Here is a 65,993-nt window from a genome sequence, read left to right on the forward strand (position 1 = left end):
CTCAGTGCCCCCCCTTGAGATAGGGGAGTCCCAGCCCCCTCCCCAGCTCCTTATTCCCTGCCTTCCAGCCAGGAACTAACTAACCCTCTTCCAGCCCTGCCCCCCAGCCAGGGCAGCATCCACCTTCCTTTGTTCCTCTCCATGGGGGGTGTCTGGCCACTGGTTCGACAAGTTTGGCATTACCTCTGCCTAGTGAGGCTTTCCCTGCTGGGTCTTGCTCCAGACAGCAGGGGTCACCACAGCCCAGCAAGCACCCCCACTACGTCACAGTTCTCCCCCCTCCGAGAGCGAACTGAGCAGGGTCACTCCGCTCGTGACCTGGGGAAGTTCGGGCCCCTCGCTACGGGACAGCGCGTCGGCGATGATGTTGGCCTCCCCTTGCCGTGGATCATTTCCATGTCGTAGTCCTGCAGGAGCAGGCTCCACCGCAGCAGCTTAGCGTTCGTCCCTTTCATCTGGTGCAGCCAGGTCAGGGGGCAGTGGTCGGTGAACACCGTGAAACGCCGGCCAGACAGGTACGGCTGCAGCTTTTGCAGGGCCCACACCATGGCCAGGCATTCCCTCTCTACGGTCGCGTAGCTCCGCTCCCGGGGCAGCAGCTTCCTGCTCAGGTACACGATGGGGTGACGTTCCCCTTTCTCGTCCGCCTGCATCAGCACCGCCCCCAGCCCCGTGTCCGAGGCGTCCGTAAACACGATAAAGGGCTTGTCGAAGTCTGGGTTTACCAGCACTGGGGCCTTGGCCAGGGCTCCCTTCAGTGCACAGAGAGCCCTCTGGCACTGCTCCGTCCAGACCACCCTGTCGGGCCTCCCCTTCCTGCACAGCTCTGTGATCGGGGCAGCGATGGAGCTGAAGTTGGGCACAAACCTCCGGTAGTACCCCGCCATCCCAATGAAAGCCTGGACCTGCTTCTTGGGCTGGGGCACAGGCCAATCCCGGATGGCCTCCACTTTGGCCGGCTCTGGCTTCAAGCAGCCGCTCCCCACCTTATGGCCCAGGTAGGACACTTCGGCCATTCCAACCTTGCACTTCCCAGCCTTTACGGTCAGCCCGGCCTCCCTCAGCCGATCCAGTACCTGGCTGACCTGGGCCACGTGGTCCTCCCAGGACTGGCTGAAGACGCAGATGTCATCGATGTACGCTAGGGCACAGTTCTCCATTCCCCGCAGCAGCTGGTCCACCAGGCGCTGGAAGGTGGCCGGCGCCCCTTTGAGGCCAAAGGGCAGGACCAGGAACTCATAGAGCCCCAGCGGCGTGATGAAAGCTGATTTCAGTCTGGCCTCCTGGTCTAGCGGCACCTGCCAGTAGCCCTTGGTGAGGTCCAGGGTGGTGAGATAGCGAGCTCCCCCCAGCTTGTCCAGGAGCTCGTCGGGCCTTGGCATTGGGTAGGCGTCGGACACCGTGATGGCGTTGAGCTTCCGGTAGTCCACACAGAACCGGATCGACCCGTCCTTCTTGGGAACCAGCACCACGGGAGAGGCCCAGGGGCTGGAGGACGGCTGGATCACCCCCAGGGCCAACATGTCCTGGACCTCTCTCTCCAAGTCCTGGGCTGTTTTCCCTGTGACCCTGAATGGGGAGCAGTGCACCGGGGGGTGAGTGCCCGTCTGCACCCGGTGGACAGCCAGGTTGGTGAGACCAGGCTTGTTGGAGAACAGCTGCTGGTGGGAGCACAGCACCTCCCGGATCTCGGCCTGCTGGGCCGGGGTGAGCTGGTCCGAGAGGGAAATTGACTCCAGCGAAGAGTCCTCTCCGGTCCCAGGGAACAGGCCCACCAGGGGATCCTCCCCCTGCTCCTCCCAGGGCTTACACACGGCCAGCACCAAGTTCTCCCTGTCCCAGTACGGCTTCATCATGTTAACATGATATACCCACTGGCCGCGCGTCCGGCCCGTCAGCTCCACCACGTAGTTCACCTCGTTCAGCTGCTTAACCACCTTGAAGGGGCCGTCCCAGGCGGCTTGCAGCTTGTTCTTCCGCACGGGGATCAGGACCATCACCTGGTCCCCGGTAGCGTAGGCACGAGCCCGTGCATTGCGGTCGTACCAGACCTTCTGCTTCCTCTGGGCCCTGCTCAGGTTCTCTCTGGCCAGGCCCATGAGCTCGGCAAGTCTTTCCCGGAATGTCAGGACGTATTCCACGACCGGCTCACCCTCCGGGGAGACCTTCCCCTCCCACTCGTCTTTCAATAAGTCCAGGGGGCCCCTCACTCGCCTCCCATATAACAGCTCGAACGGCGAGAACCCCGTGGACTCCTGGGGCACTTCCCTGTACGCAAACAGCAGGTGGGGTAGGTACTTGTCCCAGTCCTGCGGGTGTTTGTGCATAAAGGTCCGTAGCATCTGCTTCAGAGTCCCATTGAACCTCTCCACCAACCCGTTGGTCTGGGGGTGATACGCCGAGGCCCAGGTGTGTTGCACCCCACTCTTCTCCCACAAGCACCGGAGCAGGGCCGACATGAAGTTGGATCCCTGGTCCGTGAGAACCTCCTGGGGAAACCCCACCCTGCTGAAAATGGTCAGCAGTGCGTCTGCCACCGTGTCTGCCTCGATGGAGGGCAGGGCCACGGCCTCGGGGTAGCGGGTGGCGAAGTCCACCACCACCAGGATGTATTTCTTCCCTGTCCGGGTCGCTCTGTTGAAGGGCCCCACAATATCCATCGCCACCTTCTGGAAAGGCTCCTCTATGATGGGCAGGGGTCTCAGTGCAGCTTTCCTCCTGTCTTGGGCCTTCCCCACTCGTTGGCAGGAGTCGCAGGACCGGCAGTACCGCTGGACAGCTGCAAACATCCCCGGCCAGTAGAAGTTTTGGAGCAGCCTCAGCCGCGTGCGCCGGATCCCCTGGTGTCCCGAGAACGGGATGTCATGGGCCAGGTGTAGCAGCTTGCGGCGATACCTTTGGGGAACCACCAGCTGCCGCTGGAGCCCCCACTTCCCTACCGTCCCGGGGGAAAGCCATTCCCGGTACAGAAATCCCCTCTCCCACCGGAACTTCTCCTGGCAATCTCCTCCTAGGGGTTGAGCGGCACCCAGGTCAGCCCGGTCCCTCAGGGCCTGCAAGGAGGGATCCGCTCGCACCTCCGCCTGGAATTCAGCGGCTGGGGCTGGGACAGGGCCGTGGTTCCCCCCACTGCCTAGGTCCAACTCTAGGTCTGCTGGGACGGGGCCCTGGGCCCCCTGTTGGGGAACCTCCTCGAGTTCCGGGCCGCCAGCCCCTCGCTTGCTCTGGCTACGGGTGGTGACCAGCGTCCTGTGGGGTCCGTCTGGCCACTCCTCCAGGTCACTCCCCATTAGCACATCGGTGGGCAAGTGCGGGTGCACCCCCACTTCCTTGGGGCCCTCCTTGGCCTCCCATTTCAGATGCACCCTGGCTACAGGTACCTCAAAGGGGGTGCCGCCTATGCCCCTCAGTGTCAGCTGAGTGTCGGGTAGCATACGGTCTGGGGCCACTATGTCGGGCCGGGCCAGCGTCACCTCCGCCCCCGTGTCCCAGAAACCCGTCACCTTCCTGCCATCCACCTCCAGGGGTACGAGGCAGTCCCTCCTTAGGGGCCGCCCCGCCCCCACCCGGTACACGGATAAATCTGTCTCCCGAGGGTCAGACCTCCCAGGGGAGGTGCACTGAGCATCCTTCCCCTCTCTCTGAGCTGAGGTTTGCCGGCCAGCCCCTGCCACTGGGGCAGCCTGCCCTTCCTCCCGCCCCAGCCAGTTAACCCTGGAACGTCCCAGGTCATGGGACCTGTTCTTGCGCCTGGTGCATTGAGCCCTCTTGTGGCCTCGTTGCCCACAGCGATGGCAAGTTAGGTTCTGTGGGCCCATTCGGGTCAGCTCTGCCCGGGCCCTGGCTGGTTTTCTGGGGTATCGATGACTGGTCCTGGTCCCTGGGGCTCGCCTCGGAGGTGTCTCTCTCCGTTGCTCCGCCGAGAACCGGTCTCTGCGCGATTCTCTTTCTCTCCGGGACTCCCGTTCACCCCCGGACCGGCTCTCCATGAACTCATCCGCCAGTCTCCCGGCCTCCTGGGGGTTCTCTGGTCTCCGGTCCTTGAGCCACAGCCTCAGTTTGGGTGGGCACGCTTCATAGAGCTGCTCCATCATGACCAGCTTGAGCAGCTCCTCTGCAGTCTGGGCTCCGACTCCAGACACCCACTTGCGGCAGTATTGCGCCAGGCGGGAGGCCAGGTCCACATAGGTCTCCCGTGGCCCTTTCTGTACCCCCCGGAACTTCTTCCTGTACATCTCGGGGGTCAGCCCGAACTTGTGCAGCAGGGCCTCCTTGACTCGGTTGTAATCCCCTGGCTGTAGGTCCTCCAGCTGACTGAGCACTCCGGCCGCCTCCTGGTTCAGTGCGGGGACGAGCTCCTGTAGCCAGTCAGCTGGGGGGACCCGTTGCAGCCCACAGGCCCTCTCAAAGGAGCTGAGGAACCCGTCTATGTCGCCCACGTCCTTCAATTGGGCCACTGTAAGCCTCTCCAAGCGCCTGGCAGCCCCGGGACCCTGGGGCCCATCCGCACTTGGCACAGCCGGTGACCCGTCGGTTCTCCGCTCTGCCATGGCCAGCTCATGCTGCCGCTGCCTCTCTCGATCTTGGCGCTCCTTCTCTCGGTCCTGGCGGTCCCTCTCTCGGTCCTCTACTTCCAATTCCTTGATCCGCAGCTGGATCTCCAGCCGCCGCAGCTCCGCTGGGCTGGCCCCTGCCCTAGATGGGCTACGGCTTGCAGGCCTCCCGGGAGACGCTGTCTCATCTCTCCGGTGGGTTCCAGCGCTCCTCCCCCTCTCTGAGCCTGACACACTCTCAGGGGGGGTCTGGCTGCTTCCCCTGGGGACAAGATCCTGGCCCTGTGGCTGATCATTCTCCTCCAGCTGGGCAATCAGTTGGGCCTTGGTTGCTTTCCGCACAGGCAAGCCCCTCTCTCTGCACAGCCCCACCAGCTCTGCCTTCAAGAGTTGGGCGTAGGCCATCTGCCCGCTGGTCCCCTTGGTGCAGACTCACCAGTCTAGTGCTGCAGCGCCCCACGATTCCCCGGCACCGCTTCGCTCTGCCTCAAGCACGCCTGGCTCCAGGGCTCTTGCTTCTATGGCGCCTTGTCGCTTGCCGCTGGGAGCTTCATCCACGGGGTGCAGTGGATCCCACTTCTGACACCAGTGTGACGGCGCATTGGGGGTTCCCCGTCTCCTGCACCCCGAAATGGCACAAACAGACTGCACCAGCCAGTGGAATTGAGGGTGGTTTATTGCTCCTCCAGCACAGCGCAGCACAGATGTAATCTGGTTACAGGAACTGGGGCTAAGAGGCCTCAGTGCCCCCCTTGAGATAGGGGAGTCCCAGCCCCTTCCCCAGCTCCTTATTCCCTGCCTTCCAGCCAGGAACTAACTAACCCTCCACCAGCCCTGCCCCCCAGCCAGGGCAGCATCCACCTTCCTTTGTTCCTCTCCATGGGGGGTGTCTGGCCACTGGTTCAACAAGTTTGGCCTTACCTCTGCCTAGTGAGGTTTTCCCTGCTGGGTCTTGCTCCAGACAGCAGGGGTCACCACAGCCCAGCAAGTACCCCCACTACGTCACAAGCTGTTAGCAGGTCCCAGACGTCCCCCAGAGAGACCCTGGGCTCCGCTCTGGGGTCGCTGGGAACGGGTGTGAGACCAGCCCCGTGTAAACGCTCTGAGACGCCGCTCAGCCGTCCCGCCCCGTCCCGCCCGCCACAGCCGTGCCCTGGGCCGAGCGAAGGGCTCGCGCTCGGGAACCTCCGGCCGGGGAGGGGATCGAACCCTGGGCCGGGTGGGGGCTGCCTGAGCTCCCAACGGGCAGAGAGACTTGGCGTAAGCGCCGGGTCTCCGGGCTGGGCCGGGTTGGCCCCACAGCGCCAGCGTCCTCCGGGCGGCCCTGGGGCCTCGGGAAGGCCAGGCATGACCCCGCATGCGTGTGATCAGCACTCCCCGGGGTGTGTGTGTGTGACTAGCACTCTCCAGTGTGTGTGTGACCAGCACTCCCTGGTGTGTGTGACAAAGAACAGGCGCGGCTTTGTCTGGGTACAGCTCTTTAGTGGGGTGATACGGGGCTGGCCACAGGCGGTGTCTGGGGGGTGAGATACGAGGGTGCTGGGCGGGTTGGGCGCTGCTTCCAGTCCATGGCTGGGACGTCTGGCGCAGGGAGGGCGGATCACAGGGGCAGGCGGCCGGGCGCCGGGGGTCTGTCTGTGGCCGGGCAGGTAGGCAGCCAGGCGCGGGGTCACACTGCAATGGGTGCACGGGGCTGTACCAGGGGCTTGCTGGGATGGGGGTGGGGGCAGGGACGGGGACGGGTCCCACGAGGGAGCAGCTGGGGCAGAGGATGGGGAGGAGCAGATGGCGACATGAAGGGACAGGCCCCAGTTCTGCGTTCTCCAGGCTGGGCGCGGTGCTGGGACAGACAGAAGGACGGTCGGACGCTCCTGCCGGGCGGGGTCGGAGGCCTGGGTCTAGCTCAGGAGCCCTGCGGGGAGAGGGGGAGAAATCAGCCCCGGCCGGGCCATGGGCCCAGGGACAGAGGCAGCCGCCCCACGGATTGAAGGGGGGGGGAGTTACCTGCGGGCTGGGGGACGGGGCGCCCTGAAAAACAGAGAGACGGTCAGAGCCAGGGCAGGAAATTGTCCCCCCATGAGGCCTTGGCCGGGGGGGAAGAGTGGGACCCCCCCCAGCCTGGCCCGGTGACCCCCACGGCCCAGCCCTCCCCCAGGGGACTAGAAGCCGGGAGGCCCCTGCCGGACTCAGAGCAGCCCCAGGAGGTGCGGAGGGCTGCAGCCAGACCCCACTTCTCTTGACCCCCCCCAACATTCCCCCCGAAACCCTGTGGTGCCCCCCCGACAGCCCCCACCTTTCTTGTTCCTCAGGTAGACGACCAGTCCGGGCACCAGGAAGATCAGCCCCAGCACGAAGCCCCCGACGCCCGTCAGCATCTTGCTCCTGGCCGAGTCCGACTGCGCCTCTGGGGGACAGGGACAGGGACGGGCAGCCGGTCAGAGCCAGGGGCCCCGGGTCCCCTCTGGGCAGGGACCAGCCCCGGCCAGTCAGAGCCAGGGGCCCCGGGTCCCCTCTGGGCAGGGACCAGCCCCGGCCAGTCAGAGCCAGGGGCCCCGGGTCCCCTCTGGGCAGGGACCAGCCCCGGCCAGTCAGAGCCAGGGGCCCCGGGTCCCCTCTGAGCAGGGACCAGCCCCGGCCGCTCAGAGCCAGGGGCCCCGGGTCCCCTCTGGGCGGGGACCAGCCCCGGCCGGTCAGAGCCAGGGGCCCCGGGTCCCCTCTGGGCAGGGACCAGCCCCGGCCGCTCAGAGCCAGGGGCCCCGGGTCCCCTCTGGGCAGGGACCAGCCCCGGCCGGTCAGAGCCAGGGGCCCCCGGGTCCCCTCTGGGCAGGGACCAGCCCCGGCCGGCCAGAGCCAGGGGCCCCGGGTCCCCTCTGGGCAGGGACCAGCCCCGGCCGGTCAGAGCCAGGGGCCCCGGGTCCCCTCTGGGCAGGGACCAGCCCCGGCCGCTCAGAGCCAGGGGCCCCGGGTCCCCTCTGGGCAGGGACCAGCCCCGGCCGGTCAGAGCCAGGGGCCCCGGGTCCCCTCTGGGCAGGGACCAGCCCCGGCCGCTCAGAGCCAGGGGCCCCGGGTCCCCTCTGGGCAGGGACCAGCCCCGGCCGCTCAGAGCCAGGGGCCCCGGGTCCCCTCTGGGCGGGGACCAGCCCCGGCCGGTCAGAGCCAGGGGCCCCGGGTCCCCTCTGGGCAGGGACCAGCCCCGGCCGCTCAGAGCCAGGGGCCCCGGGTCCCCTCTGGGCAGGGACCAGCCCCGGCCGGCCAGAGCCAGGGGCCCCGGGTCCCCTCTGGGCAGGGACCAGCCCCGGCCGCTCAGAGCCAGGGGCCCCGGGTCCCCTCTGGGCAGGGACCAGCCCCGGCCGCTCAGAGCCAGGGGCCCCCGGGTCCCCTCTGGGCAGGGACCAGCCCCGGCCGCTCAGAGCCAGGGGCCCCGGGTCCCCTCTGGGCAGGGACCAGCCCCGGCCGCTCAGAGCCAGGGGCCCCGGGTCCCCTCTGGGCAGGGACCAGCCCCGGCCGGTCAGAGCCAGGGGCCCCGGGTCCCCTCTGGGCAGGGACCAGCCCCGGCCGCTCAGAGCCAGGGGCCCCGGGTCCCCTCTGGGCAGGGACCAGCCCCGGCCGGCCAGAGCCAGGGGCCCCGGGTCCCCTCTGGGCAGGGACCAGCCCCGGCCAGTCAGAGCCAGGGGCCCCCGGGTCCCCTCTGGGCAGGGACCAGCCCCGGCCGCTCAGAGCCAGGGGCCCCGGGTCCCCTCTGGGCAGGGACCAGCCCCGGCCGGCCAGAGCCAGGGGCCCCGGGTCCCCTCTGGGCAGGGACCAGCCCCGGCCGCTCAGAGCCAGGGGCCCCGGGTCCCCTCTGGGCAGGGACCAGCCCCGGCCGGCCAGAGCCAGGGGCCCCGGGTCCCCTCTGGGCAGGGACCAGCCCCGGCCGCTCAGAGCCAGGGGCCCCGGGTCCCCTCTGGGCAGGGACCAGCCCCGGCCGGTCAGAGCCAGGGGCCCCGGGTCCCCTCTGGGCAGGGACCAGCCCCGGCCGGCCAGAGCCAGGGGCCCCGGGTCCCCTCTGGGCAGGGACCAGCCCCGGCCGGTCAGAGCCAGGGGCCCCGGGTCCCCTCTGGGCAGGGACCAGCCCCGGCCGCTCAGAGCCAGGGGCCCCGGGTCCCCTCTGGGCAGGGACCAGCCCCGGCCGGCCAGAGCCAGGGGCCCCGGGTCCCCTCTGGGCAGGGACCAGCCCCGGCCGCTCAGAGCCAGGGGCCCCGGGTCCCCTCTGGGCAGGGACCAGCCCCGGCCGGCCAGAGCCAGGGGCCCCGGGTCCCCTCTGGGCAGGGACCAGCCCCGGCCGCTCAGAGCCAGGGGCCCCGGGTCCCCTCTGGGCAGGGACCAGCCCCGGCCGCTCAGAGCCAGGGGCCCCGGGTCCCCTCTGGGCAGGGACCAGCCCCGGCCGGCCAGAGCCAGGGGCCCCGGGTCCCCTCTGGGCAGGGACCAGCCCCGGCCGCTCAGAGCCAGGGGCCCCGGGGCCCCTCTGGGCAGGGACCAGCCCCGGCCGCTCAGAGCCAGGGGCCCCGGGTCCCCTCTGGGCAGGGACCAGCCCCGGCCAGTCAGAGCCAGGGGCCCCGGGTCCCCTCTGGGCAGGGACCAGCCCCGGCCGCTCAGAGCCAGGGGCCCCGGGGCCCCTCTGGGCAGGGACCAGCCCCGGCCGCTCAGAGCCAGGGGCCCCGGGTCCCCTCTGGGCAGGGACCAGCCCCGGCCGCTCAGAGCCAGGGGCCCCGGGGCCCCTCTGGGCAGGGACCAGCCCCGGCCGCTCAGAGCCAGGGGCCCCGGGTCCCCTCTGGGCAGGGACCAGCCCCGGCCAGTCAGAGCCAGGGGCCCCGGGTCCCCTCTGGGCAGGGACCAGCCCCGGCCGGTCAGAGCCAGGGGCCCCGGGTCCCCTCTGGGCAGGGACCAGCCCCGGCCGGCCAGAGCCAGGGGCCCCGGGTCCCCTCTGGGCAGGGACCAGCCCCGGCCGCTCAGAGCCAGGGGCCCCGGGTCCCCTCTGGGCAGGGACCAGCCCCGGCCGGTCAGAGCCAGGGGCCCCGGGTCCCCTCTGGGCAGGGACCAGCCCCGGCCGCTCAGAGCCAGGGGCCCCGGGTCCCCTCTGGGCAGGGACCAGCCCCGGCCGGTCAGAGCCAGGGGCCCCGGGTCCCCTCTGGGCAGGGACCAGCCCCGGCCGCTCAGAGCCAGGGGCCCCGGGTCCCCTCTGGGCAGGGACCAGCCCCGGCCGCTCAGAGCCAGGCGCCCCGGGGCCCCTCTGGGCAGGGACCAGCCCCGGCCGCTCAGAGCCAGGGGCCCCGGGTCCCCTCTGGGCAGGGACCAGCCCCGGCCGCTCAGAGCCATGAGCCCCGGGGTTGGGATATGTGGGGCTGGCTGACCCACAGCCAGGGGGCGGGGCTGTACATGGGCGGCTGGCTGACCCACAGCCAGGGGGCGGGGCTGGGACATGCAGGGCTGGCTGACCCAGGATCTCACCCCAGCTCACGGCCAGGGGGCGGGGCTGTACGTGTGGGGCTGGCTGACCCACGGCCAGGGGCGGGGCTGTAGGTGTGGGGCCGGCTGCCCCAGGCTCTCACCCCAGCGCACTTCCAGGGGGCTGGGCAGGCTGACGTGCTGCACCCGGCAGGTGTAGACGTCCCCGGCCCGGGGGCTCATCTCCAGCATGACCAGGATCTGGAAGGTCCAGTCTCCGTTCTGCAGCAGCTCCGTGGACACCACCCCGGTCGTCTGCTCCTGCCCGTTCCTCAGCCACGTCACCTCCACCACGCCGGGGTAGAAGCCCGTCACGGCGCACACCAGCAGGTGGGGGTGGGGCTCGGGGCCCGAGCCCGTGGGGAACACTTTCACCTTGGGCTGGACTGGGGGGTGGAGGTGGGGTTAAGGGGAGGGGGAGAGGGATGCTCAGGAAAACCTTTTCCCCTGGAAAAAGTCCCCACCCCAGGGCCAGGGTCTCTGTTCCCCACCTGTTGTTCTGGGCCGGCTGTGGCAGGAAAGTCCCAGGAGGAGTCATATCCTGTCCCCGCCCCCAGGACAGAGCCAGGGACTGTCTGACCCCAGGCTGAGGCACAGACAGGACCAGGCCAGGGGCCTCCCCCACTGAACACATCCTCCCCCCCTGCAAAAAAAAAAACACCAGGAAAAAATTCTGTCGAAGGGAAAAAAGGGGGAGACCGAAAAAGGGGGTGGCGCAAAGTTGTGGGGCAACAACAGTGATAGCCAGTGCACCCACCGCCCCCTCTGAGCCCGGCCCCCCACGTGCACTCAGCCCCCCTCCGGAGAGGCAGACCCCAGTGCGCTCCCCCCCGCCCTGTGGAGCAGGGCTCCCTCGCACCCCCTGGCCCGGCCCCGGGCTCGCAGCAGGCGGAGGGAGGGTCGCGCGGCCAGGCCCCGGGTCTCTGCTGGTCACGTGGGCCAGGGCAGCGCACGGCCAGAGCCCCCTCCCCGCCCACTGCACACCGCACGGCCCGCCCGAGGGCAGGGGAATGCGAGTGCGCATGCGCGGAGCCGGCCACCAGCGGGTGCAAGGCGGACCCCTGCCCCCCCCCCCCCCCGCGCACCTCTCCGGTCGATGCTGAATGGCCCGTACACCCCGTAGTTGTGGCGGCAGAACCGGTCCGCCGCGGTCCGAAACCGCACCAGGTCCTCGGGCTGCTTGTTCCAGTACTCCGCGTCCAGCTGGCCCAGCTCTGTGTCCGCCACGTTCCAGCCCAGGTCGCTGTCGAAGTGCACGTACTGCTCCCGGTCGTAGATGTAGCGCGCCAGGAACCGCACCCGCTCCGTGCCGTTCGTGTAGTCACACTCCGGCTTGTACTGGTACAGGAATCGCCCTGGGGGGGGACTCGGTTCAGGGACCCGCCGCCTGCCCCCCCCCCCCGCAGAGCCCCCTCCAGGCACCAGGCAGCGACACTCCCACTATGGGAGCAGGGCCCGGCCCGGCAGCACTGTGGGGGGGCTCTGGGTTCTGGTCCCCGCGCTCAGGGGCTGCCAAGAGGCACCAGAATCAGGGGTCCCGACCCACCAGGGCACTGCGGGGCACAGAGCAGACCTGCCCCGGGAGCAGGCACCAGCACAGACCAGGGCACAGGGAGCAGGCACCATACGCACCCCCGCACCAGGGTCTGACCCCCCCCGTACACCCAACCCTGCCTGGGGGGGCCCAGGGGTCGCTGGGGTCTGACCCCCCCCCATACACCCAGCCCTGCCTGGGGTTGGCCCCAGGGGTCGCCGGGGTCTCCACTCACCTTCGGGCTCCATGCCCTGGGCCAGGGGGGGTTCCAGCAGCGCCAGTGTCACTAGCAGGGCCCCCGCCCAGCGGCTCCCGGCCCCCAGGGTCCCACCCGGCCCCATGGCTGCGCCGCAGGGAGAGATCTGGGAAGTGCTGGGACCCCCCAGCCTGAGCCCGGCTCTGCCCCGCTCCCCCCCTCCCCCACGGGCCAGGGATCGGGCCCCCGCACCCAGGGGCCAATCAGCACCGGGGCTGGGCAGCGTCATCGGTCGCCAGGCGGAGCCGCCCCCGGCAGGGCTGGGTCCCCACTTCCCCCTGGCAGGGCAGAGCTGGGCTGAGTCAGGCTGCAGGGATCAATCCCTCCCCCCCCACGTTCCATGGCCCCCGGGCAGTCCTGGGGCAGCTGGGCAGGGATCAGCCAGGGCCAGATGGCACCAAGGCACCTGGGACCAGGCACCTGACCCACTAGTCAGCAAAGGGCCTTGGATACTCCAGCCCATCCCCCGGGCTTGGCACACCAACCCTCCCCCCCTTCCCAGCTGGGGTAGGGAACAGAGGGGGAGGGGCAGGATCCCTGTGGCTTGTTCTGGTGGGCAAAAGCTCTGAGCTCCCAGCCCCTGGGCCTGAGTCCTGCCCGCACAAGGGCCCCCCCCGACCCTGAACATTCGTAGCAGCTAGAACAGGCTCCGCCAGCCGGTAGAACAGCGGGGGGGGGGGGGTTAGTTGCTTCTCCGGGACAGCCCAGCACAGACGTGATGTGGGTGCAGGAGTCAGGGCCAGGATCCTCAGACCCCTGGGGTGGGGTCCACAGGCCCCTGAACCCCCAGTACTCAGCTTAGTCTGTTCTCTTCAGCTACGTCTAGACTGGCATGATTTTCCGCAAGTGCTTTTAACGGAAACGTTTTTCTGTTAAAAGCATTTGCGGAAAAGAGCGTCTAGATTGGCAGGACACTTTTGCGCAAAAGTACTTCTTGTGGAAAAGTGTCCGTGCCAATCTAGAAGAGGTTTTGTGCAAGAAAGCCCCCATCGCCATTTTCACCATCGGGGCTTTTTTGCGCAAAACACTTTTTAGGTGTCTACACTGGCCCGCTTGCACAAATGCATTTGCACAAGAGGGCTTTTGCCCGCACGGGAGCCGCACGGTATTTCTGCAAGAACACCGACAATCTTACAAGGGATCGTCAGTGCTCTTGTGGAAATTCAAGCAGCCAGTGTAGACAGCTGGCAAGTTGTTCTGCAAAAAACTTGCCAGTCTAGACGCAGCCTTCATGTTTCCCAGCCCAGACTGCCCTTCTCCAAACCACAGAACACCCCTCCCCCCAAGTAGTTGTGATGGGCCAGGCCGGTCTGTGCACAGCTGAGGGCGTCCGCTCGGGGCACACACCAGTCCCACAGAGCAAAACCCCGCAGGCACCCCAGCTCCCCCTGTGCCACACTCAGCCCTGGGCCTGCACATAGCTGAGGGGGTATAGAACCCGATCTCACCTCCCCTGAACGGGTTCTTCTGGTCCCAAGAAACCAGCCACAGATCCCTGGTCAATTTCCCCTCTGGACCTTACCCACAAATCAGCTGAGCCAATCCTTTAGAATCTCCAGCTAAGGCTGCGTCTGGACTGGCATGATTTTGCAAAAGCATCCGTGCCAGTGTAGATGCTCTCTTGTGCAAGAAAGCTCCGACTCCCTCCGGCTCCCCCTCTCTGCCGCAGTCACCCCCCCCATGGGGTGGGCAGGGCCAGTGCCCCCAGGGCCCAGCACAGCCAGTGACGGGTCCCATGAAGTGTGGGGCAGGGCCCAGCGTGCTGGTGTCTGTCCCAGGGCGGCTGAGGGGGCCGAGTGCAGGGCACCCAGTGGGTGTTGTAGGAAACTGCTCCCTGTCGGGATAGAGGGCAGAGCCTGAGTCCTCTGACCCCCTGCCCTGGGGCCGGGTGGGAGCGGGTGCCCGCTGCAGGGGGAAGGTCCCACGTCCCAGGCTGTCTCCTTGGATGATCCCCAACCCCTCTTCATGGCTGGGCTGCACTGAACCCTTCTCCTTGGGGGTCACAGTGCCCCCCCCAGCACAGAGCTGCACCAGCCATGGCCCCCCCAACGCAGAGCTGTACTGGCCATGCCCCTCCCCATAAAGAGCTGTGCCAGCCATGCCCCCTCCTTATGTGCACACAACTGTGCTGCTGAGCAGGGTGTCTGTGGGCAGAGGAGATGCCCCGCTCCTGGCAGAACTGCCCCCTCCCTGGGCTGCTGCGCGGAGCCGCCCTCCTCTGGGCCCCACTGTGCGGCCCCGGAGCCAGGGTCTCTCCATCTGCTCGGTGCGGGGCCGGGCGCTGCGGCTCTGCCCGGTAACAGCCTGGTCGGCGCAGGGATTCCTGCCATTGGGCGCGGGCCCCGGGGCCGGGCTCCCCTGGCCAATGACGGGCGCTGCCCCCAATGCTGCCCCCCCCCGGGGTGTGACATGTGCCCCCCAGCACAGCCAGCCCCACACCCAGCCCGGTGCCGGGAGAGGAGATGGGCGCGGGACGGGGCGGCCCCATGGCCCAGCTGGCCCTGCTCACCCTGCTGGCCCTGCCGGGCGCCGGGGCGGTGAAAGGTACGAGCGGGGCGGGGGCTGGGACACCTGGGCCTGGGGGAGGAGAGGTACGAACAGGGCGGGGGCTGGGACCCCTGGGCCTGGGGGGGGAAGGTGGTTCCACCCCCAGAGGGGCAATAGGGGAGCTGAAGGGCAGGGAGGGGTTGGGGGGAGCCAGTTGGGCGGATCAGGGGGAGGGAAGGTCCCATCCCATAGCGGAGAGGCAATGGAAGGGCAAGGAGGGGGCTGCAGGAAGGGGATATAATGGGGGAGCTGGATTAGGTTTGGGGCTATGGGGGGGTCTCACCCCATGGCTGGGAGGGAGGGGAGCCCGATCTGGGTGCAGCAGGGGGTACTGCAGGGTGGTCTGGGTACAACAGCCCTGCCCTAGGGGTGCAGCCACCTTTCCCCTACAGGGTGTTGGGGGTTGACCCCCCCAAAGGGGCACCAGACACAGGGGGAGGGGGAGCACTCCCCAAATTACTGCAGCAGGGCCAGACCCCACCCAGCAGTGCATGTGTTTGTGTAGAGCAGGGAGCCCCTGGCCTCTCTCCTGGCCTGACCTCAGTGTCCCCCATCCTCCCCATAGCTCAGGGTACGTCTACACTAGCTCGTTAGTTCGAGCTAGGTAGGCAAATGAGGGCAACCGGAGTTGCAAATGAAGCCCAGGATTTAAATATTCCGTCTTCATTTGCATGTTCCCGGGCGCCGCCATTTTTAAAACCCCTTAGTCCGAACAAACTGCCCGCAGCTACACGCATCAGTTAAACATTAAGTCGAACTAACTCCTTAGTTCGAATGAACTGTTACTCCTGGGTATGTCTACACTACAGCACTAATTCGAACTAACTTAGTTCGAATTAGTGAATTTGAACTAAGCTAATTCGAATTAGTGCATCTAGACCTAAAAACTAGTTCAAATTAGCATTGTGCTAATTCGAACTAGCATGTCCACACAGAGTGGACCCTGAACTGAGGTTAAGGCTGGCCGGAAGCAGTGCCGGCAGGGAATCAGATGAGGACTTAGAGCGTGGAGCTGCTGTCTCAGGCGAGCCGAGGGCTGTGCTTAAAGGGTCCCGACCCCCACCCCAGACAGACAGTTCTCAGGGGTGCCCCGCTTGCAAAGCAGTCCTGGCTTGGAGTGCCCTGAGTGCCAACACACGGCACATCACAGCACTCGGCCATCAGCCCGGCTGCACTTGCAGCAGGCTGCCATCCGGGAGGGTCAATCGGGGGGCTGTCAGGATCCAGGAGGCCCTGCAGGAGAGCTTCCACCCCAAGGAGCCAGCAGAGCCACCCCAGTCCTCCCCATCGGGGGCTCGTACCCCATTCCTCCCTCACCTCCTTCCACTTACCCTTCCCGAGCCCCCCTTCCTGATGTAAAAAATAAATGACACGTGTGTTCAAAAATAGAATCTCTCTTTATTTAACAAAACTGGGGAGGGGGGGGATTAACCTCTGGGGAGACTGGGAAAAGGAGGTGGGAGAGGGGAAGAGAGAGGGTGGGAGAGGGGTGGGGGAAACCTGGGAGGAGGGAGCTGGAATGGGAAAGCCAGGGGAAGAAGGAGGAGGGGAAGTATAAAACTATGGTACGCCGTATCTTCAGTATTGTATACAGATACTCCTCACCTCAAAAACGATATTTTGGCCTTGGAAAGGGTTCCAAAAAGGGCAACTAAAAAGATCAGGGATTGGGAACAGGTCCCATATGAAGAGAGGCTAAAGAGACTGGGACTTTTCAGCTTAGAAAAGAGGCAACTGAGGGGGGATATGATAGCGGACTAGAAAATCATGAGCGGTGTGGAGAAGGTGCATAAAAAAAAGTTCTTCATTAGTTCCCATAATAGAAGGACTAGAGGAAACCAAATGAAATTAATGGGCAGCAGGTTAAAACTAATAAGTGTAAGTTCTTCTTCACAAAGCAAATAGTCAACCTGTGGAACTCCTTGCTGCAGGAGGCTGTGAAGGCTAGAACTAGAACAGAGTTTACAGAAAAGTGAGATACAGTGATAGAGGTTGGGTCTCTGGAGTGGTATTAGCCAGGGGTTAGAAATGGTGTCCCTGGTCTGTTTGTGGAAGGCTGGAGATGGATGGCATGAGACAAATGGCTTGGTCATTGTCTTTGGTCCATCCCCTCCGGGGTAGCTGGTGCTGGCCGCTGTTGGCAGACAGGCTACTGGGCTCCTTATTCGCTGACTGGGACCCAGCCTAGCAGAGACTTGTCACAGGAACAAGGTGCATTTGGTGCCATCCATCCCAGGGAACGGGGGACCCAGAGTGTCTGCCTGGTCTTCCCAGGCCAGCCTGGCTCCCTTCTGCCCCAGCCCCCAAAAAGGCTGCCAGGGTCTCAGAGCAGGGCCAGCAGCTCTTTGTAGATTCTTCCCTTGGTACCCTTCCTGTGTAACTGTGGTCCTGTGTGCCTCATCCGCTTCTTACATCAGTAAGCACCTAAAGACTGGCGAGATCACCAGTTCTGGATATTTGGGTTTTGCTTTGATATTTTAATTCCCTCTGCTCCTTGTTTCTTCCCTCCCTCTTATTTCCCCCTCCTCCCATGTTCTCTCCTATTTATAAGATGAAGGGGAAAGTGAGTCTATAAAATCATGGCTGGGGTGGAGAAAGTGAGTAAGGAAAAGTTATTGCCTTGTTCCCAAAACATAAAAACTAGGGGTCACCCAATTAAATGAATAGGCAGCAAGTTTAAAACAAACAAAAGGGAGTTTTTCCTCATGCAGTGCACAGTTAACCTGTGGAACTCCTTGCCAGAGGATGTGGTGAAGATCAGGACTTGAACAGGGTTCACTAAAGAGCTGGATAGATCCATGGAGGAGGGGTCCATCGATGGCCAGTAGCCAGGCTGGGCAGGGCTGGGGTCCCTGGCCTGTGTGTGTCAGAGGCTGGCAATGGGCGACAGGGGAGGGCTCCCTGTTCTGTTCCCTCCCTCTGGGGCACTGGGCGCTGTGGGCCGACAGGACACGGGGCTGGACGGGCCTTTGCTCTGACCCAGCCCGGGCACTTGGATGTTCAATCGCACTTTGTCAAGGGGGTCATGCCGCCTTCGCAAGCCAGGCGGGTGTAGCCGGACCTCGGTATGGTGGGTGCCCTGCAGAGAACAAACAAGCCGGGGGGGGGGGGGGGGGTGGGCACAGCAGGGAGTCTGTCCCCTCCCAGGCAGGGCTGACCTCAGTCTGATGCCAGGGGCCTTGAGCCCCCTGCCGCTGCTCTGCCCTCATCCCAAGGGAGCCCCAGGGCCAGTGTCATGGCCTGGGGCGGGGGGTGGAGGGACGTGGCTGAGGGCCGGTGCTCAGAGCCCTGCCCCCGGGCTGGCGCTGCTGACGCCCGTCTCCCCGCAGTGGAGCACACGCACGTCCAGGGGGAGTTCTACCAGCGCACGGACCGGACCCGGCAGGAGTCGGGGCAGTTCATACAGGAGATGGACCAGGACGAGATCTTCTACGTGGACCTGGACAGGAAGGAGACCGTCTGGCGCCTGCCTGAGTTCACCAAGTTCGCCAGCTTCCAGGCGCAGGGCACCCTGGGCAACATCGCAGTAGACAAATACAACCTGGATATCATGATCAAGAGATCCAACTACACACGGGCCCAGAACGGTACCACACAGGGGCCGGCCCCTCCCTGCCAGTGTCCCCCCGGAGCCCTCCCCCCGCCGGGCTCACCAGGGACCCTCCCGCCTCACATGGCCCAGGACCGGCCCCCACCCGACTGCGCATCCCCCCCCAGGAGCCAGCGGGGGCCAGGGCTCTGCAGGGCAGGGGCAGGGGCAGGGGCTGGGCCGGTCGCACCTCCCAGACTGGTGCCCCAGGGCAGCTCCCTGGCTGAGGGCTGGTCACTGCCCCTACCCAGCACCAGGCCCTGCCCGCTGTGCTCCATGAGCTGCAGAGCAGGGAGCTGGCACCCCCCGGAGTTGGGAGAGGCCCTGAGCAAGGCCGCGGGCACCAGGGACTGGCCAGGACAGGCCATGGGACCCACTCCCCCTCTCTCCCCAGTGCCCCCGGAGGTGACCGTGTTCCACGAGGACCCCGTGGAGCTGGGGGAGCCCAACGTCCTGATCTGCTTGGCCGACAAGTTCTCCCCGCCCGCGCTCAGCGTGACGTGGCTGAGGAACGGGGAGGAGGTGGCCGAGGGCGTCTACGAGACCGACTTCTACCCCCGCCCGGACCACGCCTTCCGCAAGTTCTCCTACCTGCCCTTCCTGCCCCGCCAGGGCGACTACTACGACTGCCGGGTGCAGCACCAGGGGCTGGCCCAGAACTTCACCAAGCACTGGGGTGAGGCTGGGCCGGGGACCCGCCGGGCAGGGCTGGGAGCCAGGCAGCTGGGGTCTGTCCATGGTGCTGGGAGGGTAGTGGGGGCCAGTGGTTAGAGCAGGGGGCTGGGAGCCAGGCACCTGGGGTCTGTCCATGGTGCTGGGAGGGTAGTGGGGGCCAGTGGTTAGAGCAGGGGGACTGGGAGCCAGGCAGCTGGGGTCTGTCTATGGTGCTGGGAGGAGAGTGGGGGCCAGTGGTTAGAGCAGGGGGCTGGGAGCCAGGGCACCTGGGGTCCCTCCCTGTTCTGGGGGTCTAAGGCTGGAACAGCCCCCCCCTCACTCCATGTCCCCCCCCCCCGCAGAAGCCCAGGTGCCCACCCCGGTGCCCGAGACCACAGAGACCCTGGTGTGCGCCCTGGGCCTGGCCGTGGGCATCGTGGGCATCGTCGCGGGAACCATCCTCATCATCAAGGGCATGAAGATGAACGCGGCCCGGAACCCGCGGGGACCCCTGTGAGTAGCCGCTGCCGGGGGGGGGGGCCCAGCCTCACCCACAGCCCCTGGGCACCCAGCACCCCCCACTCTGCCCCCCCAGCACCCACAGCCCCCGGGCACCCAGCACCCCCCACTGTGCCCCCCCAGCACCCACAGCCCCCGGGCACCCAGCACCCCCCACTCTGCCCCCCCAGCACCCACAGCCCCCGGGCACCCGGCACCCCCCACTGTGCCCCCCCAGCACCCACAGCCCACCCGGCACCCCCCACTGTGCCCCCCAGCACCCACAGCCCCCGGGCACCCAGCACCCCCCACTCTGCCCCCCCAGCACCCACAGCCCCCGGGCACCCGGCACCCCCCACTGTGCCCCCCCAGCACCCACAGCCCACCCGGCACCCCCCACTGTGCCCCCCAGCACCCACAGACCCTGGGCACCCGGCTCCCCCCACTGTGCCCCCCAGCCACCCACAGACCCTGGGCACCCGGCACCCCCCACTGTGCCCCCCAGCCACCCACAGCCCCTGGGCACCCGGCACCCCCCACTGTGCCCCCCCAGCACCCACAGCCCCTGGGCACCCGGCACCCCCCACTGTGCCCCCCCAGCACCCCCAGCCCCTGGGCACCCGGCACCCCCCACTGTGCCCCCCCAGCCACCCACAGCCCCTGGGCACCCGGCACCCCCCACTGTGCACCCCCAGCCACCCCCAGCCCCTGGGCACCCGGCACCCCCCACTGTGCACCCCCAGCCACCCCCAGCCCCTGGGCACCCGGCACCCCCCACTGTGCACCCCCAGCCACCCCCAGCCCCTGGGCACCCGGCACCCCCCACTGTGCACCCCAGCCACCCACAGCCCCTGGGCACCCGGCACCCCCCACTGTGCACCCCCAGCCACCCCCAGCCCCTGGGCACCCGGCACCCCCCACTGTGCACCCCCAGCCACCCACAGCCCCTGGGCACCCGGCACCCCCCACTGTGCCCCCCAGCACCCACAGACCCTGGGCACCCGGCACCCCCCACTGTGCCCCCCATCTAGCACAGCCCCTCATCCACTGAGCCCCCTACACTATCAGGACACTTGCTGGGGACAGCCCAGGCTGCTGGTCACTGACTGACCCTCTTTTTCTTCCAGGTAAACGCTGGGAGGAGCCGGGCCCCGAATCCTTCCCAGGGGCCTTTGTGAGACCCCTCGCCCCCGCCAGCCCTGCCCCCGCGTCCTGACCCCTCCTGCTGTAGCCCCCTCCCGGAACTCTCCGGGGAGCCAGCCCCACGGGCTGCCCCTGCTGGGCTTGGGGGGCTGTGCAGGGAGAGGGCTGCTGCCCCCTGGGGCTGGCAATTGGGGTCACCCTTTGTCAGGGAGCAAGGTCCCTGGGGCTGGTCCATACCCCATTGCCCCAACGGGGACAGTTTCTTGATGCCACTGGGTGCTGAATTGTGCCCCGAGCCTGGCTCCTATTGGCCAGAGGTTGCTGTCAGTCACCCCAAGTGAAGCCCTCCCATCACCCAGCCATTACCCAGCAGGCCTTGGGCCATTCTGGGACAGTGGGGTCCCATGGGGCAGGATCGGGCCCATAGGTGGGGGAGGGGTGGGAACTACAGCACCAGGGCCCAGCTGATGTCCCCGTTGTGCCCACATGCGGGGTCTGCGTGGGGAGGGCCCCACCACTGTACAGCCTCCCCCCCCCATACCCCAGGTGTGTCCCCGGCCTGGCTCTCGCCCTGCAGCTTTGCTCCCCGCAATAAAGGGGCTTTGGGGACGTTTCCAGCCTTGGATCCTGATTCACAATCGGTCCCGTCTGCGCCGTCCCCACGGCAACCGGAGTCACCCAGCCCAGTCTGTCCTGGCCCCAGCGCCGGGTTGTAGTCAGGGGAGTTTGGGGGGAGGGAGGAAGCCAGGGGCAGTGGGGTGCAGTGGTTATAGCAGGGGGCTGGGGCAGTGGGGTGTAGTGGTTATAGCAGGGAGCCTGGGGCAGTGGGGTGCAGTGGTTATAGCAGGGGGCTCTGGGGCAGTGGGGTGCAGTGGTTATAGCAGGGGGGCTGGGGCAGTGGGGTGCAGTGGTTATAGCGGGGAGCCTGGGGCAGTGGGGTGCAGTGGTTATAGCAGGGGGCTCTGGGGCAGTGGGGTGCAGTGGTTATAGCAGGGAGCCTGGGGCAGTGGGGTGCAGTGGTTATAGCAGGGGGCTCTGGGGCAGTGGGGTGTAGTGGTTATAGCAGGGGGCTCTGGGGCAGTGGGGTGCAGTGGTTATAGCAGGGGGGCTAGGGCAGTGGGGTGTAGTGGTTATAGCAGGGGGGCTGGGGCAGTGGGGTGCAGTGGTTATAGCAGGGGGCTCTGGGGCAGTGGGGTGCAGTGGTTATAGCAGGGGGCTCTGGGGCAGTGGGGTGCAGTGGTTATAGCCGGGGGGCTGGGGGAGTGGGGTGCAGTGGTTATAGCAGGGAGCTCTGGGGCAGTGGGGTGCAGTGGTTATAGCAGGGGGCTCTGGGGCAGTGGGGTGTAGTGGTTATAGCCGGGGGGCTGGGGGAGTGGGGTGCAGTGGTTATAGCAGGGGGCTCTGGGGCAGTGGGGTGCAGTGGTTATAGCAGGGGGCTCTGGGGCAGTGGGGTGTAGTGGTTATAGCCGGGGGGCTGGGGGAGTGGGGTGCAGTGGTTATAGCAGGGGGCTCTGGGGCAGTGGGGTGCAGTGGTTATAGCAGGGGGCTGGGGGTTCTAGTCCCATTTCTCTCACACACTCTGTGCAAGGCCTCGCTCTGTGTGAGAAACACCTTCCTGAGCCTCAGTTTCCCCTCATGTGGAATGCGGCTGTTCCCCCCGGGGCAGTGGCTGGGGCTGGTTGGGGAAGTGCCGTGAGCTCATCCGCTGGTCGGGAGCCCTGGGGTGGGGGGGGGGGGGGGGGCTCATAGGCAGGCTCCCCGGGACAGACCCCGCGGGGCGCGCGGCAGAGAGACCCTGGCCGGTGTGTGCGGCGGGGACCCCCCAGGCTGGGGTCAGGGGGTTGCAGGGGCGGTTCCTGCCCCCCCATAGGGCACTGAGACCCCAGCCCAGCCCCCCCCCCACTCCTGGCTCAGGCTGGCTTGCAGCGGGTGCGCTTGTCGGTGAATTGGGACTCCCCCCACAGCTGCACTGCGGTCGTGCCCCACCCACGAGAGAGGCCCTGGGCGTGGGGGAGCGCCACCACAGGCGTGGGTGGGGGGGGCGGTTTGCCTGGGTGGGGAGAAGTGGCCTCAGGTATTCCCGTGGACGTGCCCGGCAGAGGTGGGGCGGGTGGGGGCAGGCTGTGGGGCAGCAGGGCGCTTAGCACCGTGCCACCCCCCGGGCCCTCCTCTCGGTCACCAGCCCCCCCCACCCCACAGCCATTGGCTGCCCAGACCTGCGAGTAAAACCCTGAACCAACCGCACTGGCCCCCCGGGCACTGGACCCGCCCCCCGGCCATTCCCATTGGCTGCAGGAGTTGGCACCGACCCGCTGCCCCACCTGCCCATCCAGACACGGGCTGGGCTCCTGCCGGCTGGGGGTGCCGGGGGGGGAGGGTTCCAGGGGGTCTGGGTGTGTCTGCAGATGGCACTGAGCCGGGGGTTGCAGTGGGGCGGGGGGATGGGATGGGTCAGTTCACTCCCAGCCAGCACAGCCAGGTCCCATGGGGGGCTGGGTTCACTCCAGCGGGGGTCAGTGGGGCCACAGGCCGGGCTGTGCTGCTGGGGATGGAGGCTGGGGGCTGTGTTGGGCGGGGGCCTGGCTGTACCACTAGGGACCAAGGCTGGGGGCTGCTGGGGACTGGGGATGGGGGGCAGGAGGGGGAGGCTGGTGGTTGAGGGTAAGGCCAGTGGGGTTGGGGCTGGAGGCTGCGGTAGGGGGCCTGGCTGTACTGCTGGGGACCGAGGCTAGGGTCATGGGGGGGCTGGGGCCCATGGAGGGGGGACCGGGGCTTGGGTCCCTTCCAGCTCTCGAGGCCCCTTCCAGCTCTAGTGCTCTGTGATTCTGTGCCCTCCTTTTGTCACCCCGCCCTGCCCTACTTCACCCCCTTTCCAGGTGGGGCTGGGGTGCGGGTGATGCACAGCGCTTGTCTGACAGGTCCCGGGCTCTGCCCAGTTGTTACCAATGTACGAACACCCTCCATGTCCAGCCCCCAGCACCAGAGCTCCTGCCCCGGGCTGGACCGCTTCTTACGGCCGTCCCGGTGCCCGTGTGGCATTGCTGTGGATCGTGTCTAGGAAAGGGGGTGAGTGAGGGGGCAGACAAAGCCAGACCTCCCCCTGGAAGCCCTTCAGCACCCTGGCCAGCAGCAGGAGCAGTGGAGAGGTCCTCCGAGCAGGGCAGAGGGGCAGCCTTCACAGCAGCCAATCAGGATGCGACAGGCTGCTATATAAGGAGCTGATAGGTCAGGTGTGTCAGTTCCCTCCTGGAGCTCTACCCAGGCAGACCTGTGGGCTGAGTGGGGAACCTTGGACAGCTCCAGTGGGCGCTGGGTGGCACTAGACCCTGGGGCTGAGGGGTAGCAGGAGACAGCTCTGCGGGGCCCCGGACAAGGGGAATTCAGCAACAAGGCCCGAGAGAAGGGCAGGTGAAACGGCGACCCGGGGACGTGGCCCAGGGATGTGGTGACAATTATGGACTTTGAAACTTGGCAGGTAGCCCAGGGGATGGGCAGGCCTGGGTCCCTCTACCCACTTGCACTCGCGGGGAGGGGGGGGGGTTAAAAGGAGAGGCCTGGACCTCGGCCACGGACTGGACACGGATCGCCTGCAGACAGGTGAGTGAATATGGCAAGAGCCCCCCTTCAGCCACCCCATCAACACGGGGCGAGCCTGTTCCGGGGGTTCTACCCCGTTAGGCAGAAGGGATCCCTCAGCCCTGCAGCCGTGTCCAGACAGCCGCAGTGCAGGAGCACAAGGGCCAAGGAACAGGCTTGGGAAAAGACACCCAGAGGGGAGAGGCCAGTGGAAGGCGGATACGCCCAGCAGACACACTGGCTACTGGGGAGAATCAGTGTCAATGGGAGCGTCTCGCACGCCCAGCTGAATGCACCAGGACACTGGGCGCCGCTGGAAGGTAGAAGAGGGCGTCTTGGTAGCAGCTCCCGTCTCGGTAAGGGGCAGGACAGGGGAGGCCCCGGAGGTGCAGCTGCCCTAAGACGATCTCAGTGCGAACGCCCGAAGGCTGGTGGAGTCGTGTGGCAGCCGGGGGGGGGAAGCCCGAACTAGACTCCCACGCTGGGCGTTACACGGGTCGGGGTAAGACGGGATTAGCCGTTGGCCTGGCCCCACCCAGAGATCCGGCCTCAACCACGGGAAGTGGAAACCCACCCGGCACCCCCCTCGGAACCAGAAACGGGGCAGCAGCGATTCCCCGGAGATGGTCCGTTCGGCCAGCGCACGGCGAAAGGGCTTATTGCTAGCAGGGACGGGGGTCAGTGCAAGGCAGCGTGACCCTGGCGTTAGCCGGGACGCAGGCCCAGGAGTGAGGCAGCAATGGGTCGGTCACATAACCCAGGGATGGTGAACCCGCTGCACAGACCGGCCAGGGTCTTTCCCCGCCGCCCGCCCCACGGGGTCTGTCCCGGGGAGCCTGCCCACGAGTCCTGCACCGGCCCTGCCCCAGGGCTCCGGCCAGGAGACGAGCTCACGGCGCTTCCCCAACCAGCACCAGGCCCCCATCACTGCCCCAGGGGGAGCAACCGCATTCCATATGAGGGGAAACTGAGGCTCGGGAAGGCGTTTCTCATGCTAGTCTGAGGCCTTTCAGTGAGTGAGAGAGAAATGGGACTAGAACCCCCAGCTCCCCGCTATAACCACTGCACCCCACTGCCCCAGCTCCCCGCTATAACCACTGCACCCCACTGCCCCAGCCCCCTGCTATAACCACTGCACCCCACTGCCCCAGGTGTTCTGGCTTCCCCCTCCCACCCAGCTCCTGCTATAACCCAGTGCCCAGTGTCGGGCCAGGCCGGATGACTCCGGTTGCCGTGGGGACGGTGCAGACGGGACCGATGGTGAATCAGGATCCAACATTAGAAATGTCCCTGAAGCCCCTTTATTGCGGGGAGCAAAGCTGCAGAGCGAGGGCCGGGCTGGGGACGCACCTGGGGCACATGGAGGCAGGGGGGCGGGGGTTGTACGGGGCAGGGCCTCCCCAAACACACAGCCCCAGTCGTCTGGGCTCAGCAGCGCTGGACCCCGTGGGGGCCGCACGTGGGCACAACGGGGACATCAGCTGGGCCCAGGCGCTGGAGTTCCCGCCCCTCCCCCACCCATGGGCCCACTCCCCTCCCAGCACCATGGACAGACCCCAGGTGCCCTGACTCCCAGCCCCACTGCTCTAACCACTGGCCCCCACTCCCCTCCCAGCACCATGGACAGACCCCAGGTGCCCTGGCCCCCAGCCCCTGCTCTAACCACTGGCCCCCACTCCCCTCCCAGCACCATGGACAGACCCCAGGTGCCTGGCTCCCAGCCCCCTGCTCTAACCACTGGCCCCCACTCCCGTCCCAGCACCATGGACAGACCCCAGGTGCCCTGGCCCCCAGCCCCCTGCTCTAACCACTGGCCCCCACTCCCCTCCCAGCACCATGGACAGACCCCAGGTGCCCTGACTCCCAGCCCTCTGCTCTAACCACTGGCCCCCACTCCCCTCCCAGCACCATGGACAGACCCCAGGTGCCCTGACTCCCAGCCCCCTGCTCTAACCACTGGCCCCCACTCCCCTCCCAGCACCATGGACAGACCCCAGGTGCCCTGACTCCCAGCCCCACTGCTCTAACCACTGGCCCCCACTCCCCTCCCAGCACCATGGACAGACCCCAGGTGCCCTGGCCCCCAGCCCCCTGCTCTAACCACTGGCCCCCACTCCCCTCCCAGCACCATGGACAGACCCCAGGTGCCCTGGCTCCCAGCCCCCTGCTCTAACCACTGGCCCCCACTCCCCTCCCAGCACCATGGACAGACCCCAGGTGCCCTGGCTCCCAGCCCCCTGCTCTAACCACTGGCCCCCACTCCCCTCCCAGCACCATGGACAGACCCCAGGTGCCTGGCTCCCAGCCCCCTGCTCTAACCACTGGCCCCCACTCCCCTCCCAGCACCATGGACAGACCCCAGGTGCCCTGGCCCCCAGCCCCCTGCTCTAACCACTGGCCCCCACTCCCCTCCCAGCACCATGGACAGACCCCAGGTGCCCTGACTCCCAGCCCTCTGCTCTAACCACTGGCCCCCACTCCCCTCCCAGCACCATGGACAGACCCCAGGTGCCCTGACTCCCAGCCCCCTGCTCTAACCACTGGCCCCCACTCCCCTCCCAGCACCATGGACAGACCCCAGGTGCCCTGACTCCCAGCCCCACTGCTCTAACCACTGGCCCCCACTCCCCTCCCAGCACCATGGACAGACCCCAGGTGCCCTGGCCCCCAGCCCCCTGCTCTAACCACTGGCCCCCACTCCCCTCCCAGCACCATGGACAGACCCCAGGTGCCCTGGCTCCCAGCCCCCTGCTCTAACCACTGTCCCCCACTCCCCTCCCAGCGCCATGGACAGACCCCAGGTGCCTGGCTCCCAGCCCTGCTCGGCGGGTCCCCGGCCCGGCCTCACCCCAGTGCTTGGTGAAGTTCTGGGCCAGCCCCCAGTGCTGCACCCGGCAGTCGTAGTAGTCGCCCTGGCGGGGCAGGAAGGGCAGGTAGGAGAACTTGCGGAAGGCGTGGTCCGGGCGGGGGTAGAAGTCGGTCTCGTAGACGCCCTCGGCCACCTCCTGCCCGTTCCTCAGCCACGTCACGCTGAGCGTCCCTGCCCTGAGGTCGGATGGGAGCTGGCTGTCCTGGGAGGGGACCAAGCCCTGCCCCCATCCCTGCCCCCCAAGCCAGCCAGTCCCTGGAGATGGGGGAGAGGGGGCTGGGCATGGGGGGAGGGGCAGTCTCACTCCAGCTCCAGGGTCTCTTCCCAGGACTGTGAGGTCTCACTGGGTCTCTCCGGGGACATAGTGCGGGGGGGGGGCCTCACTGGGGCTGTCCCAGAGGGGGTGGGTGGCTGGGGACACAGTGCGGGGTAGGGGGTCTCACTGGGGCTGTCCCAGAGGGGGTGGGTGGCTGGGGACACAGTGTGGGGGGGGCCTCACTGGGGCTGTCCCAGAGGGGGTGGGTGGCTGGGGACACAGTGCAGGGGGGGGCCTCACTGGGGACAGGATGGGCAGGGCCAGCTGGGCCATGGGGCCGCCCCGTCCCGCGCCCATCTCCTCTCCCGGCACCGGGCTGGTGTGGGGCCGGCTGCGCTGGGGGGGTGCATGTCCTACCCCGGGGGGGGGGGGGACTGTTGGGGGCAGCACCCACCATTCAGCAGGCCCAATGGCAGAAACCCCTGCGCTGACCAGGCTGTTACCGGGCAGAGCCCCAGCGCCCGGCCCCGCACCGAGCGGAGGGAGAAGCAAGAGGCCAATTCCAAGGCCCCACCGCTGAGGTTCGCCCACGACCCCTGATCTGTGAGCGTTTGGGGAGGGCGAATTCCCGGCCAGACACGGCTGCGGGGGCCCGGTCTGCAGAGTGGGGCCACGTTATGCGTGTGAGAAGCTGTGACGGCGCATGGGGGTCCCCCCGTCCGCAGCACCATGAGGCTCTGCCAGCCAGTAGACTAGGGAGGGCTTATTGCTGCGCCGAGATGCAGGCGTAAGACGCCAGGCCGGCAGCCCCACTTCCCCTGGGGAAGGGTTGGGGGTCGCTGAATCCCCCATGCTGGTTAGTCTGCTCCCTCCACACTCCCCCACACACCGACTGCCCCTGCTCCAACCCACACCCGGCCTTTGCTCCGATTCAGGGCGCCCCCCCCAGGCAGTGCTACAGACGCAGGCCAGTAGGGGTCACCCCAGCCCAACCAGAGTGACCAGTGAATGGACAGGTCCCCCCCCCCCCCAAGTTCCATCTCTCCCCCCTCCGAGAGTGAATGAATGGAGCCGCTCAGGGCCACGGCCTGGGGGCAGTTGGGGGTGAAACCCACCCCCACCAGGATGTATTTCATCCCCGCCCTGGTCGCTCTGCTGAAGGGTCCCACTGGATCCATCGCCACCCTCTGGAACGGCTCCTCTACGATGGGCAGGGGGTTCCTCCTGTCTTGGGCCCTCCCCTCCCGCCCCCCCCCCCAGCAGGAGTCGCAGGACCGGCAGCACCGCTGCACGGCTGCAAATACCCCCGGCCAGTAGAAGTGCTGGAGCAGCCTCAACCGAGTGTGCCGGATCCCCCGGTGGCCTGCAAAGGGGACGTCGTGGGCCAGATACAGCAGCCTGGGGTGATTTTTCTGTGGAACCACCAGGTGCTGCTGGACCCCCCCCCATACCCTCACCATCCTGGGGGGAGCCATTCCCGGAACAGGAATCCACGCTCCCACAGGAATCTCTCCTGGCCACCTCTCCCCAGGGGCTGAGCTGCACCCAGGTCGGCCTGGTCCCTCAGGGCCCACCAGGAGGGATCTGCCTGCACCTCAGCCTGGAATTCAGGAGCCCTGCTTGGCCCCGTATCTGCTGGGATGGGTCCCTGAGCCCCCGGCAGGGAGCCCTCCCCTGGGTCAGGGTTCCCAGCCCCTCGCTGGCTCTGGCTATGGGGGGTGACCAGGGCCCTGTGGGGTCCGTCCGGCCACTCCTCTAGGTCACCCCCCCATCAGCACCTCCATGGGCAAGTGCCGGTGACCCCCCACTTCCTTGGGCCCCCCATTTCAGATGCACCCGGGCTACAGGCACCTTAAACAGGGTCCTGTCTATGCCCCTCAGGGTCAGCTGAGTGTTGGGCACCATGTGGTCTGGGGCCACGACCTCGGGCCGGGCCAGCGTCACCTCCGCCCCGTGTCCCAGAAACCCGTCACCTCCCTGCCACCCACCTGCAGGGGTATGAGGCTCTCGCTCCGCAGGGGCCACCCAGAGAAATCTGCCTTCTGAGGGTCGGACCTCCCCAAGGGCCTGGCCTGAGCAGCCCCCCCCCCCCCACCTTGATCTGAGGTTTGCTTGCCAGCCCCTGCCTCTGGGGCAGCGTCCTCCTTCCCCAACCCCAGCCAGTTACCTGTGGGAGGTCTTGAGTTGTGGGGCCTGTCCTGGTGCCTGGGGCACTGAGCCCTCTTGTGGCCTCTTTGCCCGCAGTGATGGCAAGTTGGGTCCTGCGGGCCCCTTCGGGCCGGCTCTGCCCGGGCCCTGGCTGGTTCTCTGGGGCACAGAGCCACAGCCTCAGGCTGGGTGTGCATGCGTCATGTGACTAGATTTTAGGGAAGCAGCCAGATCACCGCTGCACCCATGGGGGGGGAGGAGTGGCCCCCAAAAGTGACACACAGGGAGTCATGTGAGGGGTCAAATAGAAGCCTATTCCACATACGCTAGTCATGTGATTGTGTAACGTTGGTATGTGAAGTTATAAGCATGGACTGTGTGTGGATACCAAATCTTTCTGTCTGTGGCTGAGCGATGGGCTCGCCCTATGGCCATGCTAAGCAGCAAGACTCCAGGGACAATCGGTGCCCTAAGTACCCAAGACCCACCTAGGAAGGAATCGAGGTGCCTGGTCAGAGACCATGTGACTCGCCAGCTTGGACGAGACCAGGAAGGAGGGATAAATAGGCCACGTGGTCGACCCCCGGTTGGACTCAGATCTGCCCCTGACCCCAGATGCGGCCTCACAGGGGATCACGAGCCGGGAAGAACTGTGGACCCATCCTGACAAAGGACGTGCACCAAGGACTGTTAAGCCAGCAGCTGTAACATCTCTGCTAGAGCCTGCATGGAGAACTGGGAGATTCGATGCATGTAACATACGATACTTTAACAACCTCACTCTCAGGCTTTTCTTTCTTGTAGCAATAAACCTTTAGTTGTTAGATGCTAAAGGATTGGCTCAGCATGATTTGTGGGTAAGGTCCAAAGGGTAAATTGACCAGGGATCTGTGGCTGGTTTCTTGTTCGGGGTAGGTGGGGTTGGGTTCTAAAAACCCCCACCTGTGTATGAGGCCCGGGGCCATCTGGGGCACGGATATTGCTGGGGTGCCGGAGGGGTTTTGCTTGTGAGGCTTCAGGCAGGCAGCTGAATCGCTCTGTGGGACTGGTGTGTGGCCGGTTTGGGAAGGTCTCCAGTCTGGGGGCTGTGAGAAGCCCCCGAATTTGAGCAATTCACCTTGATCGGATGCCCTCGGCTGTGCCCAGACCCGGCCAGTCACAGCACACTTCATAGAACTGCTCCAGCAACATCAGCTTAAGCAGCTCCTCTGGGGTCTGGGCTCTGGCCCCGCACGCCCACTTGCGGCAGGATTGCGCCAGGCGGGAGGCCAGATCTGCTCAATGACTTCTTTGCTTCGGTCTTCACCAAGAAGTCTGCAGGACGCCTGACATAGGGAATGCCAGTGGGAAGGGGGTAATTTTAGAAGGTTAAAATAAAAAAAGAGCAAGTCACCTAGAAAAGTGAGATGCCTGCAAGTCACCAGGGCCTGATGAAATGCATCCTACAATACTCAAGGAGCTGATAGCTAGAGGCTCAGATACCGCCTCTATCATCTTTAGAAAATCAGGGGAGACAGGAGAGATTCCAGAGGACTGGAAAAGGGCAAATCTAGTGCCCATTTATAAAAAGTGAAATGAGAACAACCCAGGGAACTACAGACCAGTCAGTTTAACTCTGTGCCAGGGAAGATAATGGAGCAAGTAATTAAGGGATCATCTGCAAACACTTGGAAGGTGGCAAGGTGATAGGGAACAGCCAGCATGGATTTGTAAAGAACAAATCGTGTCAAACCAATCTGATAGCTTTCTTTGATAGGATAACGAGCCTTGTGGATAAGGGAGAAGCGGTGGATGTCATATACCTAGACTTTAGTAAGGCATTTGATACGGTCTCGCATGATATTCTTATTGATAAACTAGGCAAATACAACTTAGATGGGGCTACTCTAAGGTGGGTGCAGAACTGGCTGGATAACTGTACTCAGAGTAGTTATTAATGGTTCACAATCCTGCTGGAAAGGTAGAACAAGTTTGCTTATTACATTTGCAGATGATACCAAGCTGGGAGAGGTTGCGACTTGTTCAAAATGACCTGGACAGATTGGAGAAATGGTCAGAGGTAAACAGGATGAAGTTTAATAAAGAGAAATGCAAAGTGCTCCACTTAGGAAGGAACAATCAGTTCCATACATACAAGATGGGAAGCGACTGTCTAGGAAGGAGCATGGCGGAAAGGGATCTAGGGGTCATAGTGGACCACAAGCTGAATATGAGTCAGCAGTGTGATGCTGCTGCAAAAAAAGCAAACCTGATTGTGGGCTGCATTAACAGGTGTGTTGTGAGCCAGACAGGAGAAGTCATTCTTCCACTCTACTCTGCGCTGGTCAGGCCTCAACTGGAGGATATTGTCCAGTTCTGGGCACCGCATTTCAAGAAAGATGTGGAGAAATTGGAGAGGGTCCAGAGAAGAGCAACAAGAATGATGAAAGGTCCGGAGAACATGACCTGTGAAGGAAGACTGAAGGAATTGGGTTTGTTTAGTTTAGAAAAGAGAAGACTGAGGGGGGACATGATAGCAGTTTTCAGGTATCTAAAAGGGTGTCATGAGGAGGAGGGAGAAAACTTGTTCATCTTGGCCTCTGAGGACAGGACAAGAAGCAATGGGCTTAAACTGCAGCCAGGGAGGTTTAGGTTGGACACTAGGAGAAACTTTCTAACTGTCCGGGGGGTCAAACACTGGAATCAATTGCCCAGGGGGGTTGTGGAATCCCCATCCCTGGAGATATTTCAGCGTATGTCCACACTGCCACCCCAGTTCGAACTAGGGTGGCTAATGTCGGCATTCCAAGTTGCAAATGAAGCCCGGGATTTAAATATCCCGGGCTTTATTTGCATGTTCCCGGGCACCGCCATTTTTAAATGCCCCGTAGTTCGAACTCCCTGCCCACGGCTACACACAGCACGGGCTAGGTAGTTTGAATTAAAGCTCCTAATTCGAACTACCACTACTCCTCCTGCAATGAGGAGGTCCATGTCCCCCATGTCTTTACACTGGGCCAACACGAGCTTCTCCAAGCGTCTGGCTGCCCCGGACCCCCTGGGGTCCTCCCTGCTCACCGCAGCCGGGGCCCCTCGGCTCCTCCGCTCCGCCATGGCCAGCTCATGCTGCTGCTGCCTCTCTTGGTCCTGACGCTCCTCCCTACGGTCTTCTAAATCTTTTAGCCGCAGCTGGATCTCCAGCTGCCGCAGCTCTGCCAGGCTGGACCCCGCCCTGGACCAACCGCGGCTGGTAGAGCGAGGCCTGATGGGCCACGCGTCTCTCTGGTGGGCGCCAGCCCTCCCTCTGGTTTGAGACCTGAGATGCTCTGGGGCAGGATCCAGCCCCTGGAGGGGTCACTCTCGTCCAGCTGGGCAATCAGCGGGGCCTTGGTTGCTTTCCCCACGCCAGGCCCCTCCCTCCGCACAGCCCCACCAGCTCTGCCCTCAGCCGTCGGGCGTAGGCCATCGCCCCGCCAGTCCCCCCGGTGCAGACTCACCAGTCTAGTGCTGCTGGGATCTCCATCCGTGGGGGGCACCGAGATACAGCCCCGCCTAGGACGGATGCAGGCGTTAGACGCTAGGCCGACAGCCCTCGATGCCTTGGGGGAAGGGGTTGGGGCCGCTGAATCCCCTACGCTGGTTAGCCTGCCTCCCCCCGCTCTCACTAACCCCCTCCCCAGTCAGCACTTTGCTCAGACCCCCTCCCTGCACAGCTGAGAACCCTTGGACCCTGGAGCCTCAGGGCGACCCCCCGCTGGGCCGTGCTGCAGACGCAGGCCAGTAGGGGTCACCCCGCGCCCAAGCCTAAGGCCCAGGGACTGCCCAGCCAGAGGGGACAGCCCCCCGCCCCACCACATCACAGAGGCACGTGGGGATTTTCTTGGCACCAATGGCAACACACAGGCGAGAGGCTGAGCTGTGCCAGCCCCATAGAGACTGAGCCCCCCCCCGGGTGGTCACTGGAGGGCAGGGCTCAGGACAAGAGGGGTCGGGAAGCTCAGAATTCGGCCTGGGGGGGCCAATCCCAACCCTGCCACAAGGACTGAACTTCTCCGGACAGACCGGAGCCCCCCACCCGGCAGCGGAGGCACCAGGACAAGGGGGGCAGGGACCCAGGCCTGGGGTGGCCCAGCTCTGTGCCTGCCCGGCTCTGCCCTGCGAGGGAGAAGTGGGGACCCAGCCCTGCCGGGGGCGGCTCCGCCTGGCGACTGATGACGCTGCCCAGCCCCGGTGCTGATTGGCCCCTGGGCGCGGGGCCCCGATCCCTGGCCCGTGGGGGAGGGGGGGAGCAGGGTCTCAGGCTGGGGGGCCCCGCACTTCCCAGATCTCTCCCTGTGGCGCAGCCATGGGGCCGGGTGGGACCCTGGGGGCCAGGAGCCGCTGGGCGGGGGCCCTGCTAGTGACACTGGCGCTGCTGGGACCCCCTCTGGCCCAGGGCACGGAGCCCCCGGCGACCCCTGAGTCCCCTCAGGCAGGGCTGGGTGTACGGGGGGGTCAGACCCCGGCGACCCCTGGGCCCCCCAGGCAGGGCTGGGTGTACAGGGGGAGGGGGTGGTCAGACCCCGTGACCCCTGGGGCCCCCCCAGGCAGGGCTGGGTGTACGGGGGAGGGGGGGATCAGACCCCGGTCACCCCTGGAGCCCCCCAGGCAGGGCTGGGTGTACGGGGGAGGGGGGGTCAGACCCCGGTGACCCCTGAGTCCCCCCAGGCAGGGCTGGGTGTACAGGGGGAGGGGGTGGTCAGACCCCGGTGACCCCTGGAGCCCCCCAGGCAGGGCTGGGTGTACGGGGGAGGGGGGGATCAGACCCCGGTCACCCCTGGAGCCCCCCAGGCAGGGCTGGGTGTACGGGGGAGGGGGGGTCAGACCCCAGTGACCCCTGAGTCCCCCCAGGCAGGGCTGGGTGTACAGGGGGAGGGGGTGGTCAGACCCCGGTGACCCCTGGAGCCCCCCAGGCAGGGCTGGGTGTACGGGGGAGGGGGGGTCAGACCCCGGTGACCCCTGGAGCCCCGCAGGCAGGGCTGGGTGTACGGGGGGGTCAGACCCCGTGACCCCTGGGGACCCCCCCAGGCAGGGCTGGGTGTACGGGGGGGGTCAGACCCCAGCAACCCCTGGGCCCCCCCCCAGGCAGGGCTGGGTGTACGGGGGGGTCAGACCCCGGCGACCCGAGGCCCCCCAGGCAGGGCTGGGTGTACGGGGGGGAGGGGGGTCAGACCCCGGTGACCCCTGGGGCCCCCCCCAGGCAGGGCTGGGTGTACGGGAGGAGGGGGTCAGACCCCATGCCTGCTCCATGTGTCCGGTGCGTGCTGAGGTTTGCTCTGTGGCCGGTGCAGGAGCCCGAGTGCAGTGCCCAGAACCCCGATTTGCCTTTGTTCTGTGTCATGCCCCCTTCCCCGCTGCCCCGCCCAGGGGTGTGAGTGGCCCTGCCCCTCCCTGCCCGGGCTGGCTGGGGACCGGGCGGGGTTTGTGGGTGCTGTGAGTCGGGCCCTGAGCCGAGCCCCCCGCCCCAGGGCGATTCGTGGAGCAGTACAAGGGGGGTGTCAGTTCAGCAACGGCACGGAGCGGGTGCGGCTCCTGCACCGCCTCATCTACGACCGGGCGCAGATCGCGCACTACGACACAGAGCCGGGCCGGCAGAGCGCCGAGCACTGGAACAGCCGGCCCCACCTCACCTCCTGGCACAGATCCAGGCCGACGTGGACCGGGTCTGCCGCCACAACTACGCGGTGCACAGGTCTTTCAGCGTGGACAGGAGAGGTGAGCGCGGGGGGCAGGGAGCTGTGACCCCCCCACACCTGCTCAGACCCGCACTGGGCGGCTCGTGGCAGGAGGTGGCAGGGGAAGGGGGAGCAGGCTGAAGGCAGGGCAAAGAGGTTGGTGGCGGGGACCACGCGCTGCCGGGGGGGGGATGGGGACTCCTGCAGCCCCCCCCCCCCCATATTCACCACTGCCACAGGCAGCTGCTGCGGCTCCCTCGCTTCCTGGGCGATAGGGCAGAACATTCCCATCCCAACTCGGCCCCCTGGCTGGGCCAGGCCCTGCCCCCCCCCCCGGGGCTGGCAAACACTCCTGGGCCCTTTCTGGGTGAGCTGGGCCAGAATACAGGGGTGGGCAAGAGACCCTGGCCCTGGGGTGGGGGCTGGGGTCTCTCTGGGGCAGGTTTTCCTGAGCCTCCCTCTCTCCCCGCCCCTCCAGTGCAGCCCCAGGCGACGGTGTACCCCTCGGGCCCCCAGCCCCACCCCCACCTGCTGGTGTGCACCGTGACGGGCTTCTACCCCGGGCTGGTGGAGGTGACGTGGCTGAGGAACGGGCAGGAGCAGACGACCGGGGTGGTGTCCACGGAGCTGCTGCAGAACGGAGACTGGACCTTCCAGATCCTGGTCATGCTGGAGATGAGCCCCCGGGCCGGGGACGTCTACACCTGCCGGGTGCAGCACGTCAGCCTGCCCAGCCCCCTGGAAGTGCGCTGGGGTGAGAGCCTGGGGCAGCCGGCCCCACATGTACAGCCCCGCCCCCTGGCCGTGGGTCAGCCAGCCCCACACGTACAGCCCCGCCCCCTGGCCATGCACTGGGGTAAGCTCAGGCCCCCAGTGCGTTCCACTCAGGGCTACAGTCTCACGTCCTGCAGCATTTTCCCTGCTCTGAGCGGCCGGGGCTGGTCCCTGCCCAGAGGGGCCCCGGGGCCCCTGGCTCTGAGCAGCCGGGGCTGGTCCCTGCCCAGAGGGGACCCGGGGCCCCTGGCTGAGCGGCCGGGGCTGGTCCCTGCCCAGAGGGGACCCGGGGCCCCTGGCTCTGAGCGGCCGGGGCTGGTCCCTGCCCAGAGGGGACCCGGGGCCCCTGGCTCTGACCGGCTGCCCGTCCCTGTCCCTGTCCCCCAGAGGCGCAGTCGGACTCGGCCAGGAGCAAGATGCTGACGGGCGTCGGGGGCTTCGTGCTGGGGCTGATCTTCCTGGTGCCCGGACTGGTCGTCTACCTGAGGAACAAGAAAGGTGGGGGCTGCGGGGGGGGGCACCACAGGGTTTCAGGGGCAATGTTGGGGGGGTCAAGAGAAGTGGGGTCTGGCTGCAGCCCTCCGCACCTCCTGGGGCTGCTCCGAGTCCAGCAGGGGCCTCCCGGCTTCTAGTCCCCTGGGGGAGGGCTGGGCCGTGGGGGTCCCCGGGCCAGGCTGGGGGGGTCCCACTCTTCCCCCCCGGCCAAGGCCTCATGGGGGGACAATTTCCTGCCCAGGGCTCTGACCGTGTGTCTCTCTGTTTTTCAGGGCGCCCCGTCCCCCAGCCCGCAGGTAACTCCCCCCCCTTCAATCCGTGGGGCGGCTGTGTCTGTCCCTGGGCCCATGGCCCGGCCGGGGCTGATTTCTCCCCCTCTCCCCGCAGGGCTCCTGAGCTAGACCCAGGCCTCCGACCCCGCCCGGCAGGAGCGTCCGTCCGTCTGTCCCAGCACCGCGCCCAGCCTGGAGAACACAGAACTAGGGCCCGTCCCTTCATGTTGCCATCTGCTCCGCCCCATCCTCTGCGGGCTGCTCCCTCCTGGGACAGCCCCGTGCACCCATTGCAGTGTGACCCCGCGCCCGGCCGCCTGCCCCTGTGATCCGCCCTCCCTGCGCCAGACGTCCCAGCCATGGACTGGAAGCAGCGCCCGACCCGCCCAGCGCCCTCGTATCTCACCCCCCAGACAGCGCCTGTGGCCAGCCCCGTATCACCCCACTAAAGAGCTGTACCCAGACAGAGCCGCACCTGTTTTGTCACACACACACACACACACACACACACACACGCACGGGAGTGCTGGTTGTGGCGGCACATTGGGGTTTTCCTGTCTCCTGCACCCCCATAGTGGCACATACAGACTCCCCCAGCCAGTAGAACTGAGGGAGTTTATCGCTTCTCTGGGGTACAGCACAGCACAGATGTACCTGGTTACAGGAACTGGGGCTAAGTGGTGAGCCGGGCCCCGTGTGTCTCCCACAAGCACTGGAGCGGGGCTGACATGAAGTGGGATCCCTGGTCCATGAGGACTCCTGGGGGAACCTCCCCTGCTGAAAAGGGCCAGCAGCGTCTGCCACCAGGTCTGCCTAGATAGAGGGCAGAGCCACGGCCTCGGGGTAGCGGGTGGCAAAATCCACCCCCCACCAGGGTGTATTTCTTCCCCTTCTGGGAGTGATGGTGTGTAGGGCCCCCCCCAACCCTGCACCCCATCTACAGCCAGAACAGACTCCGCCGGCCAGTAGAACAGGGGGGTTCATTGCTCCTCCAGGACACCGCCCCGCACAGACGCGATGTGGACACGGGAGCCGGGGGTGGCAGGGGTGCACAGCCCCATAACCCCCATTGCTCCCCTCAGTCTCTTCTCTTCGGGTGTGTCTAGACTACATGGCTCCATCGACAGCCATGTACGTGAGTTTATTAGACATAGGAAAATGAAGCGATGATTTAAATAATTGTGGCTTAATTTACATAAAAATGTCCACCGCGCTGAGCAGATCAGCTGTTTGGCAGCACAGCGGGGCGGTCTGGACGCGCCGCGTCGACAAGGGAAGCCTTTGTTGACAGCTCCAGTAACCCTCATTCTACGAGGCAAACCGGGGCGGCCGACAAAGGCTTCCCTTGTCGCCCAATCCACGGCCAGCTCCCAAACCACCAAACACCGCCCCCCAGTAGCCACCCCCCTTCCTTTGCTCAGGTGAGAAGCCCTGGCCAGCCATTGTCTACGTGCTGGAGCTTAGGGGTCACCTACAGCCCAAGCCTAGCACCCGGCGAGAGGACAGCCCCCCCACAACCTCACACGGGGTTGCCCTGCTGAAGGGTCCCTCAATATCCATCGCTACCCTTTGGAAAGGCTCCTCTCTATGGGGTAGGGGCCCCCGAGCAGCTTCTCTCCCATCTTGGGCCTTCCCGCCCCTCTGGCAGGAGTCACAGGACCGGCAGTACCGCTGCACGGCTGCAAACATCCCCGGCCAGTAGAAGTGTTGGAGCAGCCTCAGCCGGGTGCTCCGGATCCCCCGGTGGCCTGCAAAGGGGACGTCGTGGGCCAGATACAGCAGCTTGGGGTGATACTTTCGGGGGACGACCAGCTGCCGCTGGACCCTCCATGCCCCCACCTTCCTGGGGGGAAGCCATTCCCGGAACAGGAGTCCCCACTCCCGCAGGAATCTCTCCTGGCCACCTCTCGCCAGGGCTGAGTTGCACGGAGGCCAGCCTGGTCCCTCAGCCTGGAACTGAGCCACTGGGGCATGGACAGGGGCATGTCCTCCTCCCCACCCCCCGCTGCCTAGGTCCGGAGTCCCAGCCCGGCCAGGTCCCTTGTCTCCTTGGATGGGCCCTAAGCCCCCTGCAGGGAGCCCTCCCCCGGGTCAGGGTCCCCAGCCCCTCGCTGGCTCTGGCTACGGGTGGTGACCAGGCACCTGTGGGGTCCACCAGCTCTGCCTTCAGGAGTCAGGCACAGGCCACCTCCCCGCCGGCCCCTGGGGCGCAGGTGCTGCTGGAGAGTCCCTCCAGGGAGTGCAGGGCATCCCACCCTGACACCTCTGTGACGGTGCGGGAGTGACCCCCCGGCCCTGCACCCCGTCTGCAGCGAGCTAGGACTCCGCCAGCCAGTAGCACAGGGGGGTTTATTGGCTCAGAGACACAGCCCGGCCCGGGTTCTAGGTGGACATCTGAAGGGGGCCAGCAGCCTCAGACCCCTGGGGCAGTGGTGCACCAGCCCTTGGTGCCCCAGTGCCCGGTTTAGTCCCTTCTCTCCATGTGTCCTCAGCCCAGCCAGCCCCTTCTCCAAACCACCGAGCACCCCTCCCCCTGGCAGCCCCCCCTTCTTTGTTTAAACCCCAAACCCGGCCAGGTGAGAAGTTGCTAGGCCATGGCCCAAGTGCTTGTTCCCAGGGTCCACCCCCCGCTGGGCAGTGCTACAGACACCGGCCAGTAGGGGTCACCCTCAGCCACCAGTGACGGCCCAGCCAACCTCTACCAGTCAAGCAATTGCGAGATGAGCCTCACCCAGGCATGTAAGGCAACTGGCATGTGGGTCGCCCCTGGGCATAAGCTTCCCACAGTCAGCGCATGCCTTGAAGCCTTGCGGCCCTGGCATTCCTCACCCCCTCGGGGGAGAGGAAGAGAAAGCAAAGAACTTATCTAATTAACAGCAGCTATTTACAGATGAAATAGAACGGGAACCATTAACTAACTAGAGAGACGCTCCAACGACTGTTCACAGCGGTAAGAAGGAACGGAGGTGGGGCAGCGCCGGCAGGGGTACTTACGCCCCGCCGCTCCAGGGGGCGCCCTGCCGGCGCTACGGGTACCGCTAGGGAAAACGCTCCGGAAGGCGCGGTGCACGCGGTGCGCACACCTACTGCAAATGGACATGAGCAACCACTCGAAGAACTATACATACCAGACCTGCTGATGTGAACCCTGCGAATTCTCTGACAGTCTGGAAAACGGTTTATGGAGTCAGATAAGCCATTGTGTGAGCCTCCAGCAGGGGGCATCTCTTTTGGGTATTTTTCCTCATCACCTCTTTAGCCTTTTTTTAAAATTTTGCAGTGATCTTGGCCTGGAACTTTTTGGCAGCCACCCGTTTATCCGCCAAATGCTGTCCCCCCTTTTGTTTACACCTTATCTGATGGGAACCCCGAGGATGACCCTTTTCCCCAGGCCCCTTTCTTTTAGGCCTCCTGAGGGTACAGAGTTCACCAGTTTTCTGAATGAAGCATCAAACTCTTCCCCCATACGAGAATATGGGGGAGCTGTGATGAGCTTATGGTTTTGGGAGAATGGTTTGTCAGTCCTTGGTTTTTTATTCACAACCCCTAAAGCACCTGCTCCGGGTTTGTGAATGTGTGTGGTTTTGCACACGTTCAGAACCCCTAGAGCGCCTGCTCCGGGTTTGTGAATGTGGGCATTTTCGCTCACAGTTCTCAGGGCTTGGTGTGGCAGTGGCCGCTGAGGAACTGGAGTTGTGTTTGTGTGGCTGCAACACCTCGGCATTGCAGGAGTTTTCAGTCCTTGGTTGTTTATTCACAACCCCTAGAGCGCATGCTCCGGGTTTGTGAATGTGTGTGGTTTTGCGCACGTTCAGAACCCCTAGAGCGCCTGCTCCGGGTTTGTGAATGTGGGCATTTTCGCTCACAGTTCTCAGGGCTTGGTGTGGCAGTGGCCGCTGAGGAACTGGAGTTGTGTTTGTGTGGCTGCAACACCTCGGCATTGCAGGAGTTTTCAGTCCTTGGTTGTTTATTCACAACCCCTAGAGCGCCTGCTCCGGGTTTGTGAATGCGTGTGGTTTTGCGCACGTTCAGAACCCCTAGAGCACCTGCTCCGGGTTTGTGAATGTGTGTGGTTTTGCGCACGTTCAGAACCCCTAGAGCGCCTGCTCCGGGTTTGTGAATGTGTGTGGTTTTGCGCACGTTCAGAACCCCTAGAGCGCCTGCTCCGGGTTTGTGAATGTGGGCATTTTTGCTCAGTTTCCTCAGGGCATGGTGTGGCAGTGGCCGCTGAGGAACTGGAGTTGTGTTTGTGTGGCTGCAACACCTCGGCATTGCAGGAGTTTTCAGTCCTTGGTTGTTTATTCACAACCCCTAGAGCGCCTGCTCCGGGTTTGTGAATGTGTGTGGTTTTGCGCACGTTCAGAACCCCTAGAGCGCCTGCTCCGGGTTTGTGAATGTGTGTGGTTTTGCGCACGTTCAGAACCCCTAAAGCACCTGCTCCGGGTTTGTGAATGTGTGTGGTTTTGCACACGTTCAGAACCCCTAGAGCGCCTGCTCCGGGTTTGTGAATGTGGGCATTTTCGCTCACAGTTCTCAGGGCTTGGTGTGGCAGTGGCCGCTGAGGAACTGGAGTTGTGTTTGTGTGGCTGCAACACCTCGGCATTGCAGGAGTTTTCAGTCCTTGGTTGTTTATTCACAACCCCTAGAGCGCATGCTCCGGGTTTGTGAATGTGTGTGGTTTTGCGCACGTTCAGAACCCCTAGAGCGCCTGCTCCGGGTTTGTGAATGTGGGCATTTTCGCTCACAGTTCTCAGGGCTTGGTGTGGCAGTGGCCGCTGAGGAACTGGAGTTGTGTTTGTGTGGCTGCAACACCTCGGCATTGCAGGAGTTTTCAGTCCTTGGTTGTTTATTCACAACCCCTAGAGCGCCTGCTCCGGGTTTGTGAATGCGTGTGGTTTTGCGCACGTTCAGAACCCCTAGAGCACCTTCTCCGGGTTTGTGAATGTGTGTGGTTTTGCGCACGTTCAGAACCCCTAGAGCGCCTGCTCCGGGTTTGTGAATGTGTGTGGTTTTGCGCACGTTCAGAACCCCTAGAGCGCCTGCTCCGGGTTTGTGAATGTGGGCATTTTTGCTGTTTCCTCAGGGCATGGTGTGGCAGTGGCCGCTGAGGAACTGGAGTTGTGTTTGTGTGGCTGCAACACCTCGGCATTGCAGGAGTTTTCAGTCCTTGGTTGTTTATTCACAACCCCTAGAGCGCCTGCTCCGGGTTTGTGAATGTGTGTGGTTTTGCGCACGTTCAGAACCCCTAGAGCGCCTGCTCCGGGTTTGTGAATGTGGGCATTTTCGCTCACAGTTCTCAGGGCTTGGTGTGGCAGTGGCCGCTGAGGAACTGGAGTTGTGTTTGTGTGGCTGCAACACCTCGGCATTGCAGGAGTTTTCAGTCCTTGGTTGTTTATTCACAACCCCTAGAGCGCATGCTCCGGGTTTGTGAATGTGTGTGGTTTTACGCACGTTCAGAACCCCTAGAGCGCCTGCTCCGGGTTTGTGAATGGGTGTGGTTTTACGCACGTTCAGAACCCCTAGAGCGCCTGCTCCGGGTTTGTGAATGTGGGCGTTTTCACTCACAGTTCTCAAGGCTTGGTGTGGCAGTGGCCGCTGAGGAACTGGAGTTGTGTTTGTGTGGCTGCAACACCTCGGCATTGCAGGAGTTTTCAGTCCTTGGTGTTTTATTCACAACCCCTAGAGCGCATGCTCCGGGTTTGTGAATGTGTGTGGTTTTACGCACGTTCAGAACCCCTAGAGCGCCTGCTCCGGGTTTGTGAATGTGGGCGTTTTCACTCACAGTTCTCTCAGGGTATGGTGTGGCAGTGGCCGCTGAGGAACTGGAGTTGTGGTTGCATGGTTGTTTCTTACCAGAGTCTTTTGTTTTGTCCTCGGGTTTGACGTATGTGAGGTTTGGACCGCCCGGATGCTTCATCTGCAGTCTTGTGCTGTTTTGCGTTGTTAAAGGTCTCAAAGCAGATTCCTGGTTCTTTGGCGGTTCTGGAGGAGTTGTCCTTGTAGCTCTGACTACAGCATTGTCAGAAAAGATGTCCATGCCTATGAGGTGGGGGAAAAGCTTTTTTTTTTTGGTAAAAACACACACACCACACCTGAACTTTACCATCTCTCACCCCCACACCTATGTATTTACTTAAAACCTCATAGAACAACCAAACCGATAAGCAAAATATATTTACTGGGCTTCATCGATCCATCAGTCACTGATGCTGGTGAATTTTCCTTCTCAGCTGTGTCTTTCCTTTTTCTTTCGAGCTTGTTTTCCCTCTGGTCTAAGGATCTCTCATGTTTTGACTGTTCTGTGGAGCAAACAACATTATAAAACACATGAAACCCTCTTGTAAACTTTAAAATCATTAGGGGGTTTTTCTATTTCAAAAGTTATAGCTTTAAAACAAAATCATCCATTTCAGGCTGTACAACAAACAACAAAAAACCCCATAAACATTTTTTTAAATACATCTCATTTTGCAGAATAAAAACCAAAACTGCTTTTAAAACCCCTTGTTAGTTTAAACAAACCAAGTACTTTAAAAACCCTACACCTATTCCTTGCACAGCCCCCTCCCTCCACACACACACACACACTAAACAGCAGCTTTATAAAACACACCAAACCAAGTTTGCAGCCATATGCTTTTCAAACCCACCTGCATTTAACACATCACATTTTGCACAGAAAAAGCAACCCACCAAACACTCTATACCAGCAGTTTGCCAACATATTTTAAAAACACACCTGTGTCTGTCACACACTCCCATCACACATACACACCTTCAAAAACTCCCCACAACAGTTTTAAAACCATTTGCAACAATACTTTTTAAAAGCAGCGGTATGCAACAAACTAGGTTTTTTTTAAACCACTTATCTCTAGCATAAGCCCCTGAATCACCCACAACTTAACCCCTCCAGCCAGCTTTTTTTTAAAATAAGAACCCCCAGGTAAAAACACACCACATTTTTGTAACCATCCCAGATACTTTTAGCCTAACCCCACCACCTCCTCCCCCAACTCAGAATTGAACGTTTATTTTGAAAACACATTTGGCACAGAAAGAGCAACCCCCCAAACACTCTATACCAGCAGTTTGCCAACATATAGTTTAAAAACACACCTGTGTCTTGCACAGAGCCCCCCTCTCTCACACACACCCAGTAGCACCATATGTATTTAAAAGGCACATGTGTGTTTGGGCTTTTGGTTAGTTAGGATTACACCCAAATGCCTCAAACCCATTTTAGAAACACATCACATTTTGCACAGTAAAAAACCTGTTAGTTTGAAACAAGCCAACAGTTAGCAACCAAATACTTTTTAAAAACACACCTATGTCTTGCACAGACCTCATCTCTCTCTCACAAACCCCCCCCACACACAAACCCCACATACATTTAAAAGCCAAGTGCAAAAAAGTTACCTTTCACTATGGGGTAAAGTGTTGCAGGCACACGCTTGTTCTGTTCCCCCATGTGTGTTTGAGCCTTAAGGTTAAAAAATAAGCACAAATGTTCATTAGTATTACTCAGGGGTTTTTTAAAAACAGTATTAAGCACAACTACAGTTAAAAATGGTTTTTACCTTGGCCTGGTGGTGAACTGCAGCTTAAAATGACTGGTTCCATGTTAAACTGATCACACTGCAATAAAGATAGCCACCATTGTTTTACTAAAAGAGCATGGCCAAAGAGTGGCATTATAGAATATATATTTTCAAAGTTACAAACAGGGACCATACCTTCTCCTGTTGCAGTCCAGCAGCCATTCAAGAAAGTTTCTGTTGAAAAGGACAGTCTCCACCATACCTAGGTTTTCTATACCCTGCTAACCCATTGTTTCAAACAACTTCAACCTAGTAGCTAACAGGTGAATTTGATCACTGCAACTCTAACATAATAGCTCCTTAAAGACATAGGCACCCCACCCTAGCATGGCCTTTTGTGATCTGGGGGTGGAGGAATTAAGCTGTCTCCACACCTGAGTTGCTTTTGGCTACATTATTTTTTCTTTTAGTTAAAATACATTTTTTGTAGGGCTTTCTTACCGTATTAACAGTAAAAGCACCAATCCTTAATGTAGCTGTGCCCATTTCCATGTGGGACCCTTTGCAGATATCAACACATGTCTTGGGGTTTGTTTTTTAAACATGCTTCTTTCATGCTTAAGGCTTGAGGTTTAAATAAAATGCTTTTAAATGTTTGATTGTCTTTAGAGCAAATGCTTGTTCTAAAGTATGGGTAAAAGTTTGAAACATTTCAGTTTTGGGTTAGACCCTTAATTTTTTTTTAACTTTTAATGGCTAGAAAAAGTAGCCCCTAGCACTTAACCAACTCCTGGGTCATATTTAAACTGTCCGCTAGCGTTTCTACCAATTCCTGTGTCCTTTAAACTGTCCAATAGCACTCTACCAGCCCCAGAGGTTATATTTAAACTGTCCAATAGCATCTGCAAACTCCTGAGGTGTTATTTAATTAAATATTCATCAGAGCCCACCCATCCAACCCATCAAATTTAATTACTGAACATTATCCTCAACAAGGGTAAGTGGTCACACCTAAACCTAATCATTGACTAGAGCCCCTGGCTATTCAGTGAGGTGTGGTTAAACCATTGAGTTCATGTCTAATAAATCCTAACTGGGGGGGGGAATTTTTTCCTTTTATTTAAAAAACAAAACATTTGAAGGGTTTTTCCTTCCCCCGAGTTTCTACCATACACTTTCAGGGGGTTTTCAGTAAATGGGCCCCTTTATACAAAATGGATTCTCACAAACTTTATTTTTTTTAACTGATTTTATTTAAAAAACATACAGACCATGTGTTCCACCAAAACTTTTACTCATGTAAGAATCACACAAACCTTCTGAGTCACAAAAGCCCCTTTTCAGAAGATATTTACAGCTACCGAGTTTTATATCTGGTGTGTGTCCCCTCACCATTCTCTAACTTCATCCTTTTAGACATCTTACAAACAGTCTTTCTCTTAAGCAGGGTTCTGTAACTTTTTGTACGCCCCAGACGTTCAATATAACGCTCTAAGCAGGCGTCTTTTGGCTTGGTCATGGTCTTTAAAACACTGTGAGGATCTTGACTGAATTGCACTGCATTTACCAAAGTCACCCCTTGTGCTAAGTGTTCTTGAGTTAAGCACAGACATTGCATAGCATATCCTACGGCAATAACAGTATTTAATAAGCTTTCCAAACACAGTTCAGCACATCGGCGCCGGAGCTTGCGGTTTATATCCTCTGGAGTCCAAGTCACACAGTCATGGTGCTGCTGGGCTGGCACATCTATGATACAACCCTCCCAGTCCTCAAAAAGCTTTTCCCTAAGACAGTGAGTAAGGACGGTACAAACACCAACGCGTACAATAGAGCACATCACTTTTTTACGCTTATGATGTGCTACTGGCTCAACTAGGTCAATGCCAAGCCACCGCCTGAATTCTTCACGGCCGTCATCCTTGGCGTTCTCTCCAATGCTTTGTATCGGTGTTGAGCAAAACCAAGGTGGGCCCGGTTCGTCTGCCTTGTTCGATGCAATGCTGTCCTGGCTCTGAGGGTCGGCTAGAAAGGCATCGTCGAGCTGTCGAGAGATTGCCAGAAAGAAATAATGTAAGATGCCCTGGTCAGATACTGGTGTATCCATCAGCGGCTGGGCCAAAGGGCTCCCTTCAACGTCTCCCTCCTCAGAACTGTCGCTGACGTAGCGCTTTCTTCTCGGCACCAAAACAAAGCTGGTGAAAGAGTCCATGTTTCCGCTCAGCGTTTGCACGCTCTGTGAAACATGCACTCTTGGAACAAGATGGCCTCTTTTGTGTGGCGCTAGAACTTATGGGGAAGTTCTATGCTCTGATTGGCACAGGGTGTCACGGGAAGCTCTAAGAGGGGTCACATGACCCGCTTCCGGTCTGGTCAACGGTCCCGGAACTTCCCCCCCGATTGGTCAAAGTGATTTGCGGGGCAATCCTACAGGGGAAAAAGCCTTTCTGATTGGTAGAGGAAGGTGGGGTGAGTTCCTAGAGGGATCACATGACCCACTTCTGGGCGGGTCATCAGGTCCCGGATCTGCCCCCCGATTGGTCTAAGCGATTTGCAGGGCGGTCCTAGAGGGAAAAAACCCTTCCTGCTTGGTAGAGGGAGGTGGGGCAAGTCCTTAGAGGGGTCACATGACACCCCTTACTTCCGGTCATCTGCCCCTCTTGACCCCGGATGTATTACCCCCAAGGGCGGGACTTCTGGTGACAGGGGACGGGCCTAACGGGGTGTGTGTGTGTCACATGACATCCTTTACTTCCGGTCACCTGTCCCTCTTGACCTGGCTGTACTACCCTCCAGGGGCGGGACTTCCGGTGACAGGGGAGATGAGACTTCCAGAGATAGGGGCGGGACTTCCGGGATCGGGGTGGGACTTCCGGTGTCAGGGGGCGGGGCTAACGTTTGATTGATGGTAGAGCCCTTGTACTACTTATCAGAATGATGAGTGGAAGCGCCGGGGGATCCCTGCCCCTCCGAGGGGCTGTTCACACCTGTCACTGGCAGGTGCCCAAATCGCCAGGCCCAAAGCTCAGTGCTGGGCTCAGACTCCAGGGCAGGTCACAGGGAGGGTCTTGTCCAGGCAGCTCAGGGCTGGCAGAGCCGCTGGGGAGGGCAAACCCCCAGGGCACCCCTCCGGGATGAGGGGGGACTGTGGCTAGTGGGAGCCCCTGTCCTGTGCCCAGGGATGGTTCAGGCTGCTGGGGCAGGCGGCCAAGGAGCCGAATCAGGTGGGATGGAAGGTGGTGCAGCCCAGATGGGAAAGGCCCCTGGGCTGTCCCAGGTCCCCCCAGGCAGCCAGCGCCCCCCCCCGCCCCAGTCCCAGGGGCTGTCCTGAACCCAGCTGGGATCAGGGCCATGTCAGCCCTGCCTGCAGGAGCCAAAGGCGACCAGCCAAAGAGGGATCGGCCCCCGAGCAGGGAGGGAGGATCCCCCAGCGCCCACAGGAGGGGGGACCTGAACCCAGGAGTCCGGGTTCCCAGCCCCTCCCCCAACCCACCAGCCTTGCAGAGCAGGAATAGGATCCGGCCCAGGGCTCCCAGTCCCCATGTGCGGGCCCCCCTGGCTGCCCCGGGGTGAGCTGGGCCCTGGGGAAGGGGGTCAGCAGGACCCAGGTGGGGGCAGTTCAGGCTTTGCCCCCCCCCTGCTGTGTCTCACCCACATGCGCCGGGCCCGATTCCAGTCTGTGCAAAACTCCCTGGGGCAGAGGGCACCTGGAGTCAGCTCCCTCCGAGGGGTGAGGGGCTGAGTCTGTGGGGGGTAGGGAAGCCACTGCCCCTGCCCCCAGCCTCCCACCCCTCCCTGCAGCCCTGCTCAGCCCAACCTGCCCCTGCAGCCTGGAATCTGCCGGAGACCGATGACACGGCCCAGAGCTGGGTCCTGATTGGCCGGGCTGGGGGGCTACTTGGGTTCAAGGCGGAGTGGAAGCTTCCTGGGGAAAGCCCCGAGAATTCTGGGGTGGGGGTGACGCTGTGCTGGGGGGAGGGGGGAGAGCTCTGGCTGCTCAGGATCTCGGGTTGGACACTCACAGAAGTGGGTCCAGTCAAGCCTCTGACCTCCCCTCCCCCCCCCCTTGCATCTCCCTGAGACACTGGGACCCGGCCGGCTACAGCAGAGCTCCCGTCGGGGGCAGGGAGCCACAGAGCCCCCCTGAATCCCACTCTGGGTTGTGGCTCCCCCGCCAATCCCCATTTAGCCAGGCTAATCTGTGTTCCTGGTGCCTGCCGGCCAGCCTGGCCCGGGGCTGTATTCAGACGTGTCACCCCTCGGCCAGTTCCTTTAGCACTCTTGGGCGTCAGTGATCCGGGACAGTGGGCATCAACGTGTTTGATTTTAGCAGCTGTTGCTTCACCTCTGGTTCCCCCACGGCATCAGCAGGGACAGCCCCAGCCTGCTGCCTCCCGCCCCACACAGCCAGGAAGGGCCGTGGGGCATTTCAGCCTTAGTTGCTCCCCTACTTAAGAGTGTTAGCAGTGGCATCTGGCACTGGTTCTGTGCCTGACCCAGGGGGATGTTTGCTCCCGAGGTTTTTTCGGATGTTTTCTTATTGCCCTTGACAGTCTTGGCCACTGAGTCCTTTAGCTTCCCTTAGCAGCTGCCTGCGTTATTACTTGCCATTTAAATTCCTTGCCATTCGCTTCCCCTTTCCCGTCCCCCATTGGCTGGGCTTTGCCCCTCCCAGCTCGGTGCTTGCACATCCCAGCCGTCTGCCCAGCATTCTTAAAACCCCACTGCCCCAGCCCCCCTGCTATAACCACTGCACCCCACTCTCCCAGGTGTCCTGGCTCCCCCCTCCCACCAAACTCCCCTGACTCCTATTATAACCCGGTGCCCGGGACAGGCCGGGCCGGGTGACTCCGGTTGCTGTGGGGAATCAGGATCCAAGGCTGGAAATGTCCCCAAAGCCCCTTTATTGCGGGGAGCAAAGCTGCAGGGTGGGGGCCGGGCGGCTGGGCCGGGGAGACACCTGGGGCACTGGGCAGGGGAGGGGGGGTTGTACGGGGCAGGGCCCCCCCACACTGACCCCCCCAGGGCATCTGGGCTCAGCAGCGCTGGACCCGTGGGAGCCGCATGTGGGCACAACGGGGACGTCAGCTGGGCCCTGGCGCTGGAGTTCCCGCCCCTCCCCCACCCATGGGCCCGATCCTGCCCCACGGGACCCTGCTGCCCTGGAATGGCCCAAGGCCTGCTGGGTAATGGCTGGGGGGGGGGGGCTTTATCTGGAGTGACTGACAGCAGCCCCAGCCAATAGGGGCTGGGCTTAGGGCCCAACCCAGCACCCACTGGAGAGGAGAGAAACTGTCCCCGTGGGGCAATGGGGGTGGGATCAGCCCCATGGGCCCTGCCCCCGCCAAGGGGTGACCCCCATTGCCAGCCCCAGGGGACAGCCCCCCAAGCTCAGCAGGTAGATGGGGCGCAGTGGGGGGCTGTCTGCTCTGTGACCCGGGGTCCCCCTGTGCAGTGAGGTGTGTGGGGCGCAGTGGGGGGGCTGTCTGCTCTGTGACCTGGGATCCCCCTGTGCGGTGAGGTGTGTGGGGCGCAGTGGGGGGGGGGCTGTCTGCTCTGTGACCCGGGATCCCCCTGTGCGGTGAGGTGTGTGGGGCGCAGGGGGGGGCTGTCTGCTCTGTGACCCGGGGTCCCCCTGTGCGGTGAGGTGTGTGGGGCGCAGTGGTGGGGGCTGTCTGCTCTGTGACCCGGGGTCCCCCTGTGCAGTGAGGTGTGTGGGGCGCAGTGGGGGGCTGTCTGCTCTGTGACCCGGGGTCCCCCTGTGCGGTGAGGTGCGTGGGGCGCAGTGGGGGGCTGTCTGCTCTGTGACCTGGGGTCCCCCTGTGCGGTGAGGTGTGTGGGGCGTAGTGGGGGGCTGTCCGCTCTGTGACCCGGGGTCCCCCTGTGCGGTGAGGTGCGTGGGGCGTAGTGGGGGGCTGTCCGCTCTGTGACCCGGGGTCCCCCTGTGCGGTGAGGTGTGTGGGGCGCAGTGGGGGGGGCTGTCTGCTCTGTGACCCGGGGTCCCCCTGCGCGGTGAGGTGTGTGGGGCGCAGTGGGGGGCTGTCTGCTCTGTGACCCGGGGTCCCCCTGTGCGGTGAGGTGTGTGGGGCGCAGTGGGGGGCTGTCTGCTCTGTGACCCGGGGTCCCCCTGTGCGGTGAGGTGTGTGGGGCGCAGTGGGGGGCTGTCTGCTCTGTGACCCGGGATCCCCCTGTGCGGTGAGGTGTGTGGGGCGCAGTGGGGGGCTGTCTGCTCTGTGACCCGGGTCCCCCTGTGCGGTGAGGTGTGTGGGGCGCAGTGGGGGGCTGTCTGCTCTGTGACCCGGGATCCCCCTGCGCCGTGAGGTGTGTGGGGCGCAGTGGGGGGCTGTCTGCTCTGTGACCCGGGATCCCCCTGTGCGGTGAGGTGTGTGGGGCACAGTGGGGGGGCTGTCTGCTCTGTGACCCGGGATCCCCCTGTGCGGTGAGGTGTGTGGGGCGCAGTGGGGGGCTGTCTGCTCTGTGACCCGGGGTCCCCCTGTGCGGTGAGGTGTGTGGGGCGCAGTGGGGGGCTGTCTGCTCTGTGACCCGGGATCCCCCTGTGCGGTGAGGTGTGTGGGGCGCAGTGGGGGGCTGTCTGCTCTGTAACCCGGGGTCCCCCTGTGCGGTGAGGTGTGTGGGGCGCAGTGGGGGGCTGTCTGCTCTGTGACCTGGGATCCCCCTGCGCCGTGAGGTGTGTGGGGCGCAGTGGGGGGCTGTCTGCTCTGTGATCCGGGGTCCCCCTGTGCGGTGAGGTGTGTGGGGCGCAGTGGGGGGCTGTCTGCTCTGTGACCCGGGGTCCCCCTGTGCAGTGAGGTGTGTGGGGCGCAGTGGGGGGCTGTCTGCTCTGTGACCCGGGATCCCCCTGTGCGGTGAGGTGTGTGGGGCGCAGTGGGGGGCTGTCTGCTCTGTGACCCGGGATCCCCCTGTGCGGTGAGGTGTGTGGGGCGCAGTGGGGGGCTGTCTGCTCTGTGACCCGGGATCCCCCTGTGCAGTGAGGTGTGTGGGGCGCAGTGGGGGGCTGTCTGCTCTGTGAGCCGGGGTCCCCCTGTGCAGTGAGGTGTGTGGGGCGCAGTGGGGGGCTGTCTGCTCTGTGACCCGGGGTCCCCCTGCATGGTGAGGTGTGTGGGGCGCAGTGGGGGGCTGTCTGCTCTGTGACCCGGGGTCCCCCTGCATGGTGAGGTGTGTGGGGCGCAGTGGGGGGCTGTCTGCTCTGTGAGCCGGGGTCCCCCTGTGCAGTGAGGTGTGTGGGGCGCAGTGGGGGGCTGTCTGCTCTGTGACCCGGGGTCCCCCTGCATGGTGAGGTGTGTGGGGCGCAGTGGGGGGCTGTCTGCTCTGTGACCCGGGGCCCTGCACTGGGATGGGAGATTCTCACTGACTCTCCCAAAGGTGTGTTAACCCAGACACCCAGGCTCAGCCCCACAGGGAGAGACACAGGGAAGGGGGGAGACCAGCTCCTGGCTGGGGGGCAGGGCTGGGAGAGAGTTTTAGTTTCTGTCTGGTATCACGGGGGAAGCAGCCTAGGCAAGGGGCTGGGATTTAGGGGCCCAGGCTCCCCCATCTCAAGGGGGCTGAGGCATCCTAGGCCTGCCCTGTGACCGGATTCCATCTGTGCTGGGCTGTATCCTGGAGAAGCAATAAACTCCTCTGTTCTACCGGCTGGGGGAGTCTGTTCGGCCGCTACGGGGGTGCAGGAGGCCTATTGCACCCTCTGGGAGCAGGGGGCTCGGAGGCAGCAAGAGCCGGCGGCTGGGTGATGAACTCAGGCTGGAAGAAGGGGCAAAGGATTCCCCCCCCCCATGGGAACAGCAGAACCAGGGGAGCCAGCTGCTCCCCAAACCCAGCCACGGTCCTGGGCATGGACCAGCACAAGCCGAGCGTGTGTCTGGGGAGCCCCACCCACAGCCAGGATCCTGCCCACAGCCCCTGGCAGCGCCCAGGCCGGGGGGGGGGGGGGGGGGACCCAGAGACCTTTTAAGAACACCAGGGGGACGGCTGGGATGTGCAAGCACCGAGCTGGGAGGGGCAAAGCCTGGCCAGTAGGGGACGGGAAAGGGGAAGCGAATGGCAAGGAATATCAATGGTAACTAATAACGCAGGGAGCTGCTAAGGGAAGCTAAAGGACTCCTGCACTATGTCCCAGAGGGTGCGGATGGCTGGGGACACAGAGCAGGGGGAGTCTCACCAGCCAGGGAGGTTGGAATCTGCCCGGCTCCCCAGAGCTCTCCCTGGCTCATGGAGGGGATCTCAGTGAGGACCCCGTCATGGAGTGGGGGGACCCCCGTGCCCTGACCCCCAGGCGCAGACAGAGGGATCTCAGTGAGGACCCCCAGGGTTTAGCACCTCTCAGGTGCTGGCCCCACCTGTGGCTGGGAAGTGCCATGGATGAATGGGGGGGCTAGGGAAGCCCCCCCCCCGTTCCATTCAGGCCCTGCATGCAGTTGGACATCTGGATCATGACCTCCGGGTTTTTCTTCAGCACGGCCATGCAGCCCAGAGCTGCTGCATCTCACAGCCGGTGACTGGATTTTGAAGGGAGCAGCCAGATCTCTGCTGTATCCTTGGGGGGGTTGCCCCAAAAGTGGGCACAAAGGGGGCCCTGTGAGGTGTCAAACGAAAGCTCACTGTCGGCTGGTTGTGTAGATGCTCTTCATGTGATTGTATAATGCCTGTGTGTGGAGTTAGGAATATGGACTCTGTGAATACTGGAAACTTCTGTTTGTGGCTGAGCAATGAGCGATGGGCTCAGCCTACGGACGTGCTGAGGAGCGAGACTCCAGGGACAATCGGTCTCTTCAGTACCCGGACCCACCTGGGAAGGGATATAGGTGCCTGGCCAGAGACCATGTGACTCTCTCCAGCTCGGAAGAAGCCAGGGAGGGACATAAATAGGCCATGTGGCTGACTCCATCTTGGTGCTCAGCTCAGCTCTTCGTCCCAGAGGCAGCCTTGCAGGGATCACGAGCCGGGAAGATCTGTGGACCCATCCTGGCATAGGATGTGCACCAAGGACTGTTAAGCCAGCAGCTGCAACATCTCTGCTAGAGCCTGCATCGAGAACGGGGAGATTCGGTGCATGTAACGTCTGATACTTTAACAGCCTCACGCTCAGGCTTTTCTTTCTTGTAGTAATAAACCTTTAGATGTTAGAAGCTAAAGGATTGGCTCAGTGTGATTTGTGGGTAGGATCCAGAGTGTAAATTGACCAGGGATCTGTGGCTGGTTTCTTGGGACCGGAAGAACCCATTTGGGGTAGGTGAGATGGGTTCTATAACCCCTCACCTGTGGGCAGGCCCGGGGCTGTTTGGGGCACAGGAAGAGCTGGGGTGTCGGGGGGGGGGGGGCGGTTTGCTCATGAGGTTTCTGGCTGGCCAGGCAGGCAGCTGGAGCGCTCGGTGGGACTGGTGTGTGGCCTGTTTGGGAAGGTCTCCAGTTTGGGGCTGTAAGGAGCCCCGGTTTGGAGCAATTCGCCCTGAGCGGACGCCCTCAGTGGTGCCCGGACACGGCCCGGCCCGTCACAAGGAGGGTCGTGCTAACCGGTTCTGAGCTCACTAGCTCGTCACGAGGGAACCAGCGAGTAGCCAGGTGGAGGAGGCCTTGCTCCTCTGAGAGGGGTCCCTGAAGAGGGATGGGGACGGGGGGATGGGACGGTGCATCCCGTCAGACACAGGGACGCCCCCTCACACGAGGGCCGGCGCTTGGAGCGGCGAGTCGAAGGGGGGTTAACACACAGGAAGGACACTAACGACCCATCGGCGTGGGAACGAGGGAGCCCCGTAACTCCCTGTCACAAGGAGCTGAGGGAGGCGCTGAGAAACTCCCACCCCCGGGGCTGGGACGCACCGTGACCACGTGGAGCCCCAGGGGGCGCTGCTCTCGGAGAATGAACATTGTTCTGCGCACCAGGGCCTGTGCACCCGGCGGAAACGCCTGCTCTTCATCCCGGGGGAGTTCGGGGCAGGGCGGGTACAGAGATCTCCAGCCAACGTGCTTCTGGGGGATGGGGGTTGGGAGGAGGGGGCCTGCCCCGGACTGCTGGCCGGCCTGGCCACCCCCTCGTGCAGGGGAAGGCCACCCTGGCGGGGGCTGCCCAGCCAAGCTCCCCGACGGGTTCCTCCATGACCCCCAGCTCCTTGCTAGAAGGGGCAAGCGGCTGGGAACCTGGGGGCTTCCGGGCAGGAGGAGGAGTTGGTGGCTTGCGCTGATGGGACCTTGTCAGGTAGCAGGGACCCGCGGAGCGGCACTGGGGAAGATCCGGCGCCAGGGGGACGTGTAGGGGGAGGCCGAGGGCGCCGAGCGGGCAGGAGGCCGGGGGTCTTAGGGGACACCGAGCGGGGTACGTGGGGCGGCACAGGGAGACCCCCACAGCTTCCCCGGGTACCACTGGGACAGCCAGGCCTGCGGCCGCTGTGCCAAGGGCGTCGGGAGGGAGCCTGGGCCAGAGGCCGGGTCCCAGGCCAGTCTGGGGTGGGCGTGGTACCGCGCCTGGCCGAGGATGCCGGAGACACGACCCAGCCCCGTAACCAGGCCCTGGAGGCCATGAGCAGCTTTGGGAGCGGTGCCGAGAGGCCAAAGGGGATCTCAGCCCCCGCGCTCCTCCCAGCCACGCTGCAGGGAAGGGAGCCAGCCGGCCACCTGCCCTGGGAACAGCGATCGCACTGGGGGAGCACCAGCCCCGAGTGTGCTGGGGGGGGGGGGGTGTCTCTGCTCCTGTCCGCGGGGCTCTAACGCCCTTGGGGAAGGGCTTCGGGCTCTGGGCCCTTCCCTGGGTGGTCTCCGCTGACACTGGGGCGGTTCCGGGGGGCCCAGCAATTACAGGGGGGGGCACCGGTAGGGACATGGCATCTTGGGCCGTTTGCAGAGCCGGAGTTGCCCGGGGAGGGTGCCGGGGGCCAGAGTGACCGGCTGCCGCATCTCGTCCCTCCTGGACCCCAGGGACCCACCCCATGGTGGCAGGGAAGGGCCCCACACTCTACACTCCGGCGCGGGGGCGGAGGCCGGGGGAGAGGGGGCGAGAGGCCCTCTCCTGGGTCCCTGGCTCAGGGAGATTTGCAACCCCGGCAGGTCTCCCTGGCCCGGCCGTTCCTCGACCCGGTCCGCAGGCACAGCGGGGCCCCGGGGCGGCAAAGGGAACCGCCAGACGGCTGGAAGCCGGGGCCCCGGGGCCACGCCGAGCGGAGCCTGCAAGGGACATGGCTCCGGGAGAGCCGGGCCAGGAACGCGGCAGCCGGCGCCTGGTCCAAGCTGAGAGCAGCGGGCGGGGCTGGGCAGTCACTGGTGGCTGTGGGCGGTGGGCGACCCCTACTGGCCGGTGTCTGTCAGCACTGCCCAGCGGGGGGTCAGCTGAGGAGCCTGAGGTCACCTAGACAGTGACCCCACCGGTCCTACCCGTGGGGGAAGGGAGCGTGGGGGAAGGGTCAGCTTTAGCTGGGAACCATGAAGGGAACGGACTAAGCGGAGTTTAGGGGTCAGGGACCCCACCCCAAGGGGGCTGAGGCTGCCTGGCCCTGACTCCGGTACCCACATCCCGTCTGTGCTGGGCCGTGTCCTGGAGAAGCAATAAACCCCCCAGTTCTACCGGCTGGAGGGGTCTGGTCTGGCTGCTACGGGGGGGCAGGGTCGGGGGTCCCCGACGCACCGTCACACAAGCACCATCATGGGCGGCAAGAGGGGACTGGAGAGGGAGGGACACGGGAGCAGCCTATATAGTGCGGCCTGCGCACCACCCCGGGGGCGCTGGGACCCGGTGCCCTACGGGTACTGCTGGGAGAAATCTGCCAGCCCCATGGCACACGGTGAACCCTCCCCCCGCCGCTGCATGGACGTGAGTTAGCACTCAGAGGAGCACCCTCTGATTGGCAGAGCGCCCCAGTGGTGGTGCACATGCAGAATTATTCCGCACACGGATGGAAAAAGATTGGTGGGACGACTGGCTGGCAGGAGTGTGGGCCCCCGGGGGCACAGGGCCAGCCGTCTATTGACGTGGGGGAAATATCTTCAGGCACGGTACATGGGGCTCAAACCTGACACGGAGAGGACACGAGCCAACGTGTGAAGAACGGCCCCGCTCCCGTCCGGGTGCCTGCCAATCTTTTCCCATCCATGGGCAGAATCAATTTTATGTTCTGCACCGAGGCCTGCGCCAATGTGCACCACCAGGAGAAACACCACCTGGCTGGACTCTTTCCTGAGCGGCTGCAGAGCCCCAGCTTACAGGGGGCACTGGGCCCCTCCCGCTGCCCCTGAGCCTGCCAGCGCCCGCAGCCTGGGGTCAGCTCAGAGCTTGGCCCTCTCGAGGGGAGGGCCCCAGGGCCCAGCCCCCCACCCCCAGGGGCTGTACGGCCCCAGCTGAGAGCAGGGCCTGTTTGCCAGACGTGGGGCTTGGCCCGCAGGCGCCGCCAGGACAAAGGGGGGACAGTGGGTCCCCGTAGGGCAGCTGGGACCAGGCGCCCAGGGACTTGCCCGAGATGAGCCGGGTTAGTGGCAAAGGGGGAGGAGAATCCAGTGTGGACTCCCAGACGCCCCCGCCCCTGCACGTCTGGGCTGGCCCTGGGGGCTGCCCCTCCTCACACACCTCCCAGCCGGCGGCTGCCAGCCGGCCCCAGGGCGCAGGCTGTGGGCCCAGCCCGGGCTGCAGGGTTGTGATAACCACAACGCTCCGGGCGCCCCAGGGCCGCAGCTTCCCCCCGTGGCTGAGTGGCGGGGGGGGGGGGGGGTGCAGGGCCTGGCACAGTCACGCCGGCTACGGGGCATCCACACCCGGGGGGCTGGAAGAGCCCGTGGGGCAGGGCCCAACAGGGTGGAGGGGAGCCTGGGCCATGCCCCACTGAATCCCCCAGGGCAGCCCCCCCCCACAGGGAACAGGGGCAGGAGGGCTGGATGGGGGGCAGAAGAGCAATTATTTCACCAGGGCTCAAAACCGCAACTTTAACCAACTGGTGCCCCAAACGTGGGGCAGAACAAGCCCCGGCCTCAGCCTGGGGACAGAGCCCAGGGCAAGAGCCCCCCACGCCGAGCCCCCCGGGGCCAGCCGCTCTGGAGTCCCCAGCCAGCCCCGTGGGAAGGGGAGGGCGCCCTCTGCAGGGTACGGCAGGAACAGCAGGGCAGGCCACCCTCCATCGGGGCAGCCCCCAGGGCAGGCTAGGGGGCTCGGGCCCCCTGCAGGCCCCAGGCCCCACTTTCAGGGGCCAAAGGGCCCCGGGCCCAGCCAGCCTGCGCCTGCACCAGCAGACCAGGTACCAGCCCTCCCACCGGCTGTTCAAGAGGTGGGGCCCACGTCCGTCCCAGCCCCCAGCAGGGGGTGGGAGGTTTCTGCCGGCGTGGGACCCGTGAGCACGGACCTTCCCACGTGCACCAACAGGCCCAGGCCACGGCCCGTGCAACGCCCCACATCAAGCCCCCCCCTGGCCCAGGGCCCTGCCCTCAAGGACACAGGAAAACCTGATGCCTGACATCTTGGGGGGGGGGGGGTGGCTAGTACCACGTGCTGGGTGAACCCCCGGGGGCTGAGGACGGGCCGAAGTGCCCAGAGGTGGCACCTGCAGGACCCCGCCTGGGCCCCGGGCTCACGGAGCAGGGAACCCCCTTCCAGTGGGGGGGAGGGGAGATGGACAGCCCCACAGGCCCCGGGGCCCTTCACGATTAGGAATTCACGGGAGTAAAAGGGCCTCGGGGCCACAAGGCTGTGACCTGCTGCCCCAGGAGCTGCTGCCGAGAGGAGCCCCCCGTTGCAGGGTGCAGCCCCGGGTTACGATGCCCAGGCCGCACCAGCCGGAGGTTACCCGCGCCCAGAAGGGGCCGAGACCGTCCAGGAAGAGGGGGAGGGGCCCAGTGGCTGCCTGCAGCGTCCCTCGGGAGGGTGGCTGCTGGCCCCAGGGGGGGTGGGTGCAGCCGGAAGGGGTGGGGCAGGCTGACCCCCCCCAAGGGCTCGGCTGGGGACAAGGGGTTTGGCCAGCCCTGGAGAGGGAGGTTTAGGGGTAGGCCCCCCCCGTGGGGGGCAGACAACCCGCAGCCTGCAAAGAGGGCGCCCTCCAGAGCGCGAGGCCGCTGCAGAGGGAGCAGGCTCCGGTGTCCCCCCTCGCCTGGTGGACTGGCCTTGCCTCGCCGGGTGTTCGCCCCGCGCCGTGGCCCAGGTGCCCAGCGAGACCTGCCTGGCCAGCCCACAAGCTGGGCGGGCGGTGGCCCCACATCCCCTGCCTTTGGGGTGCAGGGCGAGAGGGGTTTGCAGCCCGTCCCCCCTCTGCCCCAGGGCTGCACGCAGCCGGCCTCAGGGCTTGCCCAGACCCGGGGGCTCGGCCCACAGGACAAAGGGGGGGAGAGACTTCTGGCCCCCTGGGGCAGCCGGGACTAGACACAGAGGAACTTGTCCCAGAGGAGCTGGGTTACTGACATGGCTGGAAAGGGAGTCCTGGCTCCCTGCACTGGCCTGTGCTGCCCCCTGGTGGCTGCCCCTGGCAGGCCGGGCAGGGCACAGGTGGTGGGAACAGCACAGGCTGCAGTGTCCTGAGAACCACGGGTCCCGGTGCAGAGCTGCCGTGGCGAGGGGCCGCGCACGGTGCTGAGGCCACAGGAAACAGTAACGGCAGGTCGGAGACAGGAAACGGGCTCTCGCCTTCCTAAGGGCCGGTCGCGGAAGGACCCGCATCCAGCTCATGACGCTGCCTCCCAAGCAGCACCCACAGCGGCGGGGCGGAGCTCTAAGCCACGCCAGTGCCGCGAGCAGCCTCCTCCCCAAGCGGGTTAGCCAGCAGTGCGGCCCCGAGGCCATGGGGCCACCCCACGGCTGTGCAGGATGGCAGAAGCGGAGGCCTGGGCCTAGGGGAGGAGGCCTGTACCCTGGCCAGAGCGTAACACTGCTTGACACACAGAGAAAGCCTCTGAGCAGAGTCCAGCTGCGCCTTCAGCCTCCCTGCAGTGGCCAAACAGCCAGGGGGACTTAAGGAAGGAGCCGGGTCCTGGGCCTCTCCCTAACGGCTAGGCTCTGTCTACACTGCAGTTTCTTGCACAAGAACTGTTTTGCACAAGAGTTCTTGCACAAGAGCACATCCACACCGCCATGTGCTTTCACGCAAGCGTGTCCATGGCAGTACAGACACTCTTGTGCGAGAAACCGCTGTTGCCCATCTACACTGCCTTCTTGCACAAGAGGGCTTATTCCTCGTGGGGAGAGGAATAACTCTTGCACAAGAAGCCCCGTTCTGACGCTGTACTGTAAACTTACTTGTGCAAGAACGCACGTGCCGTGTAGACGCTCCACAACAAGAACGGTCGTTCTTGCGCAAGAAGCCGCCAGCGTAAACATAGCTTGTTCTTTGGCAGAAGGAAATACGAAGAGAAGTGTCTTGGGAGACACGACAGACACCACTGTCAGCAGGAAGGCGGAGTGGGGGCAGAGCCAGACCTGATCCTTGGAGGGGGAAGCACCATGGAAGGCCCAGGGGTCCTGAGGGAAGAGCCCTGAGCTCAGATACTCACCTGCCTGCCGGGATAGTCACTAAGAGCAGCACCTTCCCGGCCAGGTGAAGCAGCGAGCCAGGCCCAGGGTCAGTACCGGAGTACAGGCCCCCGAAGTGTCTACATTGCAGCCCTGTATTTCCAAATCATTTCATGCTACCACGGAACAAGCGGGAACAAGCCGCCCTCCTTCCACGCGCTCCTGCTGACTTCCAAAGGGCTGTTCCAGAACAGCGGCTTCCCCGCTGCCAGAATGGCGCCTGCCCAGGGCCACGTGCAGGCGTCGTGGCCCAGCGCTTTACGTTGAGGGGCCTGGCCCCACGGGAACCTGCCTCGGAGCGATCTCGAGGCCCCCGGGCGTGGACGTGCCATGTGGAAAGGGTTCTTGGCAGTTGTTACTCCAGAATGACGGATTTCAAAACACCCTTGTAGGGCAGACACCCCCAGAAACGCTTCCGCCTGGCCAGGCAGAGGGTCTAGAGGAAGGCTCTCAGCCATGGGGCTCCGGGCCAGCCGGCACAGGGACGTCAGAGCCTGCCACCGACCTGGGCTAGCACATCCAGATCCAGGGGAAAGGTGTGTACCAGCGCTGCCCGGGCTACGCCGGCACTAAGAGCGCGGGAAGCCCCACCCGCCCGGGATTACTGTGTAGCTGTGGGAATGGCAGGGATGCCTTGGCCACAGGGTGAGGGCGGCGGCCCCGAGGGAGCAGAACCTGGGACACGGCCTGTTCTGGGGGGTTGCGAGCACATCCAGGAGGGGAACCCCCCAACGCGTGGAAGACTTGGAGGGACAGTCACCCTGAGCGCCCGCGTGGCCAGCAAAGTGCCTGAGAGCTCTGGGTGCCACCTCAATACACGGATCCCCGAGCCAGAGGGAGGGGAACGTGCACCATCCTGCCCATGTATGTGGGGCGGGTGGAGAAGCCGGGGAGACAGGCCCGACCCAGGAGACTGACAAGCAGGGAGAGGTCCTCCCGGGCCCCCTACCTTGAGTCCTCCTACCCCCGAGACAGGCTCCCCAAAGGGTGGGACGCCCCCCATCAGACCTGGGGAAGGGGACAGGCCTGCAGACCGCCTCCTCCCAGCCACCAGCCCCGGGAGCAGGGAGCAGTCACAGGTGCAAGCCAGGCTGCAGCCGAGCCAGCCACGGCCGCACGCCCTCGGCACAGGTGGCCACGAGCTCCAGGAGGCGGGTGCAGTTTGCAGCCGTGGCCAGAAGAGGCTCCCCGCTGGTTGGGAAGTGGGACCAGCCGTGGGGCTGGAGCCAAGGCTGCGGCCAGGCGAGCGCCCACAAACTATTACCAAAGCCAGCGGTCCAGAGGGAAATTCCGGGCCACATGCTTGGGGGCCAGGCCCTGCGCAAAGTCCCACGGCGCTGCGGGGAGGCCACAGGGAAGGGCTGTAAACCGGCAGTGATGGCAGCGCAGTGAATCGCGGGAACTTTCCGTGGCAAGGGCCGTCAGCCAGGGCCACGTACCCGCCTCCTCGCCCAAGGGAGGGAGCCAGACGCCAGCGGCACCAGGATGGACTTGGCCAGCCAGGGCCACGTACCCGCCTCCTCGCCCGAGGGAGGGAGCCAGACGCCAGCGGCACCAGGATGGACTTGGCCAGCCAGGGCCACGTACCCGCCTCCTCGCCCGAGGGAGGGAGCCAGACGCCAGCGGCACCAGGATGAACTTGGCCAGCCAGGGCCACGTACCCGTCTCCTCGCCCGAGGGAGGGAGCCAGACGCCAGCGGCACCAGGATGAACTTGGCTTCGGCAATGAAGTCCCCAGGGGGCTGGAACCATCTCCTCTCTTCTCCCTCCTCCCCCCACTTTGGGGACCAGGAAGTTCCGGGAGTGGAAACCCCTCCTCAAACCCCGGGGCACAATTGCAGCCGCCCCCAGCCGGAGGAGCTGCTGCATCTCCCCCCACAGACGCTTGTGAGGGACAAGGCGAGGGGGAGGGGGATGGCGTAGCCCCTCCCTCCTGGCTCTAGGACCCACTGGGCCCGGGCGATGGGCTCCCACGCGCACGAGAAAGGGGTAAGTGGCTGGCAGGCTGTCCTCGGGCTCCCCTTGAACCCCCAGCAAGGGCCGTGCTGGAGGGCCCGGCCCAGGGACATGAACGGCACCCGTTGTCCCTGCCTTTCCCCCTACTACCCCACTACCCTGTTGAGGGGGCTGGGGAGCGTCTCTGCCCGAGGGGGAATGTTTCCGGGGGCAGGGGTGCGAATCCCCAAGGCCGTGAGCGTGGCTCCCAGCCCATGCAAACGATCACCGGTCTGCTCTGAGACTCGGCCCCTCAAGAGGCAGGTCTGGAGTGGAGGGGGCTCCCCACACACCTGCTGCCATGAACTGCGTGCCTGTTGCCACCGTGGGGGCCGCCTGTACGGGGAACCCCCCTCCTCTTCAGTGAGGGACAAGGCCTGGAGTCCCGCCCTAACTTACCATGGCGACTAGGCAACACTCGCTGGTTCACAACTGCCCCAGAAGGCCCATGGGTCCGGCGGCCCTGCCCCTCGTGTTGAGACACCCTGGACAAGCAGAGAGCCCGGGGGAGGAGGGAGAAGTGGCGCGCCCTCCCCTCCTGCAGCACAAAGCATCGCATCGCCCGTGTCAGGCGGCAGGACAGAGGCCGGGGGCTCGATCTTCCTCACAAAGGGGCAGCGGACGGGCATGAGGCAGCCCGAGATGCCATCGCGGGCGGAGCTGTAGGTGGCACTCCGGAGGCACCGACTGTCCCGCTGTGGGGGAGCGCACCACTGGGATCACGGAGGGGGGAACCCTGGTCCCGAAGTAGACAGACCCTGGCCCGGAGGGGCCCACGCCCCAGGTCTGATGGTAGGCCCAGGCTGTCCAGGACAGGCACCAGCTGGGGGTTTGCTGCTGCGGGTGGAGCAGGCTGAGGGGGCCAGGACTGCTGGGAACGCGGGGAGTAGGACCCAGGCCACAATCTGGAGCTGAGGGCCGGGATGAAAGAACAGCCTCCGAGTGCTTGAAGTATCTGGAAGCCAACCAGGGCAACGCGGTAGCGGTGGAAAACTGACCCGCAGCTTGCGGCAGGCACGGCCAGTCAGGCTTCCCAGCACCAAGGAGATGGCATTACAAGGGCCAGAGCGGAGGAGCGGATGGCAGAGCCAGGGCTGCACACAGGGCCCGGCCAGTCAGGCTTCCCAGCACCAAGGAGATGGCATTACAAGGGCCAGAGCGGAGGAGCGGATGGCAGAGCCAGGGCCGCACACAGGGCCCAGCCAGTCAGGCTTCCCAGCACCAAGGAGATGGCATTACAAGGGCCAGAGCGGAGGAGCGGATGGCAGAGCCAGGGCCGCACACAGGGCCTGGCCAGTCAGGCTTCCCAGCACCAAGGAGATGGCATTACAAGGGCCAGAGCGGAGGAGCGGATGGCAGAGCCAGGGCCGCACACAGGGCCCAGCCAGTCAGGCTTCCCAGCACCAAGGAGATGGCATTACAAGGGCCAGAGCGGAGGAGCGGATGGCAGAGCCAGGGCCGCACACAGGGCCCAGCCAGTCAGGCTTCCCAGCACCAAGGAGATGGCATTACAAGGGCCAGAGGGGAGGAGCGGATGGCAGAGCCAGGGCCGCACACAGGGCCCGGCCAGTCAGGCTTCCCAGCACCAAGGAGATGGCATTACAAGGGCCAGAGCGGAGGAGCGGATGGCAGAGCCAGGGCCGCACACAGGGCCCGGCCAGTCAGGCTTCCCAGCACCAAGGAGATGGCATTACAAGGGCCAGAGGGGAGGAGCGGATGGCAGAGCCAGGGCTGCACACAGGGCCCGGCCAGTCAGGCTTCCCAGCACCAAGGAGATGGCATTACAAGGGCCAGAGCGGAGGAGCGGATGGCAGAGCCAGGGCTGCACACAGGGCCCGGCCAGTCAGGCTTCCCAGCACCAAGGAGATGGCATTACAAGGGCCAGAGCGGAGGAGCGGATGGCAGAGCCAGGGCCGCACACAGGGCCCGGCCAGTCAGGCTTCCCAGCACCAAGGAGATGGCATTACAAGGGCCAGAGCGGAGGAGCGGATGGCAGAGCCAGGGCCGCACACAGGGCCCGGCCAGTCAGGCTTCCCAGCACCAAGGAGATGGCATTACAAGGGCCAGAGCGGAGGAGCGGATGGCAGAGCCAGGGCCGCACACAGGGCCCGGCCAGTCAGACTTCCCAGCACCAAGGAGATGGCATTACAAGGGCCAGAGCGGAGGAGCGGATGGCAGAGCCAGGGCCGCACACAGGGCCCAGCGCCACGGTTACCAGTGCCGGAGTGGTGCCAGGACTCAAATCCCGTTCCCTGCGTAAGGGGAAGGCGGGGACCCTGTGTGGCCTGCAGCGCAGGCCCCGTGGAAGGGATGGGAGCCATCACGCCCAGGGGAAGGGGGGTCCCCGGCTGGCCTCCAGCACAGGCCCCGTGGAAGGGATGGGAGCCATCACGCCCAGGGGAAGGGGGGTCCCCGGCTGGCCTCCAGCGCAGGCCCCGTGGAAGGATGGGAGCCATCACGCCCAGGGGAAGGGGGGTCCCTGGCTGGCCTGCAGCGCACGCCCCGTGGAAGGGATGGGAGCCATCACGCCCAGGGGAAGGGGGGTCCCCGGCTGGCCTCCAGCGCAGGCCCCGTGGAAGGATGGGAGCCATCATGCCAAGGGGAAGGCGGGGTCCCCGGCTGGCCTCCAGCGCATGCCCCGTGGAAGGGATGGGAGCCATCACGCCCAGGGGAAGGGGGGTCCCCGGCTGGCCTGCAGCACACGCCCCGTGGAAGGGATGGGAGCCATCACGCCCAGGGGAAGGGGGGTTCCCGGCTGGCCTCCAGCGCACGCCCCGGGGAAGGGATGGGAGCCATCACGCCCAGGGGAAGGGGGGTCCCCGGCTGGCCTCCAGCGCATGCCCCGTGGAAGGGATGGGAGCCATCACGCCCAGGGGAAGGGGGGTCCCCGGCTGGCCTCCAGCGCACGCCCCGTGGAAGGGATGGGAGCCATCACGCCCAGGGGAAGGGGGGTCCCCGGCTGGCCTCCAGCACAGGCCCCGTGGAAGGGATGGGAGCCATCACGCCCAGGGGAAGGGGGGTCCCCGGCTGGCCTCCAGCGCAGGCCCCGTGGAAGGATGGGAGCCATCACGCCCAGGGGAAGGGGGGTCCCCGGCTGGCCTCCAGCGCACGCCCCGTGGAAGGATGGGAGCCATCACGCCCAGGGGAAGGGGGGTCCCCGGCTGGCCTCCAGCACACACCCCGTGGAAGGATGGGAGCCATCACGCCCAGGGGAAGGGGGGTCCCCGGCTGGCCTCCAGCACACGCCCCGTGGAAGGGATGGGAGCCATCACGCCCAGGGGAAGGGGGGTCCCCGTGTGGCCTCCAGCGCACGCCCCGTGGAAGGGATGGGAGCCATCACGCCCAGGGGAAGGGGGGTCCCCGGCTGGCCTCCAGCACACGCCCCGTGGAAGGATGGGAGCCATCACGCCCAGGGGAAGGGGGGTCCCCGGCTGGCCTCCAGCACATGCCCCGTGGAAGGGATGGGAGCCATCACGCCCAGGGGAAGGGGGGTCCCCGGCTGGCCTCCAGCACACGCCCCGTGGAAGGATGGGAGCCATCACGCCCAGGGGAAGGGGGGTCCCCGGCTGGCCTCCAGCGCAGGCCCCGTGGAAGGGATGGGAGCCATCACGCCCAGGGGAAGGGGGGTCCCCGGCTGGCCTCCAGCGCAGGCCCCGTGGAAGGGATGGGAGCCATCACGCCCAGGGGAAGGGGGGTCCCCGGCTGGCCTCCAGCGCAGGCCCCGTGGAAGGATGGGAGCCATCACGCCCAGGGGAAGGCGGGGTCCCCGGCTGGCCTCCAGCGCAGGCCCCGGGGAAGGGATGGGAGCCATCACGCCCAGGGGAAGGGGGGTCCCCGGCTGGCCTCCAGCGCAGGCCCCGGGGAAGGGATGGGAGCCATCACGCCCAGGGGAAGGGGGGTCCCCGGCTGGCCTCCAGCGCACGCCCCGTGGAAGGGATGGGAGCCATCACGCCCAGGGGAAGGGGGGTCCCCGTGTGGCCTCCAGCGCAGGCCCCGTGGAAGGATGGGAGCCATCACGCCCAGGAGAAGGGGGGTCCCCGGCTGGCCTCCAGCGCACGCCCCGTGGAAGGGATGGGAGCCATCACGCCCAGGGGAAGGGGGGTCCCCGTCTGGCCTCCAGCGCACGCCCCGTGGAAGGGATGGGAGCCATCACGCCCAGGGGAAGGGGGGTCCCCGGCTGGCCTCCAGCACACGCCCCGTGGAAGGGATGGGAGCCATCACGCCCAGGGGAAGGGGGGTCCCCGGCTGGCCTCCAGCGCACGCCCCGTGGAAGGGATGGGAGCCATCACGCCCAGGGGAAGGGGGGTCCCTGTGTGGCCTGCAGCACACGCCCCGTGGAAGGATGGGAGCCATCACGCCCAGGGGAAGGGGGGTCCCCGGCTGGCCTCCAGCGCAGGCCCCGGGGAAGGATGGGAGCCATCGCGCCCAGGGGAAGGGGGGTCCCCGTCTGGCCTCCAGCGCAGGCCCCGTGGAAGGATGGGAGCCATCACGCCCAGGGGAAGGGGGGTCCCCGGCTGGCCTCCAGTGCAGGCCCCGTGGAAGGGATGGGAGCCATCACGCCCAGGGGAAGGGGGGTCCCCGTGTGGCCTCCAGCGCATGCCCCGTGGAAGGGATGGGAGCCATCAC

At 64.4% G+C, this 65,993-nt stretch overlaps 5 protein-coding genes across 7 annotated transcripts; 2 read left to right on the forward strand and 3 right to left on the reverse strand.

Moving 5' to 3' along the window:
• Positions 1-6,016: 6,016 nt before the first annotated feature.
• Positions 6,017-11,981, reverse strand: LOC149522006 (H-2 class II histocompatibility antigen, E-S beta chain-like). 2 transcript variants are annotated; one of them, XM_089771568.1, is made up of 6 exons: positions 11,807-11,981; positions 11,123-11,392; positions 10,142-10,423; positions 6,847-6,957; positions 6,558-6,581; positions 6,017-6,465 (listed from the first exon to the last, which is right to left on the reverse strand). In XM_089771568.1, the coding sequence occupies exons 1-6, from the start codon at positions 11,910-11,912 to the stop codon at positions 6,452-6,454; spliced, it is 807 nt and encodes a 268-aa protein (XP_089627694.1). In that variant the 5' UTR covers positions 11,913-11,981; the 3' UTR covers positions 6,017-6,451. The 2 variants fall into 2 exon arrangements, with proteins under 2 accessions (XP_089627694.1, XP_089627695.1); XM_089771569.1 differs by lacking the exon at positions 6,558-6,581.
• A 2,234-nt stretch (positions 11,982-14,215) lies between these two features.
• LOC142825290 (HLA class II histocompatibility antigen, DR alpha chain-like) lies at positions 14,216-20,875 on the forward strand. 2 transcript variants are annotated; one of them, XM_089771575.1, is made up of 5 exons: positions 14,216-14,371; positions 17,704-17,961; positions 18,358-18,639; positions 18,980-19,130; positions 20,243-20,875. In XM_089771575.1, the coding sequence occupies exons 1-5, from the start codon at positions 14,290-14,292 to the stop codon at positions 20,244-20,246; spliced, it is 777 nt and encodes a 258-aa protein (XP_089627701.1). In that variant the 5' UTR covers positions 14,216-14,289; the 3' UTR covers positions 20,247-20,875. The 2 variants fall into 2 exon arrangements, with proteins under 2 accessions (XP_089627701.1, XP_089627702.1); XM_089771576.1 differs by lacking the exon at positions 20,243-20,875 and having other exon boundaries at positions 18,980-19,134.
• A 3,249-nt stretch (positions 20,876-24,124) lies between these two features.
• LOC142825296 (HLA class II histocompatibility antigen, DR beta 4 chain-like) lies at positions 24,125-36,582 on the forward strand. The gene is made up of 6 exons (XM_089771452.1): positions 24,125-24,190; positions 34,768-34,840; positions 35,279-35,554; positions 35,962-36,072; positions 36,342-36,365; positions 36,457-36,582. Exons 1-6 carry the CDS (start codon positions 24,125-24,127, stop codon positions 36,468-36,470), a joined length of 564 nt encoding a protein of 187 aa, XP_089627578.1. The 3' UTR covers positions 36,471-36,582.
• Positions 36,583-41,482: 4,900 nt separating this feature from the next.
• On the reverse strand, positions 41,483-44,086 carry LOC102453680 (uncharacterized). Its single transcript, XM_089771580.1, has 4 exons — positions 43,925-44,086; positions 43,764-43,827; positions 42,521-42,640; positions 41,483-42,380 (listed from the first exon to the last, which is right to left on the reverse strand). Exons 2-4 carry the CDS (start codon positions 43,813-43,815, stop codon positions 41,899-41,901), a joined length of 654 nt encoding a protein of 217 aa, XP_089627706.1. The 5' UTR covers positions 43,816-43,827; positions 43,925-44,086; the 3' UTR covers positions 41,483-41,898.
• On the reverse strand, positions 42,217-48,598 carry LOC149522007 (uncharacterized). The gene is made up of 2 exons (XM_089771570.1): positions 44,081-48,598; positions 42,217-43,982 (listed from the first exon to the last, which is right to left on the reverse strand). The coding sequence occupies exon 1, from the start codon at positions 46,095-46,097 to the stop codon at positions 45,243-45,245; it is 855 nt and encodes a 284-aa protein (XP_089627696.1). The 5' UTR covers positions 46,098-48,598; the 3' UTR covers positions 42,217-43,982; positions 44,081-45,242.
• Between the last annotated feature and the right edge of the window lie 17,395 nt (positions 48,599-65,993).

Source organism: Pelodiscus sinensis, chromosome 19 (assembly GCF_052426305.1).
Source record: "Pelodiscus sinensis isolate ZL-2025 chromosome 19, ASM5242630v1, whole genome shotgun sequence".
NCBI classification, from domain to species: Eukaryota; Metazoa; Chordata; order Testudines; family Trionychidae; genus Pelodiscus; species Pelodiscus sinensis.

What these genes read in the sequence shown, in the direction of transcription:
- LOC142825290 (XM_089771575.1), top strand. Translation starts at nt 14,290, where the DNA reads ATGGGCGCGGGACGGGGCGGCCCCATGGCCCAGCTGGCCCTGCTCACC. An exon ending in GGGCGCCGGGGCGGTGAAAG is followed by an intron (nt 14,372 to 17,703) that starts GTACGAGCGGGG and finishes GTCTCCCCGCAG; the next exon opens with TGGAGCACACGCACGTCCAG. An exon ending in GAACTTCACCAAGCACTGGG is followed by an intron (nt 18,640 to 18,979) that starts GTGAGGCTGGGC and finishes CCCCCCCCGCAG; the next exon opens with AAGCCCAGGTGCCCACCCCG.
- LOC149522006 (XM_089771568.1), bottom strand. Translation starts at nt 11,912, where the DNA reads ATGGGGCCGGGTGGGACCCTGGGGGCCGGGAGCCGCTGGGCGGGGGCC. An exon ending in CCAGGGCATGGAGCCCGAAG is followed by an intron (nt 11,393 to 11,806) that starts GTGAGTGGAGAC and finishes GTCCCCCCCCAG; the next exon opens with GGCGATTCCTGTACCAGTAC. An exon ending in CCCCCTGGAAGTGCGCTGGG is followed by an intron (nt 6,958 to 10,141) that starts GTGAGAGCCTGG and finishes CCTGTCCCCCAG; the next exon opens with AGGCGCAGTCGGACTCGGCC.
- LOC142825296 (XM_089771452.1), top strand. Translation starts at nt 24,125, where the DNA reads ATGCACCAGGACACTGGGCGCCGCTGGAAGGTAGAAGAGGGCGTCTTG. An exon ending in CCCCCTGGAAGTGCGCTGGG is followed by an intron (nt 35,555 to 35,961) that starts GTGAGAGCCTGG and finishes CCTGTCCCCCAG; the next exon opens with AGGCGCAGTCGGACTCGGCC. An exon ending in CTACCTGAGGAACAAGAAAG is followed by an intron (nt 36,073 to 36,341) that starts GTGGGGGCTGCG and finishes TCTGTTTTTCAG; the next exon opens with GGCGCCCCGTCCCCCAGCCC.
- LOC149522007 (XM_089771570.1), bottom strand. Translation starts at nt 46,097, where the DNA reads ATGGACTCTTTCACCAGCTTTGTTTTGGTGCCGAGAAGAAAGCGCTAC.
- LOC102453680 (XM_089771580.1), bottom strand. Translation starts at nt 43,815, where the DNA reads ATGGGGGAACAGAACAAGCGTGTGCCTGCAACACTTTACCCCATAGTG. An exon ending in ACTTTACCCCATAGTGAAAG is followed by an intron (nt 42,641 to 43,763) that starts GTAACTTTTTTG and finishes TTTGCTCCACAG; the next exon opens with AACAGTCAAAACATGAGAGA. An exon ending in TGATGGATCGATGAAGCCCA is followed by an intron (nt 42,381 to 42,520) that starts GTAAATATATTT and finishes CCCACCTCATAG; the next exon opens with GCATGGACATCTTTTCTGAC.